General features: G+C 38.1%; 2 protein-coding genes across 2 annotated transcripts; both read left to right on the plus strand.

The window, feature by feature from the left end:
• Positions 1-10,550: 10,550 nt before the first annotated feature.
• On the plus strand, positions 10,551-17,618 carry LOC122020386 (chaperonin CPN60-2, mitochondrial-like). The gene is made up of 18 exons (XM_042578300.1): positions 10,551-10,708; positions 10,803-10,836; positions 10,948-11,079; positions 11,221-11,380; positions 11,821-11,996; positions 12,123-12,218; positions 15,022-15,126; positions 15,202-15,288; positions 15,360-15,449; positions 15,554-15,634; positions 15,709-15,777; positions 15,915-15,992; positions 16,073-16,168; positions 16,480-16,579; positions 16,667-16,770; positions 16,860-16,965; positions 17,043-17,121; positions 17,205-17,618. The coding sequence occupies exons 1-18, from the start codon at positions 10,671-10,673 to the stop codon at positions 17,308-17,310; spliced, it is 1,737 nt and encodes a 578-aa protein (XP_042434234.1). The 5' UTR covers positions 10,551-10,670; the 3' UTR covers positions 17,311-17,618.
• An 872-nt stretch (positions 17,619-18,490) lies between these two features.
• LOC122020248 (dihydrolipoyllysine-residue acetyltransferase component 3 of pyruvate dehydrogenase complex, mitochondrial-like) lies at positions 18,491-27,127 on the plus strand. The gene is made up of 20 exons (XM_042578090.1): positions 18,491-18,544; positions 18,618-18,724; positions 19,361-19,424; positions 20,145-20,242; positions 20,338-20,435; positions 20,505-20,545; positions 21,362-21,417; positions 21,506-21,580; positions 21,683-21,775; positions 22,818-23,054; positions 23,185-23,257; positions 23,821-23,921; positions 24,000-24,085; positions 24,200-24,275; positions 25,904-25,971; positions 26,066-26,132; positions 26,210-26,305; positions 26,379-26,481; positions 26,571-26,666; positions 26,757-27,127. Exons 2-20 carry the CDS (start codon positions 18,686-18,688, stop codon positions 26,825-26,827), a joined length of 1,638 nt encoding a protein of 545 aa, XP_042434024.1. The 5' UTR covers positions 18,491-18,544; positions 18,618-18,685; the 3' UTR covers positions 26,828-27,127.
• Positions 27,128-72,089: the final 44,962 nt, after the last annotated feature.

A 72,089-nucleotide genomic window follows, 5' to 3' on the forward strand; every position in this document is an offset into this window, starting at 1 on the left:
AAACAACTAGTTTTATGAAGTAAATGCTCAAGAGTGATGTCATATTTATTAGGATGTATACTAAAAGCCTAGCTTTTGGTATAAACATTTATCTAGAAATAAGAATCACATTCGTCAAATGTCTACATTTATGATAAATGTAGTTGTTCAATTAATTTATATTGTAGATAACATGGTGTGTGGTGTCACACACAGAAGATCATGTTATCAGTACCTTATAAATTATAAGCAGTAGCTCACGACCAAGATGGAAAGGAACAAACCATTGGAAGGTCGTAGTGTAATTAGGTATTAGTTTATCTTAACTATATAATTACACTAATACACTTAGAGTGTATTGAGTAGGACCATTAGAGGTCGTTTCTTTTATACTGACTTTATAAAGGAACAAAGACCTCAGTTATTATGGAAGTGTGTGCTCTTAATCCTAATATAATAACAAGCACATATGTTTAATATTTATTTCTTTGACTTATCAATGGGTGAGATTTAGTTCGATAAATCAATAAGCCCGATAAGTTGGGAAATGATATCACTTATAGTGTGTGTTGTTAATTATAGAAGGAAACTGTGTTCTAGTGATCTAGGTTGAGAATGCCCCCAAGAGGAGCTCATAAGGATTGTCATGTTAAACCCTGCAGGTGGACTTAGTCCGACATGATAATAAGGTTGAGTGGTACTACTCTTGGACTAAGATATTAATTAAGTGAGTTGTTAGTAATTCATTTAATTAGTGGGCATTCATTATCTTAAACACAGGGAGACTAATACACTAATAATAAGAAGGAGCCCAAAAATATAATTTGGGATTGGTGCGGTAGTTCAATAATAGTTCTTTAGTGGAATGAATTATTATTGATGAAATTAAGTTGTGTGTTCAGGGCGAACACGGGAAGCTTAATTTCATCGGGAGACCAAAACCAATTTCTCCTCTCGGTCCCTATCGTAGCCTCTTGTATATAGAGATTTATACTCACCACATACCCACCTTCTTATCCATCCAATAGGGCCGGCCAAGCTAGCTTGGAACCCAAGCTAGGGCCGGCCAAGACCAAGTGGATGAGCCAAGTTGGTGGCCGACCACTAGAATATTAAAAAAGATTTTTATTAAAATTATTTCTTATGTGGATATCATGTTTTTAAAAGAGAGTTTAAAAATTAAAAATTTCCTTTTATAGCTTTCTATAAAAGATTAAGAGAAGAGATTAATCTCTTTCCTTATTTGTAGATTAAAAGGATGGTTTTAATTTTTGGTAAAAACTTTCCTTATTTGTAAATCATCTACATGTTTAAAAGAGAGTTTAAAATTTGAAATCTTTCCTTATTTGTTGATTAAAAGGTGGATTTTAAATTTTAAGAAAACTTTCCTTTTTAACCATATTCATGATTTAAAAGAGAGTTTAAAAATTAAATATTCTCTTTTATAAGTTTCTACCAGAGATTAAGAAAAGATTTGATATCTTTCCTTATTTGTAGATTAAAAGAGATTTTAATTTTTAGAGATAACTTTCTATCCACATGTTTAAAAGAAAGATTTAATTTATAAAATTTCCTTTTTACCAATAATGAAGGGATAAAAATTATTGGAGAAATTTTTTATAAATTTCTGAAGACAAATTAGGAAGTTTTAATTAATTAAAATTTTCCTTGTTTTGGGGAGAAGAGTGGCCGGCCAAATAAATTGGAGAAGAGAAAATTATTTTTAATTAAATAAATTTTCCTTTTCATGGCAAAAGAATTAAGGAAGTTTTTATTTAAATTTCCTTATTTGCCAAGACCAAGGATTATAAAAGAGGGGGTAGAGGTGCCTTCAGAGTGAACGACTCTATTATATTTTCTCCCTCTTTTCTTCCTTGGTGTGGCCGACCCTTCTCCTTTTCTCTCTTCCTCTTGTGTGGCCGAAATCCTTTATCTCTTGGAGCTTGGAGGAGGTGGCCAGATCTACCTTGAGGAAGAAGGAGAGAAAGCTTGCATTCCTTGGAGCTTGATTGGTGAAAAAAAGTTCTTCATCCTTTAGAAGATATGCTTGGTCGAAACTTGAAGGAAGGAAGAAGAAGGTGCCTTGGTGGTTCTCGTCTCGGAAGATCGTTGCCCACACAACGTCCGGGATTAGAAGAGGAATACGGTAGAAGACTTAGAGGTTTTTGTTTGCAAAAGAAAAGGTATACTAGTATTTAATTTCCGCATCATACTAGTTTTATTTCTTTGTAAAAATACCAAATACAAGAGGCATGTGATTCTAGTATTTCGAATTAGTTTTCGATATTGTGTTCTTTTATTTTTCTTTTCCTTGTGATTTGATTGTTCTTTTTGGTTGACTTAAAGTTATTTAAGGAAATTAAATATTAGCTTTCCTTAAAAGGCTTTGTCTAGAGGCGGTGGTGGTTGTTCCCATATCCAAGAAGGTCATGTGCCTCGCTATGCAGTCCTGGAAGCCAATTTTAAAAATTAATATTTAATGGAATTGATAACCTAGGTGATTTGGATCGAACGTGTTAAGTTCCGCAGTAGATCCAAGTCCAAACCTAAAAGAACAAATAAATTAAACTTAGGATCAAACGTGTTAAGTTCCGCAGGTAATCCGAGTTTAATTTAAAAAAACACATGGTAGCTAGGAAAAGGTTCATACCTTTGTACAAAATTTTTGTAAAGTGAAACCATTAGATTTTCTGAGTAGCAACCAACAATATTCACATTCATTGCAACCTTCTTTTTCTTGATACTTCTCGTACAAGAGATGTGAAAATGAATAATTTACAATAATAATTATTAAGAAGTACAAACACATATCAGTTTGTGATGGTAGCAACAATTAATTCATGCTTGCTTATCTAAGGAAAAATCATTTGAACATGCTATCCAAAGCCTCCATAAGCTCTTTGTACCCCTTGTAAACCTTGAGATCTGTCTTCCTCAAGGAAGCCCACCCATGCTAACTTTCACGAACAATCAGGAGGTGTGCACCTCTATCTTTGCCTTTAGCTGTGCCTTGACATTTCATCAAACAACTACCGATAAAAAAAAACCAAAACTATCCTAAAACACACAAAATTCATATCTTTGATCCGAAAATCAAAAACTTACTTCGCCGCCATGGACACACCAACACTACTACGACCAGAGTTGCCCTCTCACGAAGAATCGACAAAGTTAGTCTTATCCTCTGGAAGTGTTCATTTTCTACCCCTCATAACCGGCTTCTCCAATGCATCAGAGCCCGACAGACCAAGCTGTAGCTCGATGTCCTTGGTGTAACTCGCCACGACTTTCATGTCATTCGCTTTCTTCTAAATCTTGATCAAGAATGCCACAGATTCCTAAAGCCCACTATGAATCGATGTAAAGCTCTAGTCTTGATCTTAAACTGTCATTGACTTGAGGTGAAAGGGACTATGGAGGAAATTCGTCGAGACAGAGATGAAGGTGGAGGACGAAGAGATTAGATTTTTTTAGCAGAAAAAATAAAGTGTTTCAGAGTTTTTTTTTGGATGAACAATGAAAATGAAAAGTATTATGGGAAAGAGAATGGGAAGTGATGTGTGATTTGGTCAATTCAAAAGTGGCTATGCATTTTGGGTAATACGCAAAATTGCCTACGCAGTTTGGGAAATTACAGATTTTTTAAAAATTAATAATAATGCAAAATCATCAATTTTTTATTTCAATTATATAGTTTACTCCAGTATCTTATAAGATTGCCCTTAATATTCCTCAAATGGTAGCTGTAACCAGTATTTTAAAACTAATAATTTTGATTTTTTTTTAATGAGGCAAAGTATTTTTTTTTAAGAAAAATAATAGCATCAATTAAGTCAAGAATATAACCAGGTTCATAGGCTCGACTGATAATCTGAGGGCCAACTATTAGAATAGTTGAGGGATCGACGTAAAGAGTTGGGTTTAGGACTTAAGATTTAAGATTTAAGATTTATAGTTTAAAGTTTAGATGTAAGGGAGAGAGGGGTGCTATATATTTAAAAATCCTCACCGTCATTTTGATTGATTGATAGTAATCATGGTTTTGAGCCAAAAATTGAAATTAATCACATATTTGGAAAACCCACAATCTAAGCTATCTATTGATACTACTTTTATGAGGAAATATTACGACTTGAAATATTAAGTATTGAATTTTAAAAATAAAATATATAATAATAATAAAAGGATAAATTAAATCGTAGGACACAAAGTAAGGAAGCTAAATTAAAATTGAATCGAACTCAAAGTAAATCCAATGGGTAAGTGCAGAGATAAGGATTACATTGGTTCAAATTGGGATTAATTTGGAATTGATTTGATAAGTTATGACCAAACTAAATTTAAGATTTAAACGAGTTTGATCGATTTAAAATGAATTAGGAGATTTTTGAGAAATATTCTTTCTTTTTTTTTTTTTTTGAGAAATCTTCTATTTTATTTTTTCTCTCCCTTTTCTTCCTACGCACGCTGCAGCCTCGTTATACCGTATGTCACCATTTTGCCCAGCTCTCTTTTTTATTTTTCTCTTTTGTCTTTCTTGTTTCATAAAAAAATGTAGATCCACTACATTAATAGCCCCCTAGTGTCAGGCTCACGGATATGGAGAGAGATAAATGTAGGTACACAGGCATTAGGTGCATGGTAGGGTAAACCCCAGGTTATCAGTCCTTGAGAATTGACCTCTGGCCATTACGCTAAAGATGTCATGCGTCCACCGTCTGCATTGTTGGTGCAGGTTGCACTGATAATCATGTTTTGATGTATGATAAATAGGTTAAAGTTAGATGTGTTATTTGTCTAACCTTTTTACCAAATATGTAGGACTTGATGGGTCTAGAGGACCGAAATACCAGGCTGAAGTCTAGCTATGTTGATAGTTGGCATGAAATCCAGATTGATTGAGATATGGCAGAAAGAAGTCTAGCTAGATTGATAGCTAGCACAAAATCCAAATCGGTTGAGATCTAGTAGGAGGAAGTCCAGATTGGTTGAAATCTAGCAAGAAGTCCTAGTGGGTCAAGGGACTTGACATCAAGGAAGCCTGTAATTAGTAAGTGGAGGTAAGCAACTGAAGAAGAGATCCAGTGAGAACGCGTTCCCGATTGAGGGAACAGTAGGCGTCGATTTGGCTTAGGTTCATTTGGGAAACCTAAGCTGAGACCGTGACTAGATCCTGGTCTCGGGCAGATATGATCTAATTAATATTAATATTTTATTATGCTAAGTTTGTTTTGTAGGACAAACATATTACGATTGTCTGGACTAACTCTTTTTTGTAGGAAAGACAAAGGTGAAAAAGAGTTGTCCAGGCGCCCGGAGTTGATCCGGGCGCCCAGATCAGTTTCGGCCGGACAGGTGCCTAGCCTAGCATCCGGGCTGCTTGGGTGCCCGGAGATGTTCCAGGTGCCCAGACTAGCAAAATTATCTAGAAGCTGAGTTGGAGTGTGACGACTGGCCGAACTCACTTTAAGGATGCCTGGAGGTGGAAAAACTTCAAGGATGAAGTTTCGACGAGAGTTCACTATATCAACACAATCTAAGCATCCAGGAGGGGATCCAGGAGTCCGGACAGGGCTATAAAAGGAGGCTTTGACCAGCAGGTCAAAAATAATATCTACTATGACTTTTATTCCTGCGCTGTGCTCCAAAAAAACTCCTACGACGCTATAACGCTCCTCTGACAACTAGCAATCAAGTTCTACTTATTTTCTTTGCTGTCGATAACATTTTCTTATAGTTCTTGTACTTCATTTTCGTAACATTTCAAACTATTAGTGAATTTTCCAACGAAAGTATTCAATGAGTGCAAGTCTTAGAGTAGGAGTCGTCGAACGCTCCGAACCAAGTAAAAAACTACTTGTTTTAGCGCTTAGCTTTTTCTTTCTTGCTTCTTTCTCCTTAACTTTATTTTCGTTGCGTATTCTAAATTTCTAAAAAAAACAATGAATACTATTCAAACCCCCCTCTAGTGTCTTAATGATTCAATAAGTGGTATTAGAGCAAGACTGCTTTGAATTTGTGAAATCACTAATTGAGCAGGGGGTTACTTTTTTTGAAAAATATATATCATTTTTAAATTTTTTTCACCATTAGTCAGAATTGGTGAAATATCTTATTTGACAAAATTTGTCATAACATTTTTTTCTCAAAATTGATGAAACATCCTTTATATAGAGCTCCTATAGCATGTGTACACGCTCCCCAAGGCGAGCATGTTTCCCAAAGTTTTTCTTGAAAATACTTGTTAGTAAAGTGTCCTTGACACAATATCGTAACGGGTCGAGCATATCTCTGAAGTGACAGTGGAAGCTTCCACCGTACGATCTTCTGGTTGTCCATGCCCGGTGTGGCGACACTAACTCCCAAAAGGATGTCGATGGATACCAGAGAGAGAGTATGCTGATAGGCCGAGCGGGTTAGCCGCTCGACCGGAGCTTCGTTGTTCCTGTGTCATGCCCACTCGGTGGGGCTCCATTGTGTTTAGTTAGCTCGACAGTAATCCTGCCGTTCCTGTGCCTCGTCTGCTCGGCCGGAATTCTACTATGCTTGTGTCACATCTGCCCCGCTGAAGTTCTGTTCTGTCAATGTCGAGTCTTGTTGCCTGGCCGAGCGGGGTAACCGTTCGGACCGGCTTCCGCACATTATCTCCTCCGTCTGGTGTCCCTTACTTCATTATGCGTCGGGTGTTCGACACACGTCCGAGTCAGAGGTGCGGTTGGATCGGACATCCTTTCCTCTCGGTCAAGGCATCTCCGCCCGATTGGCCGATGTTAATTGAGTGTTGACTGCCTCTTGACTTTGACCTTCACCGTGACAACTACCCTCTGCGGGGTAAGACCCCTCCTTACCACTGCATCAATAATTATTTAAAAAATCCTTTTAAAAAATTATTTTAAATCTTTTAAAAATGATTAAAAACCCTTAAAAAATTATTTTAATCTTTTAAATTTTATTTTTAAAAATCTCTTAAAATTTATTTTAAAAATCTTCTAAAAATTATTTTAATCTTTAAAAATTCTTTAAAAAATATTTTAAAAATCTTTTAAATTATTTCAAAAATCTTTTAAATATTTTAAAATTTATAAAAATTAGTTTAACAATCTTTTAGAACAAACTAAAACTTTAAAATGTTTATTAAAACTTATACTAAATTAAATCTAACTTAAAATAAAATAAAACACTAAATAAACTTACATTTAATAAAATTAAACTTAAAGTTTATTTAAATTAATTAACTTAAAACTTAAATACTAATTAAACAAATATTTAATCAATTAAAATTTAAATTTAAAACTTAATTAAACAATTAATAAGTAAACAATAAAAACTTAATTGAATTAAACTCAAAAAAATTAATTTAACTTAACCCTACTTCAGAATTTCACTAAAACTTAACTTAATCTTAATTTAATGAATTAAAATATGTATCTTAATCTAACCTATCGTTAAATCTTGCTAAAATTATAACTTATACAAACTTACAACCTAAGTAACTCAATTTTTTAAGAATAATTTATTAATGATTAATTTAAATAATCTTATTTTAATTAATCAAATTTAAATGAACAATTATAATAAGTATATAAAAAAATAATTATATAAATAATATATTTACTGAACATAAATATTCTCAATATTAAATTCCTTAGATACTTAGATAGAAATTCTTATTACTAACAAAGATAATCAGAATATATCAGACTAGACTAAGGGAAGGAAGAGTTGAAAATTGTCAGATAGTTTAAAATTAAATAAGGATTCTTAAAAAAGATTTGGTCTTTAAAAGTCCTTATGAATATTTGAAAACAAGTACTTTGAAAAACTTTTTAAACGTTTCAAAAAACTACTTTGAAAAGTACATGTTTAAAAAGTTACCTTAAATTATTTTAAAAAATAATTTAAAAAAACACTTTTATTTTTTAAATATATGTTGAAAATTGATTACAATTACTTTTTTATTTATTTTGAAAATGTCTTTGACAAGATTTGAAAACATTATGCTTTTGAAAAATCATTATTTTAATAACATTTATTTAGAAAAATATTTTTTAAAAAAAATATTTGGAAATACTTTATAAAATTTAGCTTTATAAAATGTTTTATTTTTACAAAATTCAATTTTTAAAATTTTTAAAATTTCAAAATTACTTTGTAGAGTTTGAAAAGTTCATTTAAATTACTTTACCTTTGTGAAAATATTACTAGTAAAAATTATTTCAAAAGTTAGTACTTTCTATTTGAAGTGGGTAGTTTAAAAAAAATCTCATTTTCAAAATTACTATTTAAAAACTTGAAATTATTATTTGACTTGTTTGAAAAACTTAGTTTGCAAAATTTATTAATTTGGCTAAATCTTTGTTTAAGTTGTTCAAAAATTTTCAAACAGTAGTCGAACAATTGATTTAAATATTTACAACTTTTGTTTTAAATTTTATGAATAATTGGAAATTTATGCTTAATGTATTGCATTATTTTTTGATGTATGCCAAAAGGAAAGATAATGAATTAGATTAGAAAAAATAACTCACTTTACTCAAATTTAGAAAAGTAAACTTAAAGTAATGCTTATTTATATTTTTTAAAATTTTAACGCATGTTATCATTATATCAAAAAGAGAAAGATTGTTGCTGTAGGTTGCACTGATAATCAGGTTTTGATGTATAATAAATATGTTAAAGTTAGTTGTGTTATTTGTCTAACATTTTTACTAAGTGTGTAGGACTTGATGGGTCTAGAGGATCGAAACACCAGGTTGAAGTTCAGCTAGGTTGATAGTTGACACAAAGTCCAGATTGGTTAAAATTTGGCAAAATGAAGTCCAGCTAGGTTGATAGCTGGCACAAAGTCCAGATCGATTAAGATTTTATAGGAAGAAGTCCAAATTAGTTGAAATCTGCTAGGAAGTCCTAGTGGGTCAAGTGACCTGGCATCAAGAAAGTCTGTAATTGGTAAGTGGAGGTAACTGGAGAAGAGATCTAGTGAGAATGTATTCCCGGTTGAGGGAACAGTAGTTATCAATCTAGCTTAGTCCATTTAGGAAACCTAAGCTGAGACCATGACTAGATCTTAGTCTCGGGGAAACAGGATATAATTAATACTACTATCTTATTATGCTAACTTTATGTTGCAGGATAAATATATTATGGTTGCCTGGATTAACTCTTTTTTTATAGGAAAGACAAGGGTGAAAAAGAGTTGTCCGGACCCTCGGAAGGAATCCGGGTGTCTAGAGTTGATCCAAGCACTAGGACTAGTTTCGCCCGGACAGGTGCCTGGCTAGGCACCCAGACGGTTATGGCGCCCGGAGATGCTCCAAGCGCCAGGACTAGTAAAACTCATCCAGAAGTTGAGTTGCAGCGCGACGATTGGCCGAACCCACGTCAACAGTCTAGGCGCCTAGAGGGGGTCCGGACACCTGGAGGTGGATAAACTTTGAGGATGAAGTTTTGACGAGAGTTCGCCTTGTCAGCACAGTCCAACCGCTTGGGAGGGGATCCAGGCGCCTCGATGGGGCTATAAATGGAGGCTTCAACCAGTAGCTTAAAAACAACATCTGCTACCACTTTTGTTCCTATGCACTACTCTAAAGAAACTCCTAAGACGCTGTAATGCTCCTGCGACAACCAGCAATTAAGTTCTATTTATTTTCTCTGTTGATGTTAACATTTTCTTATTGTTCTTGTACTTTATTTTTGTAACATTTCGAACTATTAGTGGATTTCCCAACAAAAGCACTCAACGAGTGCGAGCCTTGGAGTAGAAGTTGTCGAAGATTCCGAACTAAGTAAAAAACTACTTGTGTTAGTACTTGTCTTTTTCTTTATCGCTTCTTTCTCCTTAACTTTATTTTCGTTGCGTATTATCGATTTCTAAAAAAGCGATGAACGCTATTCACCCTCCTCTAATGTCTTAACGATCCAACATGTGTTATGCCCTGTGGGCCGCCTTTCTTCTTTCATGTTTTATTAATTGAAGGAGAGTTGTAAAATATAAAATTGATTTTATTATGTTGCTAGTTAAGATGATTATTTAGATGGAAATGAAGTTTTCATATATATAAATGCTAAATATTATAAGAAAATAAGATTATAAAATAATTTTTAACTTTGAGTCATGATATATTTTGGAGATTGATAGATTATTATTTCAAGTAGAATCAAGGATTATGACTAAAATTTCAAATTTAAGTTCGTTTTCAATTTCTTAAATTTAAAATTTAGATTTTTAGGTGGTGAGAATCAATCTACACTATTCAAATCTCAAATCTCAATTTAACAACCGCTAGCACTGGACGGTCCCGAGAAAACCCTTCAATTTCAACCAGCCGTCACGCTGCAGTGCTCGACCGTTGTTGCTCGACTCGCTCCGCCGCAAACGCACCTCAATGCTCCGCGAGTAAACCTTTCGTCAACTTACCATCATCATCAGCGACTCGAGAACCCATATCAACGCTGGATATGATGTCCACGTAGCAGACACACTGTACCTTATCTCACTTCTCAGGTGCTCGGCACTAGAAGACCTAAACCCTAGAGAAGACGCTTCTAAAAGGTTCTAGAAACCATGGAGGTTTATTTACTCCCGCTCAGCCCCGGCCCGCTGTCATCGCTAGAAACTCCTATCGCCTCTGCTGCACGGAATTCCTTGTAACCGGCTGAGATCCCTACTCCGATCCCTCCTCGAGTCGATCATGTATCGCGCCGTCGCCTCCCTCGCCTCCAAAGCTCGGTAAGATTCATCTAAGACAAAGAACTGAGTAAATATACAACTTTCTCTGCTTACTTTTATTGCCTCGTCCTTGGTTGGCTTTTTGGTTTTGTAGGGTTGCCCGTGGCGGCGGAAGCAGCAGCAGACAGGTTGGAAAGTTTGGATTTTTATTTTTTTTTTAAATTTGGATCGTTGATTTTGAGCTGCGATCGTGAGGATCTAGTGTTTGCAGTGTAATGGATTTGTGCTCGTGTTTGTAGATTGGAAGTAGACTTGGTTGGAGCAGAAACTATGCCGCTAAGGATATAAGGTTCGGAGTTGAGGCCCGTGCTTTGATGCTCAAGGGTGTGGAAGATCTGGCGGATGCTGTGAAGGTGACTATGGGCCCAAAGGTATAGAATTCTTTCTTAACTCGGTTTGAGGTAACAGCGATCACGGAAGGGATTCAGCATCCTTTGTCTGATTACGTTTTGCTTTTTTGTTGGCTTGACTGAACTAATTTTTGGCGTGTTCCTCTGCTTGCTGGCTTGAAGGGTCGTAATGTTGTTATTGAGCAAAGCTATGGCGCACCCAAAGTTACAAAAGACGGCGTAACTGTAGCAAAGAGCATTGAGTTTAATGATAAAATAAAGAATATGGGTGCCAGCCTTGTGAAACAAGTCGCCAATGCAACCAATGACGTTGCTGGTGATGGTAAGTCTTTCTCTCTTTGATGAAAAGCCTTTTGTTGACAAGATGTGCACTTTGGTGATTATACTGAATACTCACTGATAAATAACAGTTGAGCGACAGGTAATTTTCTTGTCATGGTTACTGGAGTGTAACTAATACACTCTGATTTGTTTTTTTGTCACGTGGTTTCCATGCAAATGCTCGCCAGAGAGATTATTTTATCATGTATTTTCCTTCTCTGGTAGATAGATTTTGCTATGTCTGTAGAAGTGGCATTCTAAGGATTGTAGCATTGCTAGATCTTGATATTTAACTCTTTATGGCATGAGTTGAGTAGTTAAATATCACATCTTCATTCAGAAAATAGCTCAAATGATTTCCATGGCGTGCTGTTGCTACTCATGACACTTTTGTGTCTGGATCATCTCTTTTAGCTAATATCATTTTCTGAATGTATGCAGGCACAACTTGTGCTACCATCCTTACGCGTGCAATATTTGCTGAAGGATGTAAGTCAGTGGCTGCTGGAATGAATGCAATGGATTTGAGGCGTGGCATCACAATGGCTGTTGATGCTGTTGTAACTTACTTGAAAAGCAGAGCTAGAAGGATTAGCACTTCTGAGGAGATAGCTCAGGTAATTGTTTCTGCATAATCTAGAATATCTGACTACAGTGCTCTTATAATTGGAAATTATAGATTCATATTGTTCCTTTTTTTGTGTGTAACAACGTGTAAATTTGAGGTTGGTTCTGTTTCACAGGTTGGTACAATATCAGCCAATGGAGAAAGGGAGATTGGTGAGCTAATTGCAAAAGCAATGGAGAAAGTCGGCAAGGAAGGAGTAATCACTGTCTCAGTAAGTTGCATACTCTTGGTGTTGATATTTTTATGCTATTTGTATATTTTCTCCGCTTGCTGTTCTGCATATATATATATATATATATATATATATATATATATATATATATATATATATATTTATATATATATATTTTCACTTGAAGTGAGGGCTCTTAGGTATATATTTACATTCAAGAAGTATTCATAACTCATAAAACAATTTGACCGCGTTACTTTAGAAATATCATCTTCTTTAATTGAAATTATAATATGCTCTTAATTACCTAATGCAGATAGTTGTTTCTATCTGCCTGTCATTGACACTGATCATCCTTCATTTACATACTTAAAATTGTATGCTCTTAAGTATGTTGATGAAAGTTTAATTGTATACTATTAAGTTAATATTAAAATATTTTCATTTGAGGGGGACGGGGAGAGTAATACATACGATACAATGGTATAATGTAGCAACAAATCATATGTGCCAACTATTTGTTTACATGAGCATATTGTGTCATCCAACTCTAGATTACTAGTATTATGATTTTAGTTTATAATTGTCATTGATATGAGTTATACTTTGTAGATTGATCTGGTTGTTTACAATATTCAAATGGATTTATATGTACATAAGATGCTAACTAAGTTATTAAGCTTAACAATTGATACAATGGTATAATGTAGCAACAAATCATATGTGCCAACTATTTGGGGTTGTTTACATGAGCATATCGTGTCATCCAACTCTAGATTACTAGTATTATGATTTGAGTTTATAATTGTCACTGATATGAGTTATACTTTATAGATTGATCTGGTTGTTTATAATTTTCAAATGGATTTATATGTACATAAGATGCTAACTAGGTTATTAAGCTTAACTATTGAATTTGTGTGTATTTGCCAAACATCTCTAGTAATTTTTCCTTTTCACCTCAGTTTTACCGAACACATTCTTAGCTGTCTCACAATGGATTTTTTTCTCAACTTGTTCGCTGTGCAAAAAGCTATATTGGATGGATCCTTCTTAGACAGACTAAACTCTTGATTTTAACTGAATAAAGATGTAGATAGGGCTGTATACTTGTTGCATTTGAGACAATGTAAAATAATTTCCTGTATTTCCAGTTGCAACTAATTTAAATGTCTCTTTAATACATTATGTTAGTGTTGATGCCTTTCTAGTCATCAACTAATCTTGTAGGCTACAACTTTTGAAATCATTTTGTGTCGGTAAGGCCATGTGACACAACTATGATTGTGTGACGATGCCTCCGGCGGCAGCCAGGCAACACGTAGTTGAATACGATGCCTGCTGAGCAATATCATGAGATTGAGGAAGAGGAAAGGGAGAGCTTAAGGTGGGCAGTGGCAGTTGCATGGGGGAGAAAGTCAATGGGATTGTGAGAAGAGTGGGTGGGGGTAATTTGCACATGAGGAAGAAGGGCGCTATGATGTTGCACCTTTATGGGAGAGAGGGGGATGCTCATGCTCATATGATCCGACAGGAGCATACAGAGAATGGTGATTTTAACAATTCAACCAACCTGAACTTAATTTTGACCCAATCAGCTGAATCCATTGGGTTCAGTTCACCTTGGTCCAAACTGGTAAATCCTTTTAAAAGTTGTTTTGAGTTCGCTCCAAGCCCAAACTGAAATTAAATTGACCTCCACCTGATCATAGCAATAAATCCTAATTAAACCTTCATAACATCTATGTAGAGTCTAATTAAGCTTTGGATTATAACAAGTTGTTTGATTTACTAATTCTGCTCTTGCTGATCATTTGGAGACGCTCTGTTTAATATAGAGCATGAATATAAGGCTGCAGGATATTAATATGAGATGGTAGAAATGCCCTTGCAGTTCTGCAGGTGAGAACTTGAGACGTAGGATACATGTGATATCGATACGATGAAGAAAGTGCTTTGATACAATCATGTAACACTCTAGTGTTAGAATAATAAGTGTGTGTTTGTAAAACTTAAAAAAAACACTAACCTAACAGCTTAGAAGTGTAAGTTACATTAAGTGTATTGAGAACTTAATTAAATAATGTATCGTTAAATGATTGTAATTGTTCCTTTATATTCATGTACTGCAAAGTAAAAGGTGAAAAAAAAAAATCAGTTAGGAGGAAGTATGCAATGGATAATAATTTTTAGGAAATTGGATGGTTTGTCATTGTTCCTTCATATCAAAATAACATTTTGCAAGTTCAGTTCAACAATGTTCTTGAAAAAATGTCTTTTCATTTTTTGCTAAATAATCAATTCATTTATGTCTTAGAAATAAAATAATATTCATTTATTATCTTAGAGTGGTTTAATGGATCCATTCATTAAATATTTGCCATAATTTTAATGCTGCCTGGGAACCTAACGCAGCCCTCCTCCTTTATCCGAGCGTGGGACCGGCCATGACTAGGTCGTCACGGGTGGAGTTATTATCTTAGAGTGGTACATGAAGTTATATAATCTGATGTTTGTGGCTTTGGATCTTGATTGATTATTGGGTGTATATATATATGCTTATTATCCTGCCATTTCTGCATGAAGTATGACTAAGTGGATGAGGAAAAACATCCTTATTCTACCAAATTAATGCTGACATTTTTTATGCATAAGGAAAAATCAGTTATTTTGGAATGTGCTAGTAACTGTTGATTTCTTAGATCTTATACATGTTTACCCTTGTTTCTTAGGTTTCTTTTTTCTTCTTTTACTCTGTGTTCCATTTAATTTTCTTTCACCAATAAACCTGCTGACATTTGTACTATGAAAATCATCTGAAAATCTTATGGTGCTTTGTTAGGATGGAAAAACTCTGTTAAATGAACTGGAAGTTGTTGAAGGGATGAAACTTGAACGCGGCTACATTTCACCTTATTTCATTACTGACCAAAAAAACCAAAAATGTGTAAGTAGCCTATCCTGATCATATCTACTTAACATTTCTTTTATTGTTTAGTGAATCTCATTTTGGAATTTTCAGGAACTCGATGATCCTCTAATTTTGATACATGAGAAGAAAATCTCAAGTATTAATGCAATTGTCAAGGTGTTAGAGTTGGCATTGAAGGTAAAGTATCCTGATTCAACATGTTTTTACAGGATATGTTATCTACTCACATTTTTCTTTAATGTGCTCAGAGACAGAGACCTTTGCTAATTGTTGCTGAAGATGTAGAAAGTGATGCATTAGCAACTTTGATTCTAAATAAGCTACGTGCTGGAATTAAGGTCAACGTTTTATTTTAAACCACCTTTTAGTCATTTATGATTGTAAATTTCTGGTCACCTACTGTTGGTTATTTTCTGATGCTGATGCAGTTGTGATCATTCAGGTTTGTGCTATTAAGGCACCTGGTTTTGGGGAGAACAGGAAATCGAATCTGCAAGATCTTGCTACACTCACTGGGGGATCTGTTAGTATCAACCTTTGTTAATGATTTGTTGTTTGGTAATGTTCTAAAAATAGTTGTCTTCTTGTTTGCTGTAGCTCATAACAGAAGAACTAGGCTTGAACCTTGAGAAAGTGGAACTCGACTTGCTTGGTACATGCAAAAAGGTGAATCAATGTTTTTGTTTTTGTAGTTTTTTTGTCACTAGTTCAAGTAGTTCTGTTTCTAGAACAAGAAGGAATGGAGTTGATTGCATTAAGAGGTGTACATGCTGTAAGCTGATATAAAAACGTTGATATTATAGGTAACAATCTCAAAAGATGACAGTGTGATTCTTGATGGAGCTGGGGACAAAAAGGCTATTGAAGAGAGATGTGAGCAGGTTGTTCCTTTAACCATTGAACCATGAGATGCCAGATTAAAGCTTGCATTTGTTAAATTCTATCTTTTTCTTTGTGGCAGATACGATCTGCTATTGAATTGAGCACATCAGATTATGACACAGAGAAATTGCAAGAGAGGTTGGCAAAACTTTCCGGTGGAGTTGCTGTCCTCAAGGTATGGATCATGTTCATGAAGCTCAGATTACAGCTAAACTCTCCTTGCATTTCTTCTTAGCAAGCAGAAAACTATTCAAAACAGTTCAGTTTTATTGTCTGTCTACATGGTTTCATTGTTCTCAGTGTTTTGTGAGCTACAATTGTTTTATGATTTTAATTTAGCATTCATAAACCCGATCAGCGTCCACGTCATCTGGTAGCAAGTTTTTATAATAATTGTCACTTAACAGAAGTACAACCAACAATAGTTGCCATTTTTCTGTTGAGCTGTTTTATGAGTTGCATTTTGCATTTATATTTTCTCTACAGATTGGAGGAGCTAGCGAAGCAGAAGTTGGTGAGAAAAAGGACAGGGTCACAGATGCCTTAAATGCAACAAAAGCTGCTGTTGAAGAGGGCATTGTACCAGGTAATCCATGTCTTTCAGCCATTCCCGGGGAACATTTGACATCTTTTCCTCAAAATCTTTTACAACTAACAATCTGTTTCTTTTCAGGTGGTGGTGTTGCCCTTCTTTATGCAGCCAAGGAGCTGGATAAGTTGGAGACTGCTAACTTTGATCAAAAGATTGGTGTCCAGATAATTCAGAATGCCTTGAAGGTTCTCGACTTTCATCTAGCTAAAGGTGGCAGTTTAGCTTTTTATCTGATAGTCAACTCATCTGTTCAAATCATTTTGTACTTGTCCAGGCACCAGTATATACAATTGCATCCAATGCTGGAGTAGAGGGGGCAGTTGTCGTCGGCAAGCTCTTGGAACAAAATGACCTTGACCTTGGTTATGATGCAGCCAAAGGTGAGTTTATTCTCTCACTGGAGTTTAACTCAAATTCTGCACTGCTACTTAAACATCAAGTTCTCTTCTATATCCAGGTGAGTATGTCGACATGGTGAAATCCGGTATTATCGATCCATTGAAGGTCATTAGAACTGCATTGGTAGATGCAGCGAGGTATATACCCCACCATTCACTGGATATGTTTGCCATCCCTAGTTCATTTGATGAATTAATGCGAGCATTGCTCCTGAGTGCAGTGTCTCCTCTTTGATGACCACCACTGAGGCCGTGGTGGTGGAACTGCCCAAGGACGAGAAGGATGCTCCTGCGATGGGCGGCGGCATGGGCGGAATGGACTTCTAATTTCATTTCTTTGAGAATTCTTGGGATCGAATTCGGACTCGCCGTCAGGCTTGGATTTGCCTTCGAGTTTGGCAGCAGTCTTTTATTTCATTTTGTTGCTGAGGCTAGTCTTAATGGTAGAAGCCAGATAGGAAAATTTTGTTCTTCTTCTTCTTCTACCTGCTGCGGAACCTGGTATGCAAATTCCTGTTTAAGGACATTTAAGATGCTGATTTCTGAATTTTAGATTCATGTATGATTAGTATGAAAATAATTTTTTGTAATAATCATATTTTGAAACTGAAATACCTTCGAATTGTGTTTGGCAATGATGTGCGTGTTATCCGGCTCTCATGGATTGGTGTTTGTATGGTTGTTTACTGCAGTAGGTTTGGGATCAATTCTAATATGAAAATATTTTATTAAACGCTTGATCTCTCTAATATAAATTAGGTTAAGGTTACAGAGAGAACCTTGGGATCCTTTAGATTTGTTTATCTGTTGGTTTTTCAAGTCCTAAAATGAAATAATTTTAATTTTAATTTATCTGTTAGATTTTGACTTTAATCAAAATTATTTAAATATAATAATTAACATATTTTAGTCTTGATCAAACTGCTTTAATATTAATTAAATTATTTTAAGTAATTTTAAGTTTTTATTAATATTGGAGTACTTTTAATAGTAATTTTAAACAAATGGGTCACTCGAGCAATAAAAAATAATTTAGAAAGTAAATTTAGGATAAAATATCTCTTTGATATTTTTTTACATGAAATGCCGATAATATATAGAGAGGCACGATTTGTTCCAAACTTATAGGGGTGTAATCGTGGTGAATTCAGGTCAAACCTGAACCCAGATAATTCGATCAATCCAGGTCAACTAGGGTAACCCAACCCTAATCCGAATTTTTTTTTTCAGATCAAATTCGTGTGCAATCCTATTTCCTCCGATCTTAATCCGAAAATTTTCGGATCGAGGTTCATTGTCGACACCCTGGTTACTTATCAAAGTATGGTCGATTAAATGTTATTTAACCATTTATATGGGGTGAAATGAAAAATCTAGCAGAGGCAAAACTGAAATTTAATGATTAATCTGGAGATCAGATGGACTGAATCAATCGGTCCGAATGGATCGAACGGTTGACACGCAGCCAACTTCTGTCTACAAAATTAACGTTTATTTTATGCCCAACAGCCACCGCCTTGCGCCTCTCAACTCCTCACGCTTCCAATCCATCTCGGCGCTGGTGAGGAATCTCAATCTCTGTTTCTGTGCTTCGATCAGTTGTCTTGATAGGCCTCACTTTCTTGAAATGGTAGGTTAGTTTTACCCCTGCTGCTGCTGCGGCGGCGGAAGCGACAACGACTAGATCGGGTCCGATCCAACCATGACGCTTGCTACTCAAGTGGTCCGTCACTCGCGCAAGGTTGTGCGTCTCTACTGATTTATACTTTTTACACAACGGTGTGGGATTGAAAGAAAACCGGCTTTTGTGCTCCTATGATGTTATTTTTTTGGAAATTAATGCGTCTTGTTTTTTTTTTTTTTTTGGTGATATGCAATTTTTGTTCCCTTTTTTTTTTTTATCATCAATCATATGCTAGAGCTTTGTCTTACGAATTATGGTGTTTAGATTGAATTGAGGACGATTTATTTATTTATTTGTTGGATTTTTAAGTGAAAAAGTTTTTTTTTTTGTCTATTGTTACTTGAGTACCTTGATTTGAACTGCCGCAATACGATAAGATGATTTTTGTCGTGAAATGCCTTCGTCGATTTTTTTATGAAAAAACATCTCTTTGATACATTGTGAAGAAGATATGTAAACTGGCAACTTTGTTTAATTTGATTTGAGGAAAATTGAAGATGCTGGAACGAAGTTCTTATTAATTATGTTGTTCCATATTCATTATCGTATTTTATTCAGTGTTACAAAATACTAAAATGGTTTCTACATAAGAATGTTGCAAATTCACAATGGATCTTCTGTTCCTCAATGTTGTTTGTGATTGCATTGTAGACTCGTGTGATGATTCATATACTTTTGTATCTGATATTTCAGTTAAAGGGTGCTCAAAATATTTTACTGAAGGAGCCTTCTATTCTTGCACGTCCTTTCTCTAAAGGTACTTGCCCTACTGTTGGGACAGTAAGAATACTGACTACCTGCTTGAATATGTACTCCTCCTCACTCATGCATATAAATGTACCTATTATTTATTTATTTTTCTATTTTGCATAATGACATAGGACATCAATACTGGTAAATGTTCTGCACACTGTTTATTCTGTCCAGAAATCATTTCATCTGTAAACAGATGAAGATAAGGTTGGTTTATCATTTCAATTACAGGATTGAAAAGGCTTTTCAACTATTGTTATGAGATCTTTCATAATACAATTATTGATTGTATTTTAATTGTACTCAGATATCTGTTCCAAATGATCGCTTGCTTCCCTTATTGTTTTATCCATTTGTCACATTTTTGTATTTTTTGACTTCGTAGCAGACTCTAAAATGGTTGATTGTAGTGTTAGTATCTACATAGTTCATGCTTTATATTTGTACGCTATGGGTTTAACTCACAAATAAATCATACCATGTCTTTGTAGAAACCTGACAAAAGAGGAGGGTCAAAATCCTTCATTGAAATTTTATAATAGTCACAAAGCAGGGAAATATAAAGTATAGGGCGTGAGCCTCCAATATTCTGGACAATTATTTATACTATGCTATTGGAATGATTTGTTTTGGAAATTTACAATTACTTGCATGAACTAATTATTTATTAATTAGGTTCAATTCCAAATTATTTATTTTTATTATTCTTTGTTCTATTTTTCAGATATATCAAGGAGTTATAATGGTACTGAAGGAAAATATCTAGATTTGAAGCCTTATGAGTTTTGCACTAAAAGCAGCAATGCCACTGGTGAAGGAAATGTACTGATGTCAAATCATTAAGGAGCTGCAGATGAGCTTTGTTCTTGTAATATATGTTCCAAAGCTTGACATAATTCCATCTACGATTTGTTCAGGCATTTTCTTCAGAATTACTTGGGAACAACCATTCCAGAAAAGGACCTGCCAAGAGTCTTCCTTTTTTTGGCATGAGATTCAGCCATACTTTTTCCTAGTATGTCTTGTCCTTTATTTTGTTTTGCAGCATTATAAGCTGATTTATGAGCAATTTTCTATGCTTCAGTATGCAGGCCAATCCAAGGAGACTTTTCTCAACCAATACAGGTTTCTGCTTTATTTCCTCACTCCATATTGTTTCCTCACTCCATATTGTTTCTTTGTGAAATGCTATATTAATTGTTAGTGATGAGCAACAAGTTAAGAAAATAGAATTTTTGTATGCTTCTCTTGTTTGCACGAGGCTGCATAATGAGCTTATTTATGCACAATGATATGTTCTGTGCATGTGGTATGGATTTAGTCCTTGAAACTCTTTGACTCTTTGAAACTTTATATTGGCTTCCTTATGGATGGTTATTATTTAGTTATTGTAAAATTGTTGTGTAGAAATTAGAATTGTCTTTTCATGGCTAGTTGACTTTTTACCGGTATTTGGTTGACAATAATATCTATTGCAGTATGCTAAGTGTAGTGCTATGCCCTTCACAATCAACACTTTATGCTGTAAGCTTTGCTGTAGATAGTAGTTCTTATATCTGACCATTTACAATTTTTAGAATAGTTGTATTTGAGGACAATTCTCCCATGGTAATGTGATACAATTTGTTTTAAACCCTTGTATTTGAGTGTTCAACTTAGGTCAATTGGCTTGGCTTTTATTGTGCCTAAGGGCACATTATAACATGAAAAAACTGAATTAAATTTAGACATCTACCATTTCGCCAAATTATTTGCAATGCTGAAATTTCTGAATTGGCTGATTGGGGTTCGGAATAAACAACTCTGAGAGCATTTTTTTTGTGCTGCTTATGTATACTTTTTTTGCTTTGTTGGCAGAGTTAACTAGTTAATTACTAACCACCTTCTAACAGTCATATATTGTGCACTTGAATTATTATTATTATTTCGTTGTATTGCTAGATTTACCACCACACCAGGCAATTGGGATGCCATCCCTTTCACCCACCATGACTGAGGTTTATTATCGCTGTGTACATCAAACATCAATTCTACTATTTGTATGACTTCTAGTGTAGTAATTGTTTTATGCTTTCTCCTTTATAGGGCAACATTGCAAGGTGGCTAAAGAAAGAAGGCGACAAAGTTTCTCCAGATGATGTTCTCTGTGAGGTGGAAACTGTAAGTCGAGTTGACATCCAATAACACCTGCTTTTGCACATTGTAGAGTTATAACAGATTAACTAATTTCATTTTTTTGTAACTATGCTAAATATTCATTAGGACAAGGCTACAGTGGAAATGGAGTGCATGGAAGAAGGATATCTTGCCAAGATAATACAAGGAGATGGGTCCAAAGAGATAAAAGTTGGTGAGGTAATTACATATGCATTCATCTTTTACCCACCCAATACCAGTCTCATGCTCTTCCTTTTAGTTCATGAGGTTTTAATTTTCATTAGCTTTGGAGGGAAATTTCTTATTCATCTTTTTGTCTTGATTTTGTGATACTTGTTCCTGTTACTACTTTCAGCACCTATATGTTGTTGGTTTTGTTGAATTAAGAAACCCTTGGGCCTGTGATGGATGTCTTTATTGTTATTTTTGTACTGAATCTTAATAAACATTGTGGATATCAGGATATGTTGAATATTCTTACTAATAATTCATTTAGAGATCACTTTTTTTTGTTTTTGAGCGTGTGATCTCATGATTCACCAAAGTCTGCATGTGTCATTGTTGCAACTTAATATTGTTAAACCAGTAACAACTAATTTCATATTGTCCGTGCCTGTTTGCTCAAGTTCATTTACTTGATTGGATCATTGGAGAGGTTAGCTAGATTGGATCAAAATCACAAGAAGCATATTGGATCTCTAGGTGAAGTTGCTAAGGCTGTCATATAACTGTTGCATCACAATTGGATCATGCAGGAAAAGTGCATTGTCATCTAACTGATAGTTCTCAAATATCACCAATTTACCAAATTCCCGAATCTTTTTTTATATTATTTGCTTCCCACAGCCACTAGGAGTTTAAACATCTTTCATTATTGATGTTGATTGAGTTCTTAAATTTTTTTCAGATGATAATGAAGTTTTTGAATAAAATAAAAACTCCTCCTGCATAACTTGCTAAGTTAGAAAAACCTTCACTATATCATGAATTATGTTCGGCTGATCACTTTAAGCTATAGTGATTGGTTCAGTTTAAATAGATTTTTGGCGAACTGCCTGTAAACTGTAATGAGGATGTGCTGTTTGAATATATGAGGCGCATGAAGTATTATTTTCATCTCATTCAAGTGGCCTGAGTACCTTCACAATTTGCATTAAATATTCTCTCATTCTTATTATATTTTATTTTGATACAAGATATTACTTTTATTTGTTATGAATTTTGAATAATCTGCCATCAGACCATTGCTATAACTGTGGAGGAAGAGGGAGATATTGAGAAATTTAAAGATTACAAGGTTTCTGAATCTGCTGGTCCTACTGAAGTTCAGCCACCATCTGAACCTGCACAATCTAAAAAGGAGGAAGTCCCTACCAAAACTGATGAACCAAAAGCTTCAAAGACTGATAAAGTTTCTCATCATGAACACCGGATCTTCTCTAGTCCCCTTGCAAGAAAGTTGGCGGGGGACAACAATGTGAGATGATTATTCCTAAATTATTTTTGGTATTCGATGTTTATAAAAATGTGTTTATAATTTAGTTACTTAGAATTCTCTTCTGAAGGACATCATATCTCCTATTTGCTTTGTCCTGGCCTCTATGCAGGTATCTCTTTCAAGCATTAAAGGTACTGGCCCTGATGGTAGGATTTTGAAGGCAGATGTGGAAGATTACTTGGGTACAATTTTCTAGCCCTTTCTTTCACTTTCTAACCCTTTGTTTTATGAAAAGTTCCTTGACAAGCTATTATTGTCTATTACTCATTTGGGATCCTTGATAAGCAATATTATGGATCTTCTATCAGCAGTAGACTTAGCGTGATGCTGTTCAAAATTTGGGTGATCATCTATTTGGCAAATAAGAAGAATCCTCATATTACTCTTGGTTGGCCTTTATCCCATATTCTTCAAAATAAAAGAATCATAGAATCAAATTTCAAACTAACTCTTGAGTCTATTCTGGTATAGGTAATTATACCTAATCAACCAAGTGATGAACTTGTCAATGCCTTAGTCATTTGTTCACTCGAACCTAACTTTAATCTTAATCGTGTTTTCTTGATCTAAGCTTGATCTAGACTTTAATTCAACCCTTATATTTTGTTGTTCATGTTAACCAATATTAACTTAATTAGCGAATTATTGGGAATTTTGATTATTGATGAACTTGTCAATATGTTTTTAAGTTTTTTCCTATTTCTTGGGAACTGGAATAAAAATATCTACATTTGATTGGATGTAGCTTCTCAGACAAAGGGTGTCCCTGCACCTGTGAAGGCAAAGGAATCCATAGGTGCTCAAGCATTAGGTTATGTGGACATTCCAAATTCACAGATAAGAAAAGTAACTAAGCCTGTCTTTTGATCTTTTCACCCAATTGGGTTGCAATCATATTTTTATTACAAAAATATAATTTTGCAGGTTACTGCTTCTCGCTTGCTTCTCTCCAAACAAACTATTCCTCATTATTATTTAACAATAGACACCCGTGTCGACAAACTTATAGAGTGAGTATCTGCTTTCTAATACACTGATGTATAGAGTGCAATAATGTAATCTGTTCAAGTTCAGAGCACATATCAAGATATTTCCCAAGTATGAACTATTCACTGTCTCTTCAGATTGCGGAAAGAACTTAATTCTCTCCAAGAGGTTTCTGGTGGTAAAAGACTATCAATCAATGACCTTGTCATAAAGGTTTCTATTTAAAATTTATGTTGGATATTGTTATTTGAATTATTTATATGTTATTAGGTGTTGCTCTATGGTGACTTCATATAATTTTTTGCCCTGTACCTTACTGGAAAAATACACTTGCTAACTTATTTATAATGATTAATTTCTCATTGCTTGATAGTTGATATTGATTTGAGTTTAATTTATTATTGTATTCTTGATTAACTGCCTTCTGGGTTTAATTTTACACTCATATGATGTATTGTTATCTGAAAGTATATCTCATGCTGCTTTCGCATAGGAAATTTGGATCTTCCCTGTTACATTAAGCAACATTTGGTTTATTGATGCTTTGCTCTATTGTCTCATCTTGATTCTTGACACACCTTCCTGTAGAACACTACTGTCATGCCTTGTTATACCAGACCTATTTCTATCATTCTTGGTTGCTGTAAGCTTGTCACATGACTTTTGACATCCTCTTTTTGGCTATTCATGGTTAATGCTGGAAAAAAGATAAAGTAAGGGAATATTGCTTATCTAACATAATATCCTGTATTTTTACAATCTTGACCTTGAAACCTTTATCTTTATAATACTATCTAACATAATATCTATTATATTTTTGTTATCTCAAAATTTAAGGCCTATATTGGAAGGGGAGCCTTGGCGCAACGGTAAAGTTGTTGCCATGTAACCAAAAGGTCACGGTTCGAATCCTGGAAATATCCTCTTGCAAAAAGCAGGATAAGGCTGTGTACAATGGATTCTTCCCCGGGATCCCGCATGACGGGAGCTTCGTGCACCGGGCTACCCAAAAATTTAAGGCCTGTATTGCCTATTTCTCTAGCCTTTTCTCCAACTCAATTAATTTCCTACAATCATAGAATGTTAATTTTTCTCCTAAACATGGCATTTACTAATTTTAGTTATTTCATGTTGCTAACTTTATTCTATAGTAGTGGACTAGTTTTTTTTTCTGCATTGCCCTACACATTGCATCTACTAATTTCAGTCAACTTCCAAAGCCAAGATTACTACTCATTTTCTTCATCTAAATTCTGGGTATTGCTGAATGATTGTTATGCCCTGTGGTTATGGATATTCTTAACACAAGATTTTTGAAGATCTTATGTGCCAGCTTGATGTATTAGATCTAATTACTCTTTTGGTGTTTATTCTGGAAACTGAGAAATATGAGTGGAGTATTATTGTCATCCCTATCATTATTAAACACGATATATGCACTTTGACATGCCAACTCATTAAAATACCTTATCTGCTTGCCTATTCTTTTATCAAAGTCTTAATATTGACTTATCAAATAGTCTTAGTCTTACCAATCAAGTACATAAGTTCAAAGTTTCATTAGTTTGCACAACCAAGTTCACATGTGGATGTAGTTAGGAGTGTAAAGAGTTATTGAATTTAGGAAAAGTGCAACTGGTTTATAAGTATTTTTATTTTGGGATAACTCTGACCTGAGCCATAACCCAATATTTGAGGAAAAAGTTAAACTGGTTTCACAGGAAGTTGGATTTCAGCATCTTTCTTTCATGTTTTTATAGAATGGCATATATTGGCTCTCAACTTTAGATTTTGGACGACAATATAGAATATGTTTGCATCTAACTTACTTTTAAACACAGGCAACTGCTTTGGCTCTTCGCAAAATTCCTCAGTGTAACAGCTCCTGGATGAATGATTTCATACGACAGTATATCTTTTTGAGTTTCATTTTACCTTTTTTAAGAAACTTTGTTTCTGTTCACATGAGTTATATTTGTCCTAGCTTCTTGATCTTGATGCAGGTACCACAATGTTAACATCAATGTTGCAGTTCAAACAGATAATGGGTTGTTTGTTCCAGTTATCAAGGTTTTAATTGCCAAGTAATTTGATTTAAGCTCAGCGTCATATAGCATTTTTAAGTATTTTACGAACCAATTATACAGGATGCAGACAAGAAGGGACTGGCAACAATTGCAGAGGAAGTGAAAGTGTTGGCTCAGAAGGCAAAAGAAAATAGCTTGAAACCTGAAGACTACGAGGTAGGCACACAGGCCTTGAATTCAGATACATTATTTTTTGTTCACTAACTATGTCGAAGAGATGACTTTGCAGGGTGGTACATTTACTGTTTCAAATCTGGGAGGCCCTTTTGGTATCAAACAGTTCTGTGCCATCATCAATCCACCCCAATCAGCCATTTTGGCTGTTGGATCTGGTACGGCCTGTGCTTTCAAAATGAAAATATATTTCTCAGCCATCTTTGATACTCCATTTTTCTTCTTAAATTGTTCTTGAATGGAGCAGCTGAGAGACGAGTGCTTCCTGGCAGTGCTCCTGACCAATTTGAATTTGGCAACTTCATGTCTGTCACACTGAGTTGCGATCACAGAGTGATCGATGGTTTGTGCTACCATCTTACATCCATTTCGTTAAATGAAACATTGCTGAATTTGAATGCAAATTCTCAGTGTTCATATATGTCCATGTCAGGTGCTGTGGGTGCAGAGTGGTTGAGAGCTTTCAAAAACTACATTGAGAATCCACAATCCATGTTGCTGTGAAGCAAATCTGAATGGAGCATTTTTGTACGATTCGACAAAGCGGCTCCCGAGGCTCTCCAGTTCTTTTGTTTATTTCTTTCCCTTCCCTTCAAAATGGTTGGGATGAATCAACTAGGCTTTTTTTTCATGACAACCTGTTGATTATTGAACTTTTAAAAGGTTGCCAGATTTTTTTTTCAATAAGACAAATCAACTGAAAATCACCCAAACGGGTATTGAAGCCACACATAGTGGTCAACAATAACTTGCATCACTTGCTTAAGTTCAATTCAATGAGCTATTCTTGTGATTTTACTTCAATTAAGAATAACCTCAATTTTTTCCCTTAAATGTTTCTTTGTATCTCCAATGCTTGTAAGACAACCTTTGATGGAGGTTTTGCCTTTGTTACCGTGCCGTTGGATGGTATTGTGTTTCCGCAGGGAGTTTTCTCCGGCGTTGAAATAATTTTAGGCGAAAACTTGGAGCTTAAATTATTATTTTCTACCATTGCTTATCAATCAATGTCAGTTATGCCCATTGTTAAATTCTATCATAGATAATTATACCTATTTAGTTTTAGTTGCTAATTAATTGAGGTAAGTTAAGCTGGTACAAAAAAAGGAAATTGGATCATCTGAGACAGCTACTCAATTATTGTTTTCTTATGTTCAGGGATGGCTATTTTGTTTAAACAGATAAAGATTTGACATCTTCTATTGTATTGATGTACACTGGTATTTTATTTTTCCCCAGCCATCTCTACTGATAGTAACCATTTGTGGTTACTTTTTATTAGTCCAGGAACGAATTTATGGATACTAAAATAAATAAATCATCTTTTATCAAATGTACTGTATTATATATGAACCAAAAGCTAGGAGTGAGTATTCGGTTAAAACCGAACCGAACCGAATTAACCGAACTGAACTGAACCGATTTGTTTTCGAATAAACCGAACTGAACCGATTTTCGATAAAAATCGAACTGAACCGAACCGAATTTTCAATAAAACCTAACAAACCGAACCGAACAAATCGAATAAACCGATTTTTTCTAAAAATTTGGTTTAGCTTAATAAAAATGTGGTTTGGTCTAAAATTTATGATCTAAAAAATCGATTTGATTTAAAAATTCGGTCTATTCGGTTTATTCGGTTTAATCGAATAAAAAAAATTAAAACCGAATCCGAACCGAATTAACCGATTTTTTAGAAATAAAAAACCGAATTTCCGAATAAACCGAACCGAATTTTTAAATTCGGTCGGTTTAATCGGTTTATTCGGTTTAACCGAACTTTTGCTCACCCCTACCAAAAGCAGATTAAAATTTCCCTCGGGCTTACAAATTTACTAAATGGATAAAATAACAGGTGTGTTCAATTGCATTACACTTGCAAAGTAAAATAGGCATTTTAAAATTTTTTTTTAATAATGCAGATATTTAGTTCAATCAATTAATTCAAAAAATTTTAATTAGCTATTAAGATAAATGAAAAGATAATCCACATTCTTAGTTTTATTTTTCACTCCAAAATAGACTCTTTGCATATACATAGAGGTAAGATTTTATGATAGATTTTAGTTAGGAGCGTCAAAACTAAATCTGATCCGACGATCTAATATGAGTCGACCCAAAAAAAGATTCGGATTGGATATTTTTAGGTTCGGATTGAAGCATTTTTTGGTTGAAAATTTTCAAATTGAGTTGGGTTGGGTTCGGATTGACCTGAGTTGACCCAAATATAGGGTTTAGTGGATGTTTTAGGATAAAATTAAATTTTATTTTACAAATTAAGATATTTATATATATATTAATATCCATGTTAGTATAATAATGATGGAATATTGAGATAAAAATAAAGAATTAAAGGGAAAATAGCCAAAAAAAAAAAATATTTTGAATCGAGTTTTTAGGTTATCCGGGTTGGGTTCGGGTTGGTCGGATTGATCGGGTTTGAGTTCGGATTTAAGAGTTTCGGGTTGAGTTCAAATTTAGGACAGATTCGGATTGGGTTTTAAAAAAAAAATCAAATTCAAACTAATCCAAACACGATTCGATCCATCCAAATTGACATCCTTAATCTCAGAAGATTTTGGAACTCCGTAAAACCTTAGGTAGGTGTGAGTTGGGTGAAAGAGAGATTATATAACCTGATTTAATTAATTAAGGACGGATCTCAACCAATTGGATGTGAGATTTTGAAGAATTGGAAGATCTTATTTGAGTAACAATTGATTGGAAGTTCAATTTAATCAATGGTAAAAACTCAAGAAGGTGCTTTTTTTTTTCCAAACCGACGTCTAATTTTGATTTTTTATCAAAATGACATTCCATTTGAGATAAAATGATACAATTATACTCCATTACTATTTCTATTATTATCAACTTATATCTCCCATCTAAATTTTGAATTGATCAAACATGTTGTAACAATTATAAAACTGTAGTTACTACACATAGTGTAGCAGGTAAGATTTCGTAGCTAGTAAACAGTTGTGGCAACTACGATTTCGTAATTCCTACAACTACAACAATAACATGGAAAATAACTTTGATAAAGAGGATTAAAATTCTTTTCAAAAAGACTTTAAACGATATTGGATATGTCGTTACGGGTTACACTCGTAAAAAAATAGTCTTTGAACGAGTTTTGATTTGATATATTGTGAGTCCTGTAGTTCAATCCGAGTAAAAAATATATGTGTTGGTACAATTGATCTCTAGGGTTTCGATGTTTGACAATATGATCAAGGGTTGACCCAAACAGGACTTGATGTTTGGGAGAGAGAAGTCTAGTCAGGACTAGATGACTAGCAAAGGTAAGTCCTAACCAAAAGTTAGGCAAAGTGGAAGTCCCGGTAAATGAAGCTGGCCCTAGCGAGTGAAGCTAGGTGGTGGAAGTCCCGGTGAGTAAAGTCGGGCCCTAGTGAGTAAAGCTAGGTGGTGGAAGTCTCGGTGAGTGAAGTCGGGCCCTAGTGAGTGAAACTAAGTGAAGGAAGTCCTGGTGAGTGAAGCCAGACCTTAGTGAGTAAAGCTAGGTGGAGGAAGTCCTAGTGAGTGAAGCCAAGCCCTAGTGAGTGAAGCTAGGTGGAGGAAGTCCTGGTGAGTGAAGCCCGACAATGGAAGTCCTAGTGAGTGAAGCTAGGTAACCCTAAGAGGTAACCCTAGGTTATTCTTGAATTCTGTTAATACTGTGCTAACTCAATGTTGCAAGGAAGCTCAATTAGGTCGACGGGCTGACCAGGTAGCTGACACGAAGTCTAGACGGGTCGAAGGGCTGACCGGACGTCTGGCAGGTAAGTGGAGATAAGTCACTAGAGGGGAGTGACTGTGAAGACACGTTCCCAGGAAGGGAACATTCGGCGTCGATCAGACTTAGACCCATTTCGGATATCTAAGTCGAGATCGTGACTATATTCTGGTCTCGAGAAGACGAAATCTAATTAATATTTTGTTTGATTTTAAACTGTGATAATACTCTATTTTGCAGGATATATATCTTGTATTTGTCTTCGGACTAATGTTTTCTTGCAGGAAGGAAGCTGTTGGAAAAAATGGTCCGAGCGCCCGGAAGCAAACTTTATCCATTTCGCGTGTCAACATGTGGAGCTTCGTGATTGACTCGGTTACGTCATATTCAGGGCGCTCGAAAGGATTTAGGCGCCCCGAACTATTAGAGTGTATACTAAAAGCCGAGCTTTTGTATAAACATTTATTTTATAAATAAAGAATCACATTGGTCAAATGTCTACATTTATATGCTAAGTGTAGTTGTTCAATTAATTTATATTGTAAATAACATGGTGTGTGGTGTCACACACAGAAAATCATGTTATCAATTCCTTATAAATTATAAACAGTAGCTCACGTCTAAGATGGAAAAGAACAAACCATTGGAATAGTCGTAGTGTAATTTGATATTAGTTTATCTTAACTATAAAATTACACTAGTATACTCTGAGTGTCTTGAGTATGACCATTTAAGGTAAGTTCTTTTTATACTAATTGAATAAAAGAACAAGACCTTTGTTATTGTGGAAGTGTGTGCTCTTAATCCTGATATAATAACAAGCACATGTATCTAGTATTTATTTCTTTGACTTATCAATGGGTGAGATTTAGTTCGATAAATCAAGAGACCCGATAAGTTGGGAAATGATATTATTTATAGTGTGTGTTGTTGATTATAGAAGGGAACTGTGTCCTAGTAATCTAGGTTGATAATGTCTCCAAGAGGAGCTCATAAAGATTGTCATGTAAACCCTGCAGGTGGACTCAGTCCGACATGACGATAAGGTTGAGTGGTACTACTTTTGGACTAGATATTAATTAAGTGAGTTGTCAGTAACTCATTTAATTAGTGGGCATTCTATATCTTAAACACAGGGAGACTAACGCACTCATGATAAGAAGGAGCCCAAAATGTAATTTGGGATTGGTGCGGTAGTTCAATAATAATTCTTTAGTGGTATGAATTATTATTGATGAAATTAAGTTGGGTGTTTGGGGCGAACACGGGAAGCTTAATTTCATCAGGAGACCAAAACCAATTCCTTCTCTCGGTCTCTATCGTAGCCTCTTATTTATAAAGTATTATAACCACCCATACCCACCTTTTTACCCACCTTAAGGTGGTCGGCCAAGCCTAGTTTGGAGCCCAAGCTAGGGCCAGCCAAACCAAGGTGAGTTGGTTTCATTAGGTGGTCGTCCCTAGATTGAACCCAAGCTTGGTGTGGCCGACCACATTAAAATAAAAGGATTTTATTTTTTAAAATCTTTTCTTATATGGAAGCCATGGTTTTAAAAGAGACTTTAAAATTTAAAATTTTTCTTTTATAGTTTTCTACAAAAGATTAAGAGAAAGGTTTGATATCTTTCCTTATTTGTAGTTAAAAGGAAGATTTTAATTTTTGATAAAATTTTTCTTTTTTATAAACATCCGCATGATTTTAAAAGAGAGTTCTAAAAGTAAATTTTTCCTTTTATAGTTTCTACAAAAGATTAAGAAAAGATTTGATATCTTTCCTTATTTGTAGATTGAAAGGAAGATTTTAATTTTAGAGAAAACTTTTCTTTTTGTAAATCATCCACATGTTTTAATAGAGAGATTTTAATTTATAAAAGTTTCCTTTTATCACCAACCATGAAGGGAATTTTCAAAAGAGAAATTTTTATTTAAAAATTTCCGGAAACAAATTAGGAAGTTTTAATTTTGTGTTTAAAACTTTCCTTTTTTGGAGGGATTAAGGTGGTCGGCTATATATAGTTTGAAAGAGAAATTTTATTAAACTTTCCTTTCATTGGCAAAGAGAATAAGGAAGTTTTAATAAAACTTTCTTTATTTGCCAAGACCAAAGAATATAAAAGAGAGGGTAGAGGTGCCTCACCTCATAACAATATCTCTTTTATTATTTTCTCTCTTCCTCTCCCTCTCCTATTCTTCTTCCTTGGCCGATGACATCTTCATCTCAAGGAGCTTGGTTAGTGGTCGGATCTTGCTAAAGGAAGGAGAGATAGGAGGTCTTGTTTCTTAGCATCCCTTGGAGTTTGGTGGTGGCCGAACCTCATCTTCTCTTGGAATTCTTGTGGTGGCCGAAACTTGCTTGGAGAAGAAGGAAGCTTGGGTGGTTCTCGTCTCGGTAGATCGTCGCCCACACGACGTCCGAGATAAGAAGAGGAATACGATAGAAGATCAAGAGGTTGTTGCTTACAAAGAAAGGTATAACTAGTAATTCTATTCCGCATCATACTAGTTTTCTTTGTATAGATTTTGAAATATCAAACACAAGAGGCATATGGTTATAGGTTTCGAATTTGTGATTCGAGTTTGCGTCTTTTACTTATTTTTCGATCTTGTGATTCGATTGTTCCTTTTGGTTAAATCTAGGGTTACTATAAGGAAATTAAATATTAAATTTCGTTGAAAGGCTTTGTCTAGGAAGTGATGGATGCTCCGATACCCAAGAAGGCCTAGTGTCTCGCCATGTTTAACCTGGAAGTCAATCTCTGAAATTAATATTTAATTGAATTTGTAACATGGGTGGATTTGGATCAATAATGTTAAGTATCGTTTGCGATCCGAATCTAAACCTCTAAGAACAGATAAGTTAAATTTGGAATCAATAATGTTAAGTTCTTCTTGCGATTCCTAATTTAATTTCTAAAAAACACAATAGGTTGTTAGTAATGGTTCAGAACTTGTACAGAATTTTTATACAGGGTAACCGGTACGATATTTGGAGTATCAACCAACACGAACCTCCTATATAAGGAGGGTAAAGGCTGGAGTCAAAAAATAACTCAGGATTCGCTCTCTGGTGCTCCTGCGACGCTGCGAAGAAAGTTTGACAACGCTTTGCTCTTTTCATTCTTCTTTTTCTTGTCAATATTGTTTTTTCATTAGCTTTCATGTACTTTAAGTTGTAAACAATTTCGAATTGCTAGTGAATTGCCCATCGAAAGCACCCTTGCGTGCATGCCTTGGAGTAGGAGTCGACACAGGCTCCGAACCAAGTAAAACTACTTGTGTCATTCTTTTTCGCATTTCTTATTCCACTGCTTACTCGAGAATCAAATCTACGATCCAACAATATGATCTCTCAAAACTTATCTAACAGTCACGTTGTAGCAGGTGCGGATTTGTAAGTGCTATAACGCACCCTAGTTTAGGATTTAGATGAAAAATTTAGACGACCTGATTCAGGATTTAGATGAAAAATATAGATGAAAAATAATAATGAAAATAATATAGTAGACGGTAGTTGGATAACTATATATAAGATGGGTACTTTTTGATAAAAAGTAAAAATGAGGTGCTATTCAGAAAATGAGGAGGTCCTTTTGATTTTTGCCATTAATCATTTGGAAGTTTGAGCAATTGACTATGTAAAATTTTCAAGCAACAACGACATATCATTGTCGGTTCGCTTGCAATCAACTAAGGCAAATAAAATGTATTCGTTGGTGAAACATTTATTTCGAGGACTTTCAATTTAAGAGGAGTTCAAGTTCTCGATAAAATCTTCTCTTCTTAATTTGTTTAATATTTCATTTCTATTTAAAAGAAAATTCATTTTACAATCATCCAAAAGTTGAGAGATTAAGAGACAAGGCGTAGCTAGAATCTAAATTTACATGAAATTGACTCTCAAAATATAATAAATTAATTATTTTTTCAAAAAAGAAAAAAAATGATTATTAATTTTGTAAAATTATATCTAATATTCAATACATTCAAAATTAAATCATAGAGGATAAAATACTATTGAAGTTGTGCTCTTTGATTCTTCTTAGAATCAACCTCATTAATTATTATATCATTAATATTTTCAATCAACTCCCATTTAATGTAAATGATCATAGAATCTGCTAAAAACTCTTTTTCCATCTTATTACAAAGAGCTATTTTAATAAGTTTAATAGTTGAAAATGTTTATTCCATTGTTGTAGAAACGTGAAATGTTAAAATCAGAAGAATTAACCTATCAATTAAATAAATATATTAAATTTAATATATAAGTAAATAATATAGTTATAATGTATAAATTATAACAAATAAGAAAAAATACCTGTCAATCAAATTGAAGGTTCCTGACTTATTTGTTTCAACTATTTTTTGATATAATTTAGAAATAGTTGATAAATTCTAAAATCTTTTATGGCCAATAACATCAAACTTATAGTGATCCAATTGCATTTTCAAGTGGTGCAAATCTTGAGGATAGAATTTCTTAGCAAGTCGATAAATAATGTGATCAACATTAAGAAGCTTAAAAATTTCTTTAGGTTCCAAAGCAAAACTAAGCTTAAGAAGTTCTACTGTCTCATACTTGAATCATCTATTAAGTTATTTAACTTGAAAATTTATTACAACAACAAATACATCAAATTGATAGTGATGCTCAACTGTAATTGAGTTATTTTATTGACAAGAACGACCAATAGTAGATTTATAATGAGTTTCCATATGAGATATCTTAATATCATACTTGGCACAAACTTATTTCACATAACTAAGTAGAATAACAAAATATTTTTCTCTCAAAGTATAAAGCAAGTTTTAGTAGTCGAAATAGAGTCCATTGTATTTAAAATATCTAGAGATTTCTATTGCAATGCTCGACAAAGTAGATTTGTTATCCCCATTTGTTGGATCTGTTGGGACCAAATATGGAGCTAGAGGGGGAGGGGGGGGGGGTGAATAGCTCGGCGCGATCTTCGTGCTTGACGTTGCTTGTTTCTTTAAAGATATGCAGCGGAAATACAAGAAACAACTACAACAACGCTAACAAATGGATTTTACTTGGTATCCACCTCACAAGAGGTGACTAGTCCAAGGATCCACGCACACACACACACACACACACACACCTCCACTATGAAAATCCTCCTTTATGGTAACTACCAAAGGCGGAGAAACCCTACAAGTTCACACTACAAGAAGAAAGGAAAAGGGAAACAAAATACAGCACAAGCTTACAAGGAAACCTTAACCCTAGCTTTCTTCTTCAGCTGTAGATCTGCCTCTTGACTTGGAAAACCTCCAAGAACCTTCAAGAACTGGCGATCTGAACTTTGTGGAGAAGCTGTGGAAGCGTTGTGAAGATCTGAGATGAATCGTGCGAGTTGTACCGAAGAAAACACATGCCAACAGCTATATCCTGCGCCAACGGTCGAATCTCGATCGATTGGATTGCTCCCAATCGATCGGGGAGGCTTTGGATCGATCGGTTGATTGATCCAGAGCGCCTCTGTACTCTCTGGAATAGCCTGGATCGATCGACCGATCGATCCAGGGCTTATTGCGCGAAATCGCACCTCCCAGTCGATCCACTAATCGATTGGGACCTCTGGATCGATCAGCTGATCGATCCAGCAGGCTTCTGTGCGCTCGCGACTGTCTCCTAATCGATCCACTGATCGATTGGGACGAAGGCTTCTCGTGGGGACTCCCCAATCGATCGGTCGATCGATTGGGCTCCAGCCAATCGATTGGCTGATCGATCCAGATGCTGGTTTTTGCCCAAAACCAAGTCCCAAGCCCCCCAAACCAACATCCGATCAACCTTGACCTATTGGTACAACCACTTGGACTTTTCTCCTTTTGCCAAGTATTCGGTCAATCCCTTTGACCTACTTGGACTTTTCTTCCTCGTGCCAAGTATCCGGTCAATCCCTTTGACCTACTTGGACTTCCACCAGATGTCTGGTCAACCTTAACCCATCTGAATTTCCCTTACCTGGCTTCACTTACCAGGACTTTCCAATTGTCTAGCTTCACTCACTAGGTCTTTCACCTGGCTTCACTCACCAGGACTTCCTTCTGCCTAGCTTCACTCACTAGGTCTTTCACCTGGCTTCACTCACCAGGATTTCCATCTGCCTGGCTTCACTTACTAGGTCTTTCACCTGGCTTCACTCACCATGATTTCCATTTGCCTAGCTTTACTCACTAGGACTTTCCAACTGCCTGGCTTCACTCACCAGGACTTTCACCTAGCTTCACTCACTAGGATTTTCACCTGGCTTCACTCACCAAGATTTCCATTTGCCTAGCTTCACTCACTAGGACTTTCCAACTGTCTGGCTTCACTCACCAGGACTTTCACCTAGCTTCACTCACTAGGATTTTCACCTGGCTTCACTCACCAGGATTTTCACTTCTACCTAGCTTCACTCACTAGGACTTTCCAGTCAAGTATCCAGTCAACCTTGACCTACTTGACTCTTCTTCACAATCTCCCCACATGAACAATTGCACCTGCAATCTCCATGTGTTGTTTACATGTATTGTCAAACCATCAAAACATAAACATTAAGACTCGAGCTTGACCCAATTCAAGCTCAGTCAAACTAGGTCAACCTTGACCTGGGGAATATTGCACCAACAATCTCCCCCTTTTTGATGTTTGACAATACCACTTGTTAAGTTAGGAAATTAGGCTAATCTCATAGCCTCAACTCCCTTCATGCCAATATATGAATGATGGTTCCCTTCATTCTCCTCCTTTTCTAGAGGGCAAACTCCCCCATTAGGTACTAAAGGCCTAACTTAACCATGCATTCTCCCCCTATTGGCACACATCACAAACATGCACCCATCTTTGGGCACACATCAAAAACAAACTCTCCCCCTGAAGAGTTACCCAACGTTGTTTACAACTTCACTCGTTGTGATCAACACAATAATGAAGGTCTCATACCCTTCATTATCATCAATTGCTCATCCGTGAGCAAACACCACTTGAATAATGAAGATATCCACTCTCCATTATATCCCAATGCCCAACCTTGAGCATTTTCTCTAAAAGAAGGTTAACCACCTTCCAAGGTGTATGAAAAAATAATTTTCCTGTCCTTAAAGAGTACCTCCCCCTAACGACATGGTCGTACCTTCTGTCAGTGCACCAACAATGACTTGGAATCCCTAAACCTTTAGGAAACCCAAATTTAGAAGTTTAGAGGTTCAAATGTTCAAAATTTGAAGCAAACCTGAACCTAAACTTCAATTTAGTCTTCCTCAACCAATCCACCCTTGTTTTCAACATGAAAACACCCTTTTTATGTATACAAATGTATTTCGAGGGGTTAGGAATGGTTCCTTAGACTAAACTTGGTTTGGAATGTTGAAATCAGGCTTTCCCAGCCAAAATCAGCTTCCTCAATCGATTGGAGTTGGGTCCCAATCGATTGAACTACCTGAATCAATCCACTGATCGATTCAGCCAGTCTGGATCGATCGATCCAGCGAGCTTCTGCTCGTGAGAATGGCCTTCTCAATCGATCGGCTGATCGATTGAGACACTCCAATCGATTGGGTGATCGATTGGAGTTCTGATAGTTACTGAAATTTCATTTCAGTCAACTTCAGAGACCCCTAGAAAATTCTACAAAAATCCAAAAATTGTGAAAATTTGTGTAGACATTATTTAGGGCATATATTATCATGGAAAAATAATTTTATAAGAAAATACTTCATATTTTCCATGATTGACACAAACTAGAGAACTTACAAAAATTTTAGTGTTTTCTTCTAGTTTGTGCTCAACTATTCAATGATGATTACTATCAAAAGATAGTCTTCATCAAGGTTTTCCAAAAGCATTTAAAAATGATTTTCAAAGCCAATATCCCACCATGTTCCTTGGGCTTAATGCACATGACTTGTACATTAACTTTCCCAATGATGGGAAAAAACATAACTATGTGTTTTGATGAACCTAAAAACTCAAAATAATGCACTAAATCAACATCTTGAGTTTTGTTCATCATCCTAGCATCTCACTTGTATCTAATGTGCACTAAAACACATACAAGTCACCTTATGGGTCTTTGTGAGATGTAAAGTTTGGTTTTGCCCTAATCTAGGGATCATGCATATCTATCTAGACATTTTTGAATTATAGACATCCACCAAGGATATTGCTTGTTAATTAATGCCATTAGTCCTTAATCAACAAGGAATTAAAATGATGCATGATGATGTTATGGCATACATCAACAAGAAATAATTCTCAAAAGAAAACTTCCTATAACTATATGATGTATGGATGACATGACATGGTATTTTTGTGTTTTTCATAATAAGGCATAAGTGTAAACACAAATAAATAAATATGATGTCATGGCATTTTATGGGCAAGCAAAGCATGACAAGTTAGCATAGATAAAATACCTAGATTACCTATCTAAGTATCCTTAACCCTTAGCTAACTTAAAAACTTAAACTCTAAATTGCCCACTATTTCCCAAGAAGATGTCAAAAACCAAATTTGACATTTCGTTTGCTTTTCCTAATTTGTGCCAATTTAAATTAAGCATATTTCTCAAATTTTGGCACAATTTACTCTTTAAAGAGTAATCAATTGAGTTAAGGCTTAAATTTGCTTTTTACTTCCTAAGAACATACCAAAATCCCAACTTGGTAGTTCTTATTATTTTCTTATAATTGTGTCATTTAAAATTTCATCCAATTTCTCAAAATATGACATATTTTACTCTTTCCAAGAGTAAACCCTTTATCCTTTTCATTTTCAAAAGTTAATAATAACCTTGAAAATGCTCCTTGAGTGTCAACTTCATCATGATTGGGTTAACTACCCTTCCATTTAGAGTTGACACTCTCTAACCCATCTATGGGGTAGAGAAGATGCTCCTAGGAACCCAAAACCTATTGGTGCTCCTTGGATGCTCTAGGTACTCACTAGGGATACCTTCCCTAGATACCTTCCTAGTGACCTTGTTTGGCTTCTTAGAAGCCTTTGTCACCTTTTCTAGGTCAACCTTAGGGATTGCTTCCCTTGTGACCTTCTTGGTGACTTTCTTGGACTTCTTAGAAGTCTTAGTCACATTTGTTGCAAAAATACTCTTAGGGATGACCTCCCTAGTATTCTTGACTTGACCACTAGACCTAGGGTTTGTTCCATAACTATATGGAACTCTATGATAAGTAGGTACATCCTTTTTGGTTTTAGGTTTTTATCCCAAACCTCTATGGCCCTTGGATGACCCTTGTTGTCCTAAACCTAGATTTTGCTCATTTTGCCCTTTAAGGATATTTTCCATCCTTTTTAGGGTATTTTCTAGTTTGTCAAGTCTTGACCTCAAGACTTGATTCTCCATCATTAAGTCCTTAGTTTTTGGTTTTCCATTAAGTCCATGAGCATTTTGGTTTCTAGGCTTGTAACTAAAATCCTTAGTGTTATTGCCTAGACTTTTACCTACCTTCCTAGACCTAGGTTTGGTAGTCTTAGCATGGAGAGCCACATGATTTTCTTTAATAACATCATGCTCTCTATTCTTATGGTAAATAGCATTAAAATGATATAAATTAGAACTAGCATACTTTTTATCATGATTTAAAGGAGTAGGCTCAATAAATGTTACCTTCCTTTTTACCTTGGAGGCTTCCCCTTGAGTTGAGCTTCCTTCTTGAGCCTTGACCACTTTCTTCCCCTTGGGAAATTGACTCCGATAATGTCCCTTTTGATTGCAAGAGAAGCACACAATGTGCTCCTTGCTCTTCTTTGTTCCGGGAGCGGTCTCCTTGGGCTTCTCTTTGCCCTTTGGTGCCACTTGGCCCTTCTTCTTGGCCAATTTAGGGCATTTACTTTTGTAATGCCCTTTTTCCCTACACTCAAAGCAAATGATATGATTTTTGTTATTTTCTATTGAAATTGTTATACCTTTGCTTGTAGGGGTGGCATTTTCTCCTTTTGATTTTGATGTAGATGCTTCCTCTTGGTTCGACATTGATGTTCCTCCAATTGAGTTAGCTTGACTTGTGGAGGTGGAAGCTTCTTCATCCTATTCTTCTTTTGACCCGGATGTGGAGGCTTCTTCTTGCTCTTGATCCGGTGTCAATGAAAATTCCTCCCCCTCAATACTAGAGGTGGAGGCTTCATCATCTTGTACATGGAACAAGGAGTATGCTCCCTCCTTGTTCCCTTCATTGCATTTCCTCGAAGATGAAGCTTCTTCTTGGACTTCTTCTTCAGAAGTTAAGCATCTCTCAACCTTGGAGTCCTCCTCTTGGTCTTGCTCCAATGAGTCGCCCTTTTGGATTCCTCTTGATTCGGTACAGTGGAGGGGATCTCATGGATTGATGCCAATTTGCTCCAAAGCTCCTTGACATCCTTGAACTCTCCAATTTTTCCAAGAATGTGGCTAGGCAATAGATTGACCAAAAGCTGGGTCACTTTATCATTGGCCTCACATCTTTAGATTTGCTCTTGGCTCCATTTGCTTTTCTTGAGGACTTTGCCCTTGGAGTTTGTTGGAGCTTCGAAGCCTTCCATAAGAGCAAACCATTGCTCTATCTCCATCATCAAGAAGTTTTCGATTCTTGATCTCCAGGAATCGAAGCTTGTCATTGTGAATGGTAGAGGCGCCCTCGTATCGAATCCAAGTCCATCTTGGAATTGCATCTTGAAGTTGAGCTTCTTGAATTATTTGACTTTGATAATTTTCTCCAACTTCTTCACCCTCTAACTATTCTTGTTATGTTTGCCCCTTCCGGCGATGATTCCGGTGAAGAGCAACCTCGCTCTGATACCACTTGTTGGGACCAAATATGGAGCTAGAGGAGGGGGTGAATAGCTCGGCGCGATCTTCGTGCTTGACGTTGCTTGTTTCTTCAAAGATATGCAGCGAAAATACAAAAAACAACTACAACAACGCTAACAAATGGATTTTACTTGGTATCCACCTCACAAGAGGTGACTAGTCCAAGGATCCACGTACACACACACACACACACCTCCACTATGAAATCCCTCCTTTATGGTAACTACCAAAGGCGGAGAAGTCCTACAAGTTCACACTACAAGAAGAAAGGAAAAGGGAAACAAAATACAACACAAGCTTACAAGGAAACCCTAACCCTAGATTTCTTCTTCAGCTGTAGATCCGCCTCTTGACTTGGAAAACCTCCAAGAACCTTCAAGAACTGGCGATCTGAACTTTGTGGAGAAGCTATGGAAGCGTTGTGAAGATCTGAGATGAATCGTGCGAGCTGTACCGAAGAAAACGCACACCAACAGCTATATCCTGCGCCAACGGTCGAATCTCGATCGATTGGATTGCTCTCAATCGATCGGGGAGGCTTTGGATCGATTGGCTGATCGATCCAGAGCGCCTCTGTGCTCTCTGGAATAGCCTGGATCGATCGACCGATCGATCCAGGGCTTATTGCGTGAAATCGCGCCTCCCAATCGATCCACTGATCGATTGGGACCTCTGGATCAATCAGCTGATCGATCCAGCAGGCTTCTGTGCGCTCGCGACTGCCTCCCAATCGATCCACTGATCGATTGGGACGAAGGCTTCTTGCGGGGACTCCCCAATCGATCGGCCGATCAATTGGGCTCAAGCCAATCGATCGGTTGATCGATCCAGATATTGGTTTTTGCCCAAAACCAAGTTCCAAACCCCCCAAACCAACATCCGGTCAACCTTGACCTGTTGGTACATCATACCTAGCATCCGGTTACCCTTGACCCGCTAGGACTCTCTCACCAAGTGTCTGATCAATCCCTTTGGCCCACTTGGACTTTTCTCCTCTTGCCAAATATTCGGTCAATCCCTTTGACTTACTTGGACTTTTCTTCCTCATGCCAAGTATCCGGTCAATTCCTTTAACCTACTTGGACTTCCACCAGATGTCTGGTCAACCTTAACCCATCTGGATTTCCCTTGCCTAGCTTCACTTACCAGGACTTTCCCAATTGCCTAGCTTCACTTACTAGGTCTTTCACCTGGCTTCACTCACCAGGACTTTCTTCTGCCTAGCTTCACTCACTAGGTCTTTCACCTGGCTTCACTCACCAGGATTTCCATCTGCCTGGCTTCACTTATTAGGTCTTTCACCTGGCTTCACTCACTAGGATTTCCATTTGCCTAGCTTCACTCACTAGGACTTTCCAACTGTCTGACTTCACTCACCAGGACTTTCACCTAGCTTCACTCACTAGGATTTTCACCTGGCTCCACTCACCAGGATTTCCATTTGCCTAGCTTCACTCACTAGGACTTTCAACTGTCTAGCTTCACTCACCAGGACTTTCACCTAGCTTCACTCACTAGGATTTTCACTTGGCTTCACTCACTAGGATTTTCACTTCTGCCTAGCTTCACTCACTAGGACTTTCCAGTCAAGTATCCAGTCAACCTTGACCTACTTGACTCTTCTTCACAATTTCCCCACATGAACAATTGCACCTGCAATCTCCATGTGTTGTTTACATGTATTGTCAACATGTATTGTCACACCATCAAAACATAAACATTATGACTCGAGCTTGACCCAATTCAAGCTCAGTCAAACTAGGTCAACCTTGACCTGGGGAATATTGCACTAACAAGATCGTGAGCACGTGAGAAGGGGGGGGGGTGAATTATGTGATTTTGAAATTGTTTTTTTTAAACACCAAGTTCGTAGCGGAAATAAAGCTAAGGAGAAAGAAGGAAGAAAGAGAAAGACAAGCACTAACACAAGTAATTTTTTACTTGATTCGAAGTCTTCGATGACTCCTACTCCAAGGTCCGCACTCATTGAGTGTTTTCGTTGGACAATCCAAAAAGTTCGAATGTTACAAAATTGGAAGTACAAGAACTATAAGGAAAAGTTACTGACAACAGAGAAAATAAGCAAAACTTGATTGTCGGTCATCGAAGGAGCGTTACAACATCGTAGAAGCCTTTTTGGAGCAACGCGCAAAAGCAAAAGTTGGAGAAATTGTTGTATTAAAGCTGCTAGTCGAAGTCTCCTTTTATAGCTCCGTCTGAGTGCATGGATCCCCTTCTGGTCACCTGGACTATGCTGATATGGCGAGCTCTCATCGAAACTTCATCCTCAACGATTATCCATCTCTGGGCTCCCGGACCCCCACCGGGTGCATGGACCACTGACGTGGGTTGGCCAGTAGTTGCACTCCAACACACCATGAAGATGAACCTTCCCTTGTCCAGACGTCTAGAGCAAACTCTGGGCACTCGGACTGCCTGTCCAAGTGCTCGCCCGAGCATTGCCTTAGCGAAGCTAGTTCGGGCACTCAAACTACCTTTTTTTTACACTATCTTTCTTGCAAAAAAGAGTTAGTCCAAGCAAACATAATATAGAAAGTAAGAGTTTTGACAATTTTCGAACTGTCCAATCCTGACTTTGAGTTTCACTGAAACTTTTGGTCGGACCGATGCCTACTGTTCCCTCAACCGGGAACACGTCGTCACTGGATCTCTCTTCCAGTTACTTACCTCCATTTATCAATCACAAACTTCCTTGATGTCAGATCCCTTGACCCACTAGGACTTCTTGCCAGATTTCAACCAATCTGGACTTCAGCTAGTTATCAACCCAACTGGACTTCCTTCTACCAAATCTCAACCAATCTAGACTTCCTTCTGCCAAATCTCAACCAACCTGGACTTTATGCAGCTATCAACTTAGCTGAACTTCAGCCTGATGTTTCGGTCCTCTAGACCCATCAAGTCCTGCACAATTGGTAAAAGGTTAGACAAACAACATATCTAACTTTAATCTATTTGTCATACATCAAAACATAATTATTAGTGCAACCTGCACCACCACCACTATCTTTTACATTGAGTGTAATATGAATATGAAATCAAAAGACTTCATTGCAATTAACAAACCACTAGCTTCACCATGAATGGAGTTAGAAGACCCATCAACCACCATATTTTCAAACGCAGTAATAATAGAACTATACATATCAATTATGCAACAAATTGAGTCAAAATTAGAACTCCAACGAGTCTTTCCAGATCGTAATAAATTTCTAATTTAATTACATCCTCTACCGGTATCACGTTCACCAATAGTTATCATATGTGCAACTTCAATTCTTTAAGCAGAATGTAACTCAACATGACGTTTAGGAGATGCATTAATGAGATTACAAATTGAATTCAATTTTAAAAAGAATAACTAAATGGATACTTCTTTTTCAACAGCTACAGTGAATGCTAGTTGAAGTCAATGAGTGAAACAATATACATAATGTGCACATGAATAATCTTTCAAGAAAAGAGCTTATAATTCATTCCAAGAACCACGCATATTGCTAGCACCATCATGTTCTTGTCCCCGTATATTGTGAATATGCAAGTCATAATGACCAAGTGCATCAAATATTTTTTCTTAAATGTTGCAACGGTTGTATCAGTCACATATACAATGATGAAAAACCGCTCTTATAAAAAACCATTAATATTCACAAATCTCAATACAATAGCCATCTGCTCCTTATTAGATGTATCTCTTATTTCATCAAATCTTGGTTCTCACTTAGTTGGCAAGAATATTTAAAATATCTTTCTGAATATCTAATGAAGTATACTTTGCATTTTTTGGAGCTTTCTCTAAAACAATGCTCCCAATACTCTCATTCATTTTCCCCATAAATTTTATCATCTTGATAATATTTTTACAATTATTAGAAGATGAAGACTCATCATGCTTTCTAAATACACATGCTTGTAAAGTGAGCCATCGAATGCTTTCAATAGTTACTGTAAGTCATAATCTGTTCTTCTGCATTTCTTCTAAAGATTGTGCATTCATCACTTTGTCAATATGACGAGGTATATTCATCAAATTATCAAGATATTTCACAACATTATTATGTGATGAAGTATTACATCCTATATGCATAAAAATGCACATCTATCCCCATCATTAACTTGCTTCTAATATTTGAATCCATCATTCGTAAATGTAGAATTGCGAGGATGTTCATATTCAAACAAGAAGCATGGAAAGCATACATCTTTCAAATGAGAGTACTCTAACCAAGTAAACTTTTTAAACCAATGACTTTGAAATCGCCGATTTTGACTTCCGAATTTGGTCAGTTGATACTCATTCTTAATAGGTTGATATGGTCCCATCTTAATATAAGTTCATCTAATTTCATCCCTTTAATTAATAGTTAGATCAGGGTAAATAAGCCAAGCCGCTCATGAGCCGCTCGTGAGTGGCACGGTCAAAACTTGACTCAAGCTCGAAGTTGACCGAGCTTGAGCCGGCTTGAATAGAAATCAAGCCAAGTTCAAGCCTAATTATTATTGGCTAGGTGACTTGTCGAACCAAACTAGCCAGTAATAATATATATTGTTATAATATATAAAATATAATATATTAATTTATTTATTAAAAAAAATGAGCTCAAGCTTGAGCCCATAATTAAATATCGAGCTCGAGCTCAACCCTATAGGCTCAAGCGAGCTTGAGCTCTAGTCGAGCCACTATAAATTGAATCGAGCCGAGCTCGAGTCTAGGTTAGCTCAAGCTCGACTTAACTCGTTTATAGCCCTACTTGTGATGTCTAATGTCTAAGATCACGGATTATAAGCTAAATAGTTTGAACTATTTGGATTAGAGTAAGACTGTTCGTCTTTATCTACGAAGTATTGACAAAATGGTCATTTGACAGATAACCCTCCTCAAGATGATTTGAAGCGGACATGACTTAGAGAGGATGCTTGTTTGTTCCTTCAGATCCAGAATTGTATTGATAGTGAGGTGATTAGTTTAATTAATTACTATGAATTTGTTAAAAAATTAATGGATTACTTGAAATTTTTATATGATAAAAAAGAGAATTTCTTCTGCATGTATGAAGTTTGCAAAGCATTTTATCGTGGGGAAAAACAAGATCAACCTCTAATCAATTATTTCATGGCTTTTAAGAAGACATATGAGAAGCTTAATATATTGATGCCCTTTAGCCTTGATGTGCTTGTAAAGGTACAACAACACCAATGAGAGCAGATGACTATGATAAGCTTCCTCTCCGGCCTACCTCCTGAATTTGAGTTTGCTAAGTCACAAGTTCTCTCTAGTTTTGATGTCTCCTCTTTACAAGATGTATTTAGATACATTCTCCGTACAGAAAGTATTGCACATGTTCCTCTTAGTAGTACTTTGGTGAGTCACAATACTAATTATGTGCTTGGAAGATCAACTAGTCGCAGTGTGAACAAAGGAAGTGGCTCACAGGATTTTGAAACTTGAATGTCAAATTCATATGGCATTGTGTGCAACTATTGTTGTATGTTAGGACATACAAAATTTGAGTGTTGAAAGCTTCAGTATAAAAATCAACAAAAACACAGCCCATATGACATCCATGAATGATGTCTCTGATAAATCGATCATAATCTCTCCAAATGAATTTGTCAAGTTCTTAAAATATCAGGAATCACTCAAGTCTTCATCTCCCTCTATCATTGTCATTGCTGATTCAAGTAAATAAAATGTATGACTTCTTTCCTCATCCTCCAAATGGGTCATTGATTGTAATGCCACAAATCATATGACAGGTAATTCTAGTCTCTTTTCTACCTTTCAGTCCAAAGCCAACACTCCGGCTTGCACTTTAGCTAATGGGTCTCCATCTCGTGTTCGTGGGTCTAACACTATAAACCCTACCCTTTGCTTTTTTTTTTTTTTTTCTTTTGTGTTATATTTACCTAATTTATCCTTTAATTTGCTCTCTGTCAGACAACTAATTTGTTATCTTAACTGTTGCATCTCATTTTTTCATGATCATTACTTATTTCAAGATCTTTTTGTTGGATTGTGAAGAATCGATAGATGGGGGGTGAATATCGATATAAAACTTTCGAACAAAGTAAACGCAGTGGAAAAGTAAAGTAAAAAAGGAACAAGGCTAACACAGGTTCTTTTTACTTGGTTCGGAGTCTTTGTCGACTCCTACTCCAAGGCCCGCATTTGTCGAGTGCTTTCGTTGGGCAATCCACTAGAAATTCGAATAATTGATTACAAGAATTAAGTACAGAAAAGCTAGAAATAAAATACCAAAAAATATAAAGCAATAAGAAAAGAACAGAGCTTTGTCGGAGTAGCGTCGCAACGTCGCAGGAGCGTAGGAGAGCAGATCGTCAATTTAGAGTTGTTGTTGGAGCTCCGTCTTTGACCCTCCTTATATAGGAGGCTCGGGGCGCCTGGAACCTTCAGGGCGCCTCGACCATGACGTAGCCGACCCAACCAGGAGGCTCCACGTGTCGACGTCGCGTCAGGGGATAAAATTTACCTTCGGGCGCCTGGGTAACTCCCGGGCGCCCGGACCACCTTTCTCCAGAAAAGTCCTTCTCCTGCAAGACAAGGTTAGTCCGAGGCAAATATAATGAATTTCCTGCAAAACAACGTATTAGCATAGTTTATAAATTCAACATAAAGAGTATGACTTAGATTCCGTCTCTCCGAGATCGGAATCTAGTCAAGATCTCGACTTAGAGTTCCGAAATGGTTCTAAGTCGGATCAGCACCTAAGTTCCCTTCCCAGGAATGCGTCCCCATAGTCACTGCCTTCCAGTGACTTACCTTTACTCACCTGTCAGACGTCCGGTCAGCCCTTCGATCCGTCTAGACTTCTCGCCAACTATCCGGTCAGCCCGTCGACCTAGCTAGACTTCGTGCCAAGTGTCCGGTCAGCCCGTCGACCCACTTGGACTTCTCGCCAGCTATCCGGTTGGCCCGTTGACCTAGCTGGGCTTCGTGCTAGACATCCGGTCAACCCGTCGACCTATCTAGACTTCGCCTGCACACCCGATCAGAATGTTAGACAACGACAAACCTAACTTAACCTAATTTGTTATTCATCAAAACATGAGTTAGACCGTTAGTGCTAACCGCACCAACAATCTCCCCCTTTTTGATGGAATGACAACCTGGTTAAGTTAGTGAAGAAAATATGCAAGTAAAAAACAAGCATAATTTTTAAGGTTTAAGTTAGTTCTTAAATTTGACATTTTGTTGCTCTAACTTAACCACCTATCCCTGCCCCTTTGGTATTCATCAAATCAGGACAAAAGTTAATTAATCAATAATGCAAAATACAGACAAAGTAAAATTGTAAGAAATGATGTCAAGTTAACTTGGGGGAGTTTAAATTTTAACACATAGTATTTTAGCATTTATTTCTTAACTTTTGTAAAATAACTAAATTTTGAAAAATAGATAAGTTATAAGTTAGTATAACTAAATTTGCAAATTTTATAAAAAAATTAAAAGCTAATTTTCAAGTATAAGTTTAGGAGGGCTAAGTTTAAATAGTCTAATTTTCAAACGTTCCTCCAAATTTCAAAAAAAAAAATTAATTTTCAAAATAGGTTTCAACTTTGAAACACTTTACAAACAAGAGTTTTCAAAACCAGAGTTTCAAGATCAAGGTTTAAATTTTCAAAATAAGTTTCAACTTTGTAACACTTTTCAAACATGAGTTTTCAAAACCAAAATTTCAAAACTAAGTTTGAAAAATCTACTTTTTAAAACTAATTAAAACTAAGTTTGCAAAAGATTCAATTTTCAAAGACTTAGTTTATAAAATCCAATTTAAGAGCTTAGTTTTATAAAAACTACTTTTCAAAAATAGATATATCAAATTAGATTTCCAAAGATCAGATTTTAAAAATAAATTTTAAGAGAAGACATTATTTTTAAAGCTGAGAAAATAATTTTGGTGCTAAGTATAAAAAAATGATTTAATCCTCCCCCTAAATCTGACATTCAAAATAGTTGTCTAACCAATTAGGTACTTACAAACTATCAGAAGATAGCAGCTTTTACTTGGTTAGTCAAGTTAAGTGCATTGTAATCAGTTAGTGTTTGACTAAATTGAATAACTTTAACTTGATCAATGTATATTTAGTATTTAACGTCCAGACTTATGCCGATACACTAAAATAAGCATCTTAAGTCCAGGCAATCTGCCTATGCATCTCACCCCTTTCTATGTTTGTCAATCACAAGCAAGGTAAACCTAGGGTGTTGGTGAGATGCTCAAGTGCTAGTCCTGGGGGAACATGATTTCTAGGGAGTTATTCTAATCTAAGGCTAAAACTGTTTTGAAATTCTAAAAATAGGAAATTTTGAAAAAATAAAACAAGTTTAACCTAGAATTTAAAACAATCATTTTTGAAAATAGTTTTGAAATTCCTAGTCTATAAGACAAGTCAGAATTAATTATATTAAGAGATACCGAAGTAGGTGAATTCCAAAATGTCATAACTCAAGGTCAAGGTACAATGATAAAATATACATAATGGTCGGGATGTCTATCATGAAGAAGAGGAGGGGTGTGATCCGGGTGGTCTGGTTCCGAAGGAACAGAACATCTCAATCAACTCAACATGACGAGTTCGGGCATCGTCGTGGGAACTAGATAGATCGTGTCGAAGATCCGCGATGTCCTGTCGCACATCTCGTCTCAGGTCCGAGACCTCCTACCGAAGAGTCGTCATGGATAACTCGAGTCCAGTAACTCGATCTCTTAGAGTGCACTGTGCAGGACGGGGTGCTCGGCCTGGTGGTGGAGCTGGTGCCGGAGCTCGAGCGCCGTCGCCGAACAATGCAACTGATCTTGTCCGAGCACTGAATCAACGAACGCTGGGGACGTGGCACTCCCTACTGGCTCCTCGTACGCTCCGATGATCCTGCAGCAAAACCGAGTCGGGTGGGGTTTCCGGGCGATGGCCCTCCGACGATCAAGTCAGGCAAGGGGGGAAATAATGAAGTGGCTCCAAAGATCCTAGATTGCATACCTCCGGCGAAGTATGAGGGCTCTTATATAGAGCTATGGTGAGCTTGGTGCACACACATCGAGGCGTACACGTGTCCTGCATAGACCTGACCACGGTTCGGAACCGACGGTTCGGAACCGCCGGTTCGACGGTTCCAGGCAGGTCGACCCTTAACCTTAACCGCCCAAGACGGTTACGGTTCACGGTTCAGAACTGCCGGTTCACGGTTCGTCACGGTTCAAGATTAATATGTTAAAAAAATTAAAAATTAAAAATTAAACATTAAACATTAAAAATTAGAAATTAAAATTTATTAAACAAAGGGCTTGCACTTATTTAAGTTGCCTACGTATCCCTTTAGGGGAATCAAAGCCCACGTAGTTCTTTTACATTTTTTATCCTTTTACATTTTCATTCACTTCCATTTCCTGTTCCTGTCGTATTTGTTCCTTCAGTATCAAAATCTTCAACTTCGTCATCTGAAAGTTGCATTCCTTGGATTCTTTTCTCCGCTCTGGTCCAATCGTCCAGTAATGCTTGGGCTTCCAAGGAGTCGGGAGACAAAGTTGATCGTCGTTCATCTAATATGTTGCCGCCGGCACTGAATGACACTGGACAAGCTAAAATTTCTTTTGCGATCACGGAGAGAACGGGAAAGCTTTGAGCCTTCTGTGACCACCACTTTAAGATATCGAAGTTTTCGCTATCTGCTTCATTAAAATCAAAAGAAGTCGTAAAATAATTCTCAAGTTCCTGTGTGGAACTTGAGGATCCCCGTGGACGTTTTGTCCGTTCTTTTAATAAGAGTTGTGCTTTTGTAAGTTTTAAATTACTACTAGTAGTTTGTTGAATTTCAGAAATATTAATTTGTGTTCCATATTTTGCATAATATTGATTATAAATATCATATAAATACATTCTAACATTATATATAATATTAGCTGGATCAGGGGAAGAAGAATCTTTAATTGGAATTAAAGCATCATAATATAAAGTTAACATTTCTTGTAAAACTTCTAATTTAAATCTAGGATCTAAAGCAAATGCAATTAAATAAATTTCAGGAATTAAATAAAAATATTTTTCCATTTAGTTTTCATAGCTAAGATGCAAGGAGATAAAGATTCATTATTAATATGTTCATTTAAAACTAATACTATATTAGAAAAATTTTCTAAAACTAATTGAGCAGTGGGATAATAAACACCGGAAAGTTGTTCGGTTGCATCATTAAATACTTTTAAAATTTCACAAATACTACTACAAATATTCCATTGTTGTGAAAATAAATATATATTAGTATTAGTATTTTGTGCAAAAATGAACATAATAATTCTTTATATTGAAATGAATCTTGTAATAATTGGTATGTTGAATTCCAACGTGTTGGTACATCACGTGGAAATTTTTTAGGTCTCATTCCATTAATTTTACAAAACCTACCCCATTGTTTCATTATAGATGGATGAGACCATAAATAAGAAATTGCAATTCTAATTAGTTTAATATAACTTTCTAAAATTTTTAAACCATCTTGAACACATAAATTTAAAACATGGCATATACAACGAATATGAAAAAATAAACCTCCAATAATAGGTTGACAAACAAATTTTAGATCATCTATACAAGCGGTATTAGAACTAGCATTATCTAATGATATTGAAAATATTTATGAGTTAAACCATATTCTTCTAAAATTAAACATAATAATTGTGCGATATTATGAGCATTATGCGATTCATCAAAAACTCTATAAGCTAATAATCTTTTTTGGAGGTTCCAAGAGTTATCGATCCAATGGCAAGTCACACCCATATACGAATGTGTTTGCCAATGATCACTCCAAATATCGGAACATAAAGAAACTTTATTATCTAATTTACTAAATTCATCAATTAAATTCTTTTTTCCTTGTTTTACTAATTTTTTAATTGTACGAGTAAGTGTAGTCCTAGGAACACGTTTAGCACATGGATTAAGAGATTCTTTACAAAAATCTTCAAATGTGCATTTAGATCCAAAACTAAAAGAAAGATGTTCTATGGAAACAAATTTAGCTAATGATTCTCTTAATTTATTATCCGAATATAAAAATAAACCGGAATTGGTACTACTGCTAGTTGAAGAAAATCTTGATAATTGTGTTTGAGAACGGTCGAGTCCATATTCCGTCGGGTGCTTCGTTTCTACATGTCGTTTCAACGACCCATAGCCGCCGCCGGCTTGGAATTTGTAGGAAGCATTGCAGTGCTTACATTTTGCACGCATTTCTCCCGACGGAAGAGTGACCTTCTCAAAATGTTTAGTAAAAATAGAAGACTTTAGAGGAGGAAGTTCCCGAACCTTAGAAGTAATTGCATCGGTACTTCCTTGTGTTTCGGGTGTCAGATTCGGAAGATTCTCGATCTCATCATCGGTAGATTGAATGTTGGGGTCCTCCTCCCGCGGATTCATTATTTGCTTTCCCTTCCGAGCTCGAGATGATGCACCTCCGCGGCCTCCTTCCATTGTAATTGAAAAGAAGCGAAAGCGTATAGAGAATAAGAAAATGAGATTAAAAGTAGAGAAGATGTGTGTGAAAAATGATGAAATGAGCTCTCTATTTATAGAGTTTTGATAGTAACGGACACTAAATCATAACCATTGATCAAAAAATGGTCAAAGGATCGTAACCGTTGAAAAAAAAATACTCAAAAAACACTCCCAATGGCTACGAACCGGCGATTCCAACGGCTATGAACCGCCGGTTAACCAGCGGTTCAAGCCGTTTAAAAAAAAAATTGCGGCTAAACCGCCGGTTCAACACGCCGGTTAACAGGCGGTTCGCCGGTTTTACAGCCAATGAACCAGAACCGGCCCGGCAACTTACCGGGCCGGTTCCGGTTCGACCCGGTTACGGGCCCGTTGACCCGGTTACGGGCCCGGGCCAGACCCGGCCCGGGGTCGGGTCTAGTCCTGCACCATACTTCAGTATGGGCTTGTCAGAAGAGCGTGCCTGACGCCATGCTGCTACAGTCCGCGCACCTCCTTGATGGGACAGAACAACCTTCCATCGTACGATTCTGCGTATGGCCTGGTCATCGAACATGCCTGTTGTCAGCGACAGGGGTTATTAGGATGACGTCCCTACTGTCCCGTGTCTTTTGGTTTCATCCTCTCGAGCCAAGCGTCCGGCTGCTTGGCGGCTCCTTACCTTCGACCCGTCGTGGATGTTAGTCCATCCGAGGGAGATTCATGGTCCCCTGCTCGGACGAACATTCTGGTCTTGTTGCCTGACGCCTTGGCCGAGCGGACAGGCCGCTCGGCCTTGTACCCTTGCCTTGGGCCATGGCCGAGTGGACCCCCCGCTCGGCCATATAACCTTTTTACCTTGGCGTCTGAAACCCGGGCTCATAGCCGGGTTTAGGGTTTAGGGTGTAGGGTGCTCGCTCGGCGAGCCCACGGGGTTGACTCCTCTTGACTCCTGACCCCTACGTGTCGTTGACCCGTTGCCCCTGAGGGCCCCCTAGCCTTATCGCCGGATCACTTGCCTTCCCTTCAAGTCTAGTTGAAAGAGACGCTAAGTCCGACTGACTGGACTTCCGGTCTGACTGTGTAACGGCGTTCGGACGTCCCGTGGAATGCTCGTCCGTTCGGTTTACATTCTCCACCATGCCCGTTCGGCGCTGTTAACGGAGGGACGGTCAACGCTGATGCCTTTGGAATCCCCTCGGAATACGTGCCAAATCCTTCCCGTTAAAACCGAGCACGCGCGCTGCGCGCGGTAATGGTGCTCATTAAATGCGCCTCAGGCGGTAGCGCCACGTGGCGTTTCTGATGTCGTCAGCGTACGGTGGCGGCGTTACCTCCGATGGGACAACTGATGTTTGAAATGGACGGTTAGATGCGGGCCTTGATTCGCGTGACCTGCATCCAACGGCTTAGGCCATTCAGGCCTGTCCCTATAAAGTCTTCTCCTTCTCCCCCCGCCGCATTTCTACCTTCGCGTGTTCCACAGCCCTCCTTCCTCCGGCGACCTTGTTTTTCTGTCTCCTGATGATCTCCAGCGCCCTCGCGACCCACTTTCCCGATCATCATCTCCCCTGTAAGCTCTACTCTCCTGTTATTCCGTCATTCCTCCGCGTCTTTCCTTAGCTGTTCCTCCTTCTGCTTTATTTCAAATATTCGCTGTCTGTTTCCTCGCTTCTTTCCGACTTTTATTTCTCTTACTCTTCCGACCATGGCGAGCACCTCACAACCGCTTACCTCCGCCCCTGGTCTTTGGTATATGGCCACGGAGAGCCGGTTTGATGAGGAAGATGCCCTACGCCTCGTTCGTACTTACGAGTTCCCCACTAACCTTGAAGTAATATTGGCCACTCCTTCTGACCGGCCCAATAACCCGCCGTCCGACACTATTTGCTTTTTCTGGGATCAATTTTTGGCTGGCCTGCGGTTTCCTCTACATCGCTTCATCTTGCAAGTATGTAATTACTTCCTCCTCCCGCTCGGCCAACTCGTTCCAAACTCCATTAGGCTGTTGTGCGGGGTGGTGATTCTTTTCAAGCTGAACGACATCCCTCTGGACCCAAAAATCTTCCATCACTTCTACTATCCAAAACAATCCGAGTGGGGCACCTTCATTTTCCAAACTAGGATTGGTTTTGTTCTTTTTAGCAATATGCCGAGCTCCAACAAGCACTGGAAGGAATACTTTTTCTATATGCGTTTCCCCGAGCCACCACCTTTTCGAACCAAATGGCAGACTACGGTGCCGACCCAACCAGAGCTCGACAAATACAAGAGCGATCCGGCCTACCTCCACGCAGCTAACCGCCTGGTCGGTCAACGATACAACATTGATAAGCTGCTACTTAAGGGAGTGATGTACTTGTTCGGCTTATCTCCCGTTCGGGCTGGCATTCCCTGCAGCATGGGTAAGGATTACTCTTTAACTTTCCCCTTTGCTGTAACTGATTTATTTTCCTTTTCTGCAGTCGAGATCATGTGGCGTGCTAAAGCTACCGAGCGCCTAAAGTTGAGAGCTGCTGAGATTGAGGCGGCTACGGAAAAGGAGGTCGCTGCACGAGGGCTTGTCCCAGCCAGCTTGGGGGCTGAAGGGACACAGTCCGCCCCTGAAGTATCAGCCGCTCGGGCCCCCGTGCACGAAGTCGTGGGTGACGCTACTTCATCTGCCCCGGTCGGGGAGGAGATTCTTCCTATTGACGACGTTCCACTGAGGACCCGGAAGAAGCGCCGGACGGACCCAACGCCACCATCGGTCCCTTCTGGTGAACAGCTTTCTGAGCGGAGTGGTATTCCCCCCGAGCGGGAAGAAGGAGCTCCGACGTCCGTTGAGGCGCTTTCTTCGGATTGAACACCCTCCCAGCTTGGCTTGACCGCGGCGCTCCCCGAAGTGGAACCTACTGATTCCCTTCCCCGCACCCGCCGTCGCCTTATGTGCTTGGGTGAACTTTCTACTATTGGGGGGCCTTCCGCTCAGGCAGCTGAGACCCAGGATGATCCGAGCGGCCTTCGGGTGATCAAGATCGTTCTGCGCTTTCCCTCAAAGGAATATCTTTTGGCGGGCGATCGGCCCGTGAGCCCCGAGCAGCAAATCACCCTAACAGGGCCTCTTGCCAAAGTTTGGGAGGATGCCCGGATTCGCGTTGCGCTCATGACTCCCAGTCAGTTGGGAGACAGCAATCTACAGCAGGCCACCGGGGTATGTTCTTTCTCCCCTGGTGTTCCTTTTTAATTAACCTTTGACACCCCTTCTTCTGCGCAGACCTGGGTAGAACATATTGCAATTAGCAATCGCCTGGCTGAGCTTGAAAACGAGCTGAAAAAACTCAAACTCTCGGGGGAAAGTCAGGGGCAGTCATCCGCCGAGCTAGAGAAAACAAAAAAGATTTTGGAATCCGAGCGGCAAAAGTCCTCCGAGCTGACGGCGGAGGTGACTCGGCTTGAAGCTGTGGTCAAGAAGCGCGACCACGATATAAAGCTTGCGACCAACCGGAAGCTTCAGGCCGTCTCAGACCTGGATATTATGAAAGTGGAGAATCGGGGATTGGATCAACGCGTCAAAGAGTTAGACGCCCTCTTGTCCTCCGAACGGGATGGACGCTCGGCTGAGCGCACCAAATTTGAGGGTGATCTAAAAGGTCTCCAAGACTCTCTAGAAGCCTCGCGCACTGCTTTGAAAGAATATAAGGATGGAGAATCGAGCCGTTTGGCCACGGCGCGGCAAGCCTTCTTCCGCTCGGATGAGTTCGGCGATAAGTTCAGCAACAAGTTGGCCCTAACGTTTGAGGAAGCCATGAAGGTTGCAGTTGCTCATTTGAAGACGAAGGGCCATATTCCCGCCGAGCTATCCATTCCCCCTGAAGAACTGGCTGCCTTGATGGGCAAGATCTCGGATGCTCTTTTTACTTTCGAGGATAGTGAGTGAGGAGTCTTTGAGATCTCCTTTAAGTATATTTTGCTACTTTTTGTTTGTCCGCCGTTCAGCGTAAACTCTTTATGTAATGAACTTTGTTTTTGTTTGCCATTTGTTGCTCGACCAATACTCATCCCCTTAGTTTCGCGCAAGTACTTTTTATAACTCGGTCGCTCAGCCTAACACCTCCATATTTCTATCTTGAGTTTGAGCCAATTGTCCGTAAAATACGTCTTAATTCAACCATGTGGCCGTTCGGAACGCGAACAACGCTCGTCCACTAGCTCTCACCTTTTATTCTCGTCGATCGTCTTCCGTCCAGGGGGTTTATAGTCGCCGGTCCGACTCTCGATATTTAACGTCGGAGCTCGACGGTCTTCCGTCCGGGGGGTTTATAGTCGTCGGTCCGACTCTCGATATTTAACGTCGGAGCTCGACGGTCTTCCGTTGGGGGGGTTTATAGTCGCTGGTCCGACTCTCGATATTTAACGTCGGAGCTCGACAAGCCGGGGGGTTTATAGTCGTCGGTCTGACTCTAGCGTTTAACGTCGCCGCTCGACGGTCTTCAAGCCGGGGGTTTATAGTCGCCGGTCCGACTCTAGCGTTTAACGTCACCGCTCGACGGTCTTCCGTCCGGGGGGTTTATAGTCGCCGGTCCGAGTCTCGATATTTAACGTCGGAGCTCGACGGTCTTCCGTCCGGGGGGTTTATAGTCGCCGGTCCGACTCTCGATATTTAACGTCGGAGCTCGACGGCCTTTCGCTCGGAGGGTTTATAGTCGCCGGCTCGACTCTCGATTTTTAACGTCGGAGTTCGACGGTCTTCCGCTCGTAGGGTTTATAGTCGCCGGCTCGACTCTCGATTTTTAACATCGGAGCTCGACGGTCTTCAAGCCGGGGGGGTTTATAGTCGCCGGTCCGACTCTAGCATTTAATGTCGCCGCTCTACGGTCTTCAAGCCGAGGGGTTTATAGTCGCCGGTCCGACTCTAGCGTTTAACGTCGCCGCTCGACGGTCTTCAAGCCGAGAGGTTTATAGTCGCCGGTCCGACTCTAGCATTTAACGTTGCCGCTCGACGGTCTTCCGTCCGGGGGGTTTATAGTCGCCGGTCCGACTCTCGATATTTAACGTCGAAGCTCGACGGTCTTCCGTCCGGGGGGTTTATAGTGGCCGGTCCGACTCTCGATATTTAACGTCGGAGCTCGACGATCTTCTGTCCGGGGGGTTTATAGTCGCCGGTCCGACTCTAGCGTTTAACGTCGCCGCTCGACGGTCTTCAATAATGAGCTTATAGCTCGGATGACATACTCCCGCCCGAACGGCACGGGGACTTCGTCGTCGAGCCTTTGGTTCGGATAATATACCCCGGCCGAACGGCAGGGGGTCTTCGTCGCCGAGCCTTTGGCTCGGATAATATATTCCCGGCCGAACGGCACAGGGTCTTCGTGTAGTAAGCCGTTCGGCGAATAATGCCAAATGCGTTTTATCACTTTGCTTCCTGCATTTAAAGGACACAGGCGACCATACATAAAATGAATTACATCGACGCACCTCTCACCCAGCTCGGTACGGCTGGAGATGATTTGCGCTCCACGGTTGATCCAGCTGCCGTCCGTCTCCATCCTCCAGATAATAGGCACCCGAGCGGCGGAGCTTTTCGATGACTCTGAAGGGTCATGGAATGCTCTCGGGATCACACGGCAAGTGGTGCTTCCCTTTGAATGCCGACCGGATCTTTATCTCTGCCCCATGCTAAAATGTTCTCCGCTCGGCCTACTGATGCTGACGTCGCCTGTTGCTCTAGGCGCTCGACTTGCGCCTTTTGTGTCCACCGCTCCACGAGCTTAGCTGCTCTTGCCTCAATTAGAGCGTCGAGCTCCTCCTGGGAGAGCATCACGGTGTGCGGTCGTCCAGCTTCGTCCATTGCTTCCGCTCAGATGCAGGAGCGTTCCCACAGACGGCGCCAATTTGATCCTGTCCAAGCACTGAATCAACGGACGCTGGGGACATCGCGCTCCCTGCTGGCTCCTCGTACGCTCCGATGATCCTACAGCAAAACCGAGCCGGGTGGGGTTTCCCGACGACGGCCCTCCAATTATCAAGTCAGGAAAGGGGGGAAATAATGAAGTGGCTCCAAAGATCCTAGATTGCATACCTCCGGCGAAATCTGAGGGCTCTTATATATAGCTATGGTGAGCTTGGTGCACACACATCGAAGCGTACACGTGTCCTGCACCATACTTCAGTATGGGCTTGTCAGAAGAGCGTGCCTGACGCCATGCTGCTACAGTCCGCGCACCTCCTTGATGGGACAGAACAACCTTCTATCGTACGATTCTGCGTATGGCCTGGTCATCGAACATGCATGTTGTCAGCGACAGGGGTTATTAGGATGATGTCCCTACTGTCCCGTGTCTTTTGGTTTCATCCTCTCGAGCCAAGCGTCCGGCTGCTCGGCGGCTCCTTACCTTCGACCCGTCGTGGATGTTGGTTCGTCCGGGGGAGATTCATGGTCCCCTGCTCGGACGAACATTCTGGTCTTGTTGCCTGACGCCTTGGCCGAGCGGACAGGCCGCTCGGCCTTGTACCCTTGCCTTGGGCCATGGCCGAGCGGACCCCTCGCTCGGCCATATAGCCTTTTTACCTTGGCGTCTGAAACCCGGGTTCATGGCCGGGTTTAGGGTTTAGGGTGTAGGGTGCTCGCTCGGCGAGCCCACGGGGTTGACTCCTCTTGACTCCTGACTCCTACATGTCATTGACCCGTTGCCCCTGAGGGCCCCTAGTCTTATCGCCGGATCAGCAACCATAAACTCATCATGCTCTGCTGCCTCCTGGGCATCTGGGTCTGGCCGGTGTTGTGGCCCCCTCCGCCAAGACATGACGTCGTCATCCTCATCTACGTGGATACCCGCTAATGAGAATCTCCTAGATCCTATGACGTCGAACTCAGTCATGGCCCGAACATTACCTCGGGTGACGTTAATCTCGCGGTGAGCAAAATATACCGTCAAGATATGATAATATGGCATATGAACCCAAGCGCTGGTGACATGTCCAGTTGCGTAGATAATGGTCTGAAATATATGTAGACTAATATCTATATCTAGTCTATGGCAAAGTGCGTACAACAAAAAGGAGTGGAATGGGCGCATCATCGCAATGTCCCGAGTGGATAGTGGTGAAATGCAATAAACTAAGACCCTATACAGTGCATAGTCATGAACTCGAAGTGCAAGTGACCTAAACATTGTGACGGTGGGTACACGCTCCTCTCCAAAAAAATACGAATAAATCATATCCAAGGTGATGTGTGAGTAGGGATCACCAAATGGTAGATCCCTAGGAGAGTAACACTGAAACCGACACGTAGATGGTCATAATCCTAAGAAGTAATGGATAATGGCAGGGGATAGGGTCATATATGTACCAGCTATCCTAGTAACGTAAGTGAGATCATCTACCCTTACTAAGTTATTATAGAACTCAGCGCACAAATATATGTTTACTGAATTGGTACAGTAAACAAGGTTCCGTAAGTTATAGTGGCTAATCACTTCTATAACTGGAACACAAGAACGTAGGAAGAAGGCGTTATCTAGACACTTAGTCCTAATGGCTACATAACCGGTTGACTCAAACTTAATCCTAAGTTCGTCGGTGGGAAACCTAGGATCTATGCTAGCAGTCGAGGGCTCAGCACCAGATCTAGAACATTTTCTACATTATATAAAAATAATTTTAAATAACCAACAAACTAGCATGCAACAAATTAAATATTTAGACAAGGGGAAAAATTTTTACCGAAGAGCCATCGCAAAATATTATTTAGAAATGACGACCTCGGTTGATCTGCAACAGCATCTTAACCGAATGAAAATTTTGATTTTAATCGCTCTTGTAGTGAAGTTCGATTAGAACTTGGTGAGAGTGAAGGAGATAAGGTGTAAAGGTAGGGGGCGCCCGCTGCCCCTCTTATATAGAGTGGTATGGGCGCCTGGGTACCTCCCGCGCGGCCGGGGTCAAGTGGGGCGGGGCGCCTGGAGTCCCTTCCGAGAGCCTCGGGTCAATATACTAGGGGCGCCCGTCCTTGATTTTTGACTCGGCCCTTTTTTTTTTTTAAGGAATTTTTGAAAAGGAATTTTAAGTAAACGGACAAATGATTTTTAAAAGAGTTTTTTGAGTAACTTAAAATTTAAGTATAAATTTTTAAGAGAGAAAAAAATTTAAGTTTAATTTTTAAAATACATTTTAAAAAATATTAAGCTTAATTTTAAAATTAATTTTTAAGTAAAGAAAATTAAGTTTAATTTTAAAATGAATTTTTAGGAAAGAAAATTAAGTTTAATTTTAAAATGAATTTTTAAGAAAAAAAATTGAGTTTAATTTTAAAATAAAGAAATAAGAATAAAAATAAATTTTTAAGTTAAAAAAAAATTGAGTTTCAAATAATTTTTAAGTTAAATTATTAAGTTAAATAAATTTAAGTTTAATTTTTAAAATAAATTTTAAAAAAATTTAAGTTAATTTTTAAAATAATTTTTTTAAAAAAATTTTAGTTAATTTTTAAAATATTTTTTAAAAAATTTTAGTTAATTTTTAAAATAATTTTTTAAGTAAAAACAAATTAAGTTTAATTTTTAAAATAAAATTTTAAATTAAATAAATTCAAGTTTAATTTTTTAAAATAATTTTTTAAGTTAAAAAAATTAAGTTTAATTTTTAAAGTAAATTTTTAAGTTAAATAAATTTAAGTTTAATTTTTAAAATAATTTTTTTAAGTTAAAAAAAAATTAAGTTTAATTTTTAAAATAAATTTTAAGTAAAAAAATTAAGTTAATTTAAAATAAATTTTTAAATTAAAAATTTTAAGTTAATTGTAAAAAAATTTAAATTTAATTTTAATTTATTTTTATTTTTAATTTTAATTTAATTTTAATTTAATTTGATTTTTAATTTTATCTTTAATTTTAATTTTAAGTGAATCCTTAGTCATCTCATTCGATTCATGTTTTCAATCAGAGAATTCTATAATTTTGTAAGATGAATTAGTTTCAATTTTAGAGTTTGTTTTTAACTTGTGTTTAATTCAGATTTAGCTTTGGGTTCAACAAATAGGCGTTCTCTGGATAAACTTCTGGGTTATGGTGAGTCACTTGGACATCATTAAAGTAACCATGCCTTCGAGGTTTTTCAAATAGTCCTATCCACTGGACTTAGTACAAAACCTTAGTCTAACTGGTTAGAATCCATAAAGGGTAGCTTCGGTCAGTTCCACTTAGCCAAATGCACCAGGTCGAAGTCATATCTTCCTAGACATGCATAGACTAAGCTTCCCTAACGTACTATCATCCAAAATTTCACCAGTACCATTTTTCAAGTTAAACTTGAGTCCCCTTCCTAATTAGTCCTAGGTACCTTGCCAGGTAGATTAGTTTGAGTTACCCTTTCGGGTATGTTAGTTTTGGAGGTGCTAGCTATTCTGGAGCCTCCCCCTGAATTATTGGCCGTTAATTTAATTTTTCATTTTGGGGTTATGTCTATTTCTTTTATAGTTATAATTTACTTGGTAATAGTCTAAGTTTTGGTGAGTTTTAAAATATTTAAATTTTGAGTTTTTTGGTTTAGGTTTGTATTTTGGGGTTTGATTTGGTTTATTCGGATTTATATAATATTTTTTTTTCTTTAGGTATATAGTATTGGTTAAGTCCTACTTGCGTGATTAAACACGCTTTCGGAACCCAGGCTTTACTCGTTTGTTTGTGTTGGGTTATTAATGATTTAAAAGTTTTATTTGAGTTTGACTTGTATCCAAGTCCGGTTTTGTTATAACATGCTTTTTGATTATTTAAAATTAGATCTAAGTTTTTAGATCTTGTTGTGAATTTTTCTAACATTTCTTTTAAATTATTAATTTCTGATTTTAGTGATAGATTCTCCTTTAAGCAAAAAATAATTTTAAAAAACTTTCGGTTTAAGTTTAGGTATATCTCTTCGGAACCTTCAGAAATTAGTACGGACTCGTGGCTCGATTCGGGATCGGACCCGTCTTCCGATTTATCTTCCGACTTTGCTTCGCGGGCCATCAAGGCGAGGTGGCTCTGATGTTTTTGATCTTCAGCCTCCGATTTGTCCGAGGAGGAGTCGTCCCATGTCGCTTTGAGGGCCTTCTTTTTGGTCGGCTTCGTTTTGTCAATCTTCAGTCTTGGACACTCGTTCTTGTAGTGCCCCTTTTTGTTGCATCCGAAGCATGTTATGTTCCTCGAATCGGCTGGAGAACTGATCTTTTGTAGATCCTTCTTGCTGAAGCTCCTCTTCCTCCTGGTGAACATCTTCCTTACCAGGTTCACCAGGTGTTCTTCATCTTCAGAGTTCTGGTCAGAGTCTTCTTCAGGTTCAGGCTTGTTCTTCTTTTCTTTGGAGGAACCTGCAAATAAGGCAACACCTTTCTCGACTCCAGCGTTAGTATGCTCATGTAACTCCAATTCACAAAACAATTCATCTAATTTAAGTTTAGATAAATTCTTAGAAATTTTGTAGGCATCCACGATGGATGCCCACAAACTATTGTGTGGGAATGCGTTTAACGCGTACCTGATTAGGTCCCTGTTGTCCATCTGGTGGCCTATCGCATGGAGCCCGTTGAGGATATCCTTGATCCTCGCGTGCAGCTGACTCGCTGTTTCTCCTTCCTACATTTTTATATTAAATATTTTATTTAATAATAAATCCTTTTTTGTTACCTTAGCGTCGCTAGTTCCTTCGTGTAGCTCGATCAATTTATCCCATAGCTCTTTAGCGTTCTGATGCGGTCCGACCCGGTTCAGCTCTTCTCTTGTTAATCCGCATTGTAATGTATTGATCGTCTTGTTCTCTGTTGACGCTTTCTTCTTTATGTCTGCTGTCCATTATTCTGGATCAAGCAGATTTCCGGAGTTGTCAACTGGCGGTTTGTAAGCTTTTATGATGCTAAGCCATTGATCGAAGTCTGTCTTTAAATAGACTTCCATCCTTTTATTTCAGTACGGAAAATCGACCCCGTTGAATAGGGGAGGATGCACCGTACTAAAACCTTTAATCTGAGACATCCTGCACACAAGTAAACAACTAGAAAAAATATCCCAAGACTTGGTCTTGGATTAGTAGTGCGGGAAGAATTAAGATATAATGAAAAAGGAACTAAATTAGTGTTGCACCAATTTAGATTTAATTGCAACGAAAAATTTTTCCAAAAAGGTAATAATACCAGTTTGGAATTATACGAAAAACTTAAAACCAAAGACGAAAAGAAATAAAGAAAACAATTTTAAAATAGATCCCCTCTTTGTCTGATTGGTGGTTGCACCAAATCAGAGCGGTACTTGCTCTGATACCACTTGTTGGATCGTGAAGAATCGATAGAGGGGGGTGAATTGTTGGTGCAATATCCCTCAGATCAAGGTTGACCAAGCTTGAGTCTTGGTTTGAGTTTCGATGTTTGACAATGCAGTTATGTATTTGCGGAGATTGTTTGGTGCAATTCCCCTCTGATCAGGATCTGATCAGGTTGGCTGAAGAAGAGTCAAGTAGGTCAAGGTTGACCGGATACTTGACTGGGAAGTCCTAACTGGGATCTTAGGCAGTAAGGAAATCCTAGTGAGTGAAGCTAGGTGGAAGACCTGGTGAGTGAAGCCAGGCAGAAGAGAAGTCCTAGTAAGTGAAGCTAGGCAGAATGAAAGTCCTGGTGAATGAAGCCAGGCAGAAGGAAAGTCCTAGTGAGTGAAGCTAGGCAGAATGAAAGTCCTGGTGAGTGAAGCCAGGCAGAAGGAAAGTCCTAGTGAGTGAAGCTAGGTGAAAGTCCTGGTGAGTGAAGCCAGGCAGAGGAAAATCCTAGTGAGTGAAGCTAGGTGAAAGTCCTAGTGAGTGAAGCTAGGTAGTTGGAAGTCCTGGTGAGTGAAGCCAGGCATGGGGAAAATCCAGATGGGTCAAGGTTGACCAGATATATGGTGAAAGTCCTAGTAGGTCAAAGGGATTGACCGGATACTTGGCATGATGAGGAAAAGTCCAAGTAGGTCAAAGGGATTGACCGGATACTTGGCATGATGAGAAAAAGTCCAAGTAGGTCAAAGGGATTGACCGGATACTTGGCATGATGAGGAAAAGTCTAAGTGGGTCAAAGAGATTGACCGGACACTTGGTGAGGGAGTTCTAGTAGGTCATGTTGGATCGAGACGCGCTAGAGGGGGGGGGGGGTGAATAGCGCTCGTGGCTAAAATCGTTCGATTATCGGAATCGTAAAATCTATCGGAGAAGTAACGCAGCGGAAAGTAAACAACCACACAGAAAGACAAGAGAATTTACTTCGTTCGGAGCCTGTGACGACTCCTACTCGAAGGCCCGCGATCCTTGATCGCTTTCCGTGGGCAACAACTATAAGTTCGACAAGAGTACAAGTATTACAGTTAAGTATAATGAAAAAGTACAGTTATACCGACGACAATATCGTAATCTGAAGATTTCGGAGCTCCGGGTCGTCGGTGTCTCGTAGCAGCACTTCGGGATCGTCTCGTGAGCAGCTTGTAGCAGAAAGATTGCTTGGAAGTTCTTGTGAGGAGCTGCTGGTCGAAACCCCTTATAAAGGGTGTTCAAGGCGCCTTCTACTGTTCACCAAGGCGCCTTGAACAGCCGAGTCAGCCGGGGAGATGAGGAGCGAACTGGTCGAATCTTATCACAGACTCAAGGCGCCTTCCACTGTTCACCAGGCGCCTTCAGCTGTTCAAGGCGCCTTCCACTGTTCATCAAGGCGCCTTGAGCAGCTTCTCGCAGCCAGCTCCAGCCTTGCATCCGAGGCTTTAAGTTGCTCCTTTGCACCTGCAAGATACGTTAGTCCCAAACACTACCCTGCAGCACAAAGTTAGCACATAATACAACAGATATTATAAATGAAGTATTAACAGTCTCCGGACTGTCCGAGTCTGACTTCAGGTTTCCAACCGGAAACCCTAGGTCGAACGCGTCCTCACCTACTCCACTCAGGAGATTTACCTGTTGCCAGTACGATCCTCCAGATCGACTGGACTTTTGCTCGGCACTCGACGCTTCCGGACTTTCTGCTGGACATCCGCTTCCCGGCTAGTCCAGACTTTCACCTGGTTCGCGACACCAGGACTTTTCACCTAGGGTTACCACCCCCTAGGACTTTTGCCTGAAGCCATCGACCTGCCAAGACTTTCCGCATAGGGTTACCACCCCCTATGACCTAGGGTTACCACCCCCTAGGGTTTTTCTTCTGCCTAATCGCAGTTAGGACTTTTCCTGAGACACTCATTTAACATGTTAGATCACAACTCACCTTAACTTTGAATCCTTTGCCATTATCAAAACTTAGGTTCGATCGTTAGATGCTTCCCGCACCAACAATCTCCCCCTTTTTGATTATGGCAACCTAAATTCAAAGTTAAGTAAAAACAGATGCACAGGTAGCAAAAAAAATGTAATTGAGCAAGCTTAAGTATATAATTTCAAATAAACGCCTAACTTAAGCTAACACTTAAACTTTTGTGATGCTCCCCCTTAATACAGGGTTCCCTTTTTAAATTTTTACTTTTGAATTACTTTTGAATTTCCTACTCTCCCCCTTTGCCATTTATCAAAAAAGATAAGCCAGTTTTCAATTTTTTTCAAAAAACAAGATTAGTGCTAAGTTAAAAACTAAATCTTCACCTAAAATTTTGAAGACACTGAGTTAAGGTTTGCAAAACTATCTGAAAGGTAACTTAGCTTAAAAACTTTTTGAAAAAGGTGGCTAAGTTTGAAAAAAAACTGAAAGTTGCTATAAGAATCATTTAGCTAAGCCTTTTGTAAACATTGAACTTTGAAGAATATAGCTTAAGTGAAAGAGACTTAGCTTAATTTTGAATACAAAACCTTGTTAATTTTTAAGTTGAAGAGAGAGAGTAGCTAGAATCTTAATTTAGGTAATTTATTCAGTTGGTCCTTAAGTCCAAACATGAGTCAAGTAAATTGGTGTTGATTAGGTATCAGAGCCATAAGGAACAGAATATTCTTAACTAAAAGATTAAGTATCCTTTACCAACTGTCTAACTTTGAGTTACTTGCTGATTGTCTATAGGACACTAGCTTTCACTTGGTTAGTCAAGTTGAGTTATCTTGAACCAGGTAGATTTGACTAGAGCTGGAGAACTTAACTTGATTAATGTTTATTGCATATTTAACGCCCAGACTCATATTGATGCACAGTTTTAAGCATTCTTGAGTCCAGGCAATACCCTATGCATCTCACGCCATTCTATGTGTGTCAATCACAATCAAGGTAAACCTAGGTGTTTGTGAGATGCTCTGGCTTAATTCTAGGGGAACATGATTTCTAGGGGAAAACTTAGTCTAAATCCAAATGTTGAAAATCATTTTGAAATTCTAAGAAATTGGAATTTTGAAATCATTATTTTTCTAGAATTTGTAAAACAATAAGTAACCTCTAGATCATTTGAAACTAAGTAAACTGTTGACTGGGAGCATGCAAATAAGTAGATATCACATCAAGAGGGTCTAACAAAACAGATAAACAGTGAAGTGTTAGATTCATAGTCAAAAGTCCTTAATACAGTGCATAAAATGGTCAAATCAACGAGTAGGATCATCAACTCAAGGAGCATCAGCGGGAGGTGGTGCATGGGGCTGCGTAAGTGCTGGCTGGCCCAGACGTCGTATCTCGTCTCGGAGGGAGGTAAACCCGGCAGCCATCTCGGATCGAAGGGTGAGAACTATCCGTCGTGTCTGAATAGACTCGACCTCGAGTCTAGCAAGTCTGTCCTCGACGGAGAGTGAGGAAGAGGTCGAAGGTCCAGCTGAGGTGGATGGTCTGGCAGACGGGGAGGGATCCGCGAAAAGATCCTCAGCTAAGTAATCAGCCCACTCCTCTCCCTCGCCTGGTATATCCTCGGCTGCTGGAGCGATAGGGGCAGCTGCCTGCTGTGGTCGTCCTATCCACGCTAGAACTCCATCAGCTGTGATATCGGCACTGGCTAGTCTACAACTACGGGATCCTAGCTCATCATATATAGTAAGAGGAATGACTGTTCCTCTGGTCACATCTATACCCTCTATGGTCGAAAAGAAGCGTGTCAGAATATGACAATAGGGCATGTGGACTATCTTGGAGGTGACTGTCCCAGATGCACAGATAATGTTCTGGAATATATGCAGGGCAATATCGATATCAAGTCGATGACACAGGGCGTATAAGAAGAATGAGTGTGAAGATCTCATCTTCGGGACATCCCGAGATGAGATCGGCAGAATACATGCTGTCAGGACCCTATACATCACGTAGTCCTGAACCCGAAGAGTAACTGACCTGAACTCAGTCAAGTCAGCAGGTCTCGCTCCTCCGAAGAAATACGTATAGATAGTATCTAACGTAATGTGGGAGTAGGGATCGCCAAATGGCAGATCCCTACTGGGGTAGCATAGAAAGGTAGACTTAGAAACCCTAAGTCCTAAGGTGGTGCGTAGCAGAGTGGGAGTAAGCTCAATGTCCACGCCAGAAACTCTGGTGCTGTACTTATTATCATCAACCCTCTCAAGGTTGTGATAAAACTGTGCACATAACTCCTGGTTTACTGTATCGGTGCAGTAAACCAATTGATCTAGTTGATAGTGCTCTATCATTTGAATAGTTGGTTGACAATACTGGGTATAAAAAGTCTTGTTTACATATCTAGGTTTGATAGGTTCAAAGATGTAATTAGCAAAGGTATCCCTAAGATGTATAGTCGGGAATCTGATATATGCTGATGGAATTCTAGCTGGATTAAGATCAACATGTCGGCGTTTCCTATTTTTCACGATTTTACCAAAAATTGACAGAAATAAGAAAAGATTCTAAGTAAAACTTGAACGGAAGGGATTAGGATTATACCTAGGAGGCATTGTCACGTATTGAGGAAGATTAAAAAGGCGCCTTGGTTGGGAAGAACACGCACGAGTATCGCGTGCTCGGCGTCGGCAGAAAACGAACAGAAAAGCTTCTGTTCGTTTTGATATAAAGTGTTGAAGGCGCCTTAAAACAAGGTTTAAGGCGCCTTATATACGTTGGAGGCGCCTTGGGTTGATCCGAGGCGCCTTAAGACGATGCGGCGGGAATTTTCCCGCCGCTTGCTAGGGCGCCTCCTTTTGATGGGAGGCGCCTCCGAGAAGCTCCACGCGATTTTTTTTTTTTTTTTTTGAAATTGAGTTTAAAATAATTTTGAAATTGAGTTTTAAAAATAATTTTGAAATTGAGTTTTAAAATTAATTTTGAAATTGAGTTTTGAAAAGATTTTTAAATAATTTTGAAAATAATTTTAAATAATTTTGAAATTTTTTTTTTGAATAATTTTGAAAATAGTTTTGAAAAGATTTTTAAATAATTTTGAAAAGATAATTTTGAAAAGATTTTTAAATAATTTTGAAAATATAATTTTGAAAAGATTTTTAAATAATTTTGAAAAGATTTTTGAATAATTTTGAAAAGATTTTTAAATAATTTTGAAAATAATTTTGAAAAGATTTTTAAATAATTTTGAAAAGATTTTTAAATAATTTTGAAAAGATTTTTGAATAATTTTGAAAATAGTTTTGAAAAGATTTTTAAATAATTTTGAAAAGATTTTTAAATAATTTTGAAAAGATTTTTAAATAATTTTGAAAATAATTTTAAATAATTTTGAAAATAATTTTAAATAATTTTGGAAATAATTTTGAAAAGATTTTTAAATAATTTTGAAAATAATTTTATTACTTATTCATCTCACCAGATCTAAATTTTCAATCAGGGAATCCTATAATTGATGTGAGATGATTTATTGTTGAATTCAGGAATCTGATTTAACTTTGTGTTAGATTCAGGTTTAGCTTTGGGTACAACAAGTAAGCATTCTTTGGATAACCTTCTGGGCTGTGGTGAGTCACAAGGAGCTCATTAAAGTAACCATGCCTTCGAAGTTTCCACATAGTCCTACCCATTGAGCTTAATACTAAACCTTGGTCTAACTAGTTAGGATTCATTTAAGGGTAGCTTCGGTCAGTTCCACTTGGCCAAATGCACCAGGTCGAAGCCATATCTTCCTAGACATGCGATGCCTAAGCTTCCCTAACGTACTATCATCCAAAAACTTCACCAGTACTGTGGTTCAAGTTAAACTTATCCCGTTTTTTAATCTAATCTTAATTACCCTGCCGGGTAATTTATTCTTGCTTTACCCATTCCGGGTAAATTAGGTTCAGTTACCCTGTCGGGTAGTTCAGTTGGAGGTGCCAGCTAGTTTGGATCCTCCATCTACTTTTCATAATTTCGAATTTAATTTAATTTTGAATTTTTAAGAATTTGATTTTTAATTTTAGGTTTCGACTTTTAAATTTTGAATTTTAAATCAAGATCGTTTTTCTTTTAGCTCCCCCTGAATCACGGCCTCGATATGGTCTATCGAGGTAGTATATATGATCCTTAGGGACCCAGTATTGACCAAGTCCAACTTGATTGATCAATTCGGACTTGGGGACCCATGCTTGGACTGATTTACTACTTTGTTTGTTTATTAAGGATAAGTAAGATTTAAATTTACTTTTATATCCTAGTCCAGTTCTATTGTAGATGGCCCTTTGTGTCCCAAGAATTAGATCCAAATTCTTGGAGCCCAGAGAGAACTTTTCTAAAGTGACTTTTAAATCATTTAGCTGATTTTTCAGATTTGAATTTTCTTTCTCAAGTTGTTGTACTTGAGTTGAATCTTCAGTTAAAGATTTTGAGTTAGTTACTTCTTTAAGAATGTTTATTTCTTTTAAAAGTGACTTAATTTTCAAATTTGACTTGGCTAATTTGCGAAGTAAATAATTAACTAAATTATTAAGCCTAGGAATACTTACAGCAGAGTCTGGCCCTTCGGAAACGGATGCGGATCCGTGGCTTTGCTCGGAGTCGGCTTCTGACTCGCTCTCGGATTCGCTGATCTGGTCCCGGGCCATCAATGCGAGTAGACTCGTTTGGTCGAGTTCGTCGTCTTCGTCCTCCGAAGAGGATTCGTCCCAGGTTGCCTTTAGGACTTTCCTTCTTCTTTGCTTCTTGGCTTCTTTTTGATTTGGGCAGTTGGCTTTTATATGTCCCTTTTGGTTGCATCCGTAGCAAGTGACTTCGAACTTCGTCTTTGAGTTTTGTTGAGCCTCCTTGGATTGCATTGCCTTCTTCAGATCTTTCTTGTTGAAGCCCTTCTTCTTCTTGTATAGTTTCTTTACAAGATTCACAAATTCGCTGGCCAGTTCATCTTCTGAATCTTCTGAATCGGGTTCGTCTTCTAATTCCGATTCAACTTTTTGCCGTCCTCTTGATTCCCTTATTCGACTTGTACCTGCAACCAAGGCAATGCCCTTCTCGGATGGCTGTGCATTAGTCTGTTCATGGAGTTCAAATTCACTAAATAATTCGTCTAATTTTAAGGAAGACAAATCCTTAGAGACTTTGTAGGCATCTACCATTGATGCCCACAATGAACTCCTAGGAAATGAGTTAAGAGCATACCTTATTATGTCTCTGTTTTCTACTTTCTGCCCGATTCCATGAAGGGAATTCAAGATATCTTGAATTCGAGCGTGTAAAGAACTTGCTGTCTCGCCTTCCTGCATTTTCAAATTATATAATTTATTAAGTAACAAATCACGCTTACTTACCTTGGTTTCCGAGGTGCCCTCGTGTAGTTCGATTAGTTTCTCCCATAGTTCTTTTGCGGAGGAGAATGGACCGACTCTGTTGAGCTCTTCTTTGGTAAGACCACATTGGATGGTGCAGGTGGCTTTTGCGTCAGCTTCCACCTTTTTGATAAATGCTGGCTCCCAATTTTCACAGGGTGTAGGCTTACCGTCGGTACCAGTTGGCAGTTCCAGTCCTGTTTTGATGATCATCCAGGTATCGAACTGGATCTTCAGATATATCTCCATTCGCCCCTTCCAATACCCGAAGTCTTCTCCGGAAAATAGTGGGGGACGAACGGTGCTATATCCTTCTTGTTGGGCCATTTTAGATCTAAAAGAAAAAAAACAACAAAATCTATTCCAAGACTGAGTCTTGGATTAGTAGTGCGAGAGAAGGGAAAAAAAACAACGAGCCCAAGTGGAATTGACCAACTTTAAGCAACACCGATTCGTGAAAGCAATTAGAAAATTCTGATCAACTCCGAACAAAATACCACGAAAAAAAAATGTTTTAAATGGTGGTTGCACCAAATTAAAACAATCCCGCTCTGATACCAATTGTTGGATCGAGACGCGCTAGAGGGGGGGGGGGGTGAATAGCGCTCGTGGCTAAAATCGTTCGATTATCGGAATCGTAAAATCTATCGGAGAAGTAACGCAGCGGAAAGTAAACAACCACACAGAAAGACAAGAGAATTTACTTCGTTCGGAGCCTGTGACGACTCCTACTCGAAGGCCCGCGATCCTTGATCGCTTTCCGTGGGCAACAACTATAAGTTCGACAAGAGTACAAGTATTATAGTTAAGTATAATGAAAAAGTACAGTTATACCGACGACAATATCGTAATCTGAAGATTTCGGAGCTCCGGGTCGTCGGTGTCTCGTAGCAGCACTTCGGGATCGTCTCGTGAGCAGCTTGTAGCAGAAAGATTGCTTGGAAGTTCTTGTGAGGAGCTGCTGGTCGAAACCCCTTATAAAGGGTGTTCAAGGCGCCTTCTACTGTTCACCAAGGCGCCTTGAACAACCGAGTCAGCCGGGGAGATGAGGAGCGAACTGGTCGAATCTTATCACAGA

The sequence above is a fragment of the Zingiber officinale genome, chromosome 9A (assembly GCF_018446385.1).
Source record: "Zingiber officinale cultivar Zhangliang chromosome 9A, Zo_v1.1, whole genome shotgun sequence".
Lineage (NCBI taxonomy): Eukaryota > Viridiplantae > Streptophyta > Magnoliopsida > Zingiberales > Zingiberaceae > Zingiber > Zingiber officinale.

Excerpts from the sequence above, each read along its gene's own strand:
- LOC122020386 (XM_042578300.1), top strand. The coding sequence starts at position 10,671 with ATGTATCGCGCCGTCGCCTCCCTCGCCTCCAAAGCTCG. Across the intron at positions 12,219-15,021 it reads AAGGAGTAATCACTGTCTCA|GATGGAAAAACTCTGTTAAA; the intron begins GTAAGTTGCATA and ends GTGCTTTGTTAG. Across the intron at positions 15,778-15,914 it reads TGCTTGGTACATGCAAAAAG|GTAACAATCTCAAAAGATGA; the intron begins GTGAATCAATGT and ends TTGATATTATAG.
- LOC122020248 (XM_042578090.1), top strand. The coding sequence starts at position 18,686 with ATGACGCTTGCTACTCAAGTGGTCCGTCACTCGCGCAAG. Across the intron at positions 23,258-23,820 it reads AGATGTGGAAGATTACTTGG|CTTCTCAGACAAAGGGTGTC; the intron begins GTACAATTTTCT and ends GATTGGATGTAG. Across the intron at positions 26,133-26,209 it reads TGTTTGTTCCAGTTATCAAG|GATGCAGACAAGAAGGGACT; the intron begins GTTTTAATTGCC and ends CCAATTATACAG.